Source organism: Citrus sinensis, chromosome 5 (assembly GCF_022201045.2).
Source record: "Citrus sinensis cultivar Valencia sweet orange chromosome 5, DVS_A1.0, whole genome shotgun sequence".
Taxonomy (NCBI): Eukaryota; Viridiplantae; Streptophyta; class Magnoliopsida; order Sapindales; family Rutaceae; genus Citrus; species Citrus sinensis.
This window is the reverse complement of record NC_068560.1, coordinates 29663663-29732648: the sequence shown is the minus strand read 5'-3', so window position 1 is coordinate 29732648 and position 68986 is coordinate 29663663. Positions and strand designations below refer to the sequence as shown.

The 68986-nt window shown below is 35.0% G+C and overlaps 7 protein-coding genes and 1 pseudogene across 24 annotated transcripts; 6 read left to right on the top strand and 2 right to left on the bottom strand.

The window, feature by feature from the left end:
• Window positions 1-2362: 2362 nt before the first annotated feature.
• Window positions 2363-18962, bottom strand: LOC102626862 (uncharacterized). Of its 3 annotated transcripts, XM_006472155.4 has the most exons (15): window positions 18680-18950; window positions 15474-18416; window positions 14957-15337; window positions 14312-14803; window positions 13454-14038; window positions 11376-11882; window positions 10658-11176; window positions 9732-10292; window positions 7386-7892; window positions 6654-7169; window positions 5735-6319; window positions 4677-5183; window positions 3998-4516; window positions 2818-3399; window positions 2363-2689 (listed from the first exon to the last, which is right to left on the bottom strand). In XM_006472155.4, exons 2-15 carry the CDS (start codon window positions 18354-18356, stop codon window positions 2660-2662), a joined length of 9174 nt encoding a protein of 3057 aa, XP_006472218.2. In that variant the 5' UTR covers window positions 18357-18416; window positions 18680-18950; the 3' UTR covers window positions 2363-2659. The 3 variants fall into 3 exon arrangements, with proteins under 3 accessions (XP_006472218.2, XP_006472220.2, XP_006472219.2); XM_006472157.4 differs by lacking the exons at window positions 3998-4516; window positions 4677-5183; window positions 5735-6319 and having other exon boundaries at window positions 18680-18962; XM_006472156.4 differs by lacking the exons at window positions 4677-5183; window positions 5735-6319; window positions 6654-7169 and having other exon boundaries at window positions 18680-18959.
• A 6202-nt stretch (window positions 18963-25164) lies between these two features.
• Window positions 25165-30589, bottom strand: LOC102625248 (probable disease resistance protein At4g27220). 4 transcript variants are annotated; one of them, XR_008054947.1, is made up of 4 exons: window positions 27400-30585; window positions 26778-27251; window positions 25797-26620; window positions 25165-25682 (listed from the first exon to the last, which is right to left on the bottom strand). XR_008054947.1 is itself a non-coding variant. In XM_052441998.1 (3 exons), the coding sequence occupies exons 1-3, from the start codon at window positions 30277-30279 to the stop codon at window positions 26213-26215; spliced, it is 3762 nt and encodes a 1253-aa protein (XP_052297958.1). In that variant the 5' UTR covers window positions 30280-30585; the 3' UTR covers window positions 25165-26212. The 4 variants fall into 4 exon arrangements, 2 of the variants coding, with proteins under 2 accessions (XP_052297958.1, XP_024952525.2); XR_008054948.1 differs by lacking the exon at window positions 25165-25682 and having other exon boundaries at window positions 26472-26620; window positions 26778-26847; window positions 27161-27251; window positions 27400-30588; XM_052441998.1 differs by having other exon boundaries at window positions 25165-26620.
• A 5335-nt stretch (window positions 30590-35924) lies between these two features.
• Window positions 35925-40259, top strand: LOC102624196 (uncharacterized). 5 transcript variants are annotated; one of them, XM_006472147.4, is made up of 8 exons: window positions 35925-36237; window positions 37064-37248; window positions 37381-37713; window positions 38204-38885; window positions 38989-39089; window positions 39203-39292; window positions 39376-39503; window positions 39826-40259. In XM_006472147.4, the coding sequence occupies exons 2-8, from the start codon at window positions 37099-37101 to the stop codon at window positions 39968-39970; spliced, it is 1629 nt and encodes a 542-aa protein (XP_006472210.2). In that variant the 5' UTR covers window positions 35925-36237; window positions 37064-37098; the 3' UTR covers window positions 39971-40259. The 5 variants fall into 5 exon arrangements, with proteins under 5 accessions (XP_006472210.2, XP_006472206.2, XP_015384202.2 ...); XM_006472143.4 differs by having other exon boundaries at window positions 35931-36237; window positions 37067-37248; window positions 37369-37713; XM_015528716.3 differs by having other exon boundaries at window positions 35931-36237; window positions 37369-37713.
• A 295-nt stretch (window positions 40260-40554) lies between these two features.
• LOC102623910 (uncharacterized) lies at window positions 40555-44918 on the top strand. Of its 2 annotated transcripts, none has more exons than XM_006472142.4 (12): window positions 40555-40663; window positions 40811-40909; window positions 41138-41278; window positions 41353-41477; window positions 41647-41768; window positions 41868-41950; window positions 42467-42607; window positions 42999-43094; window positions 43604-43786; window positions 44014-44108; window positions 44200-44297; window positions 44430-44918. In XM_006472142.4, the coding sequence occupies exons 1-12, from the start codon at window positions 40634-40636 to the stop codon at window positions 44531-44533; spliced, it is 1317 nt and encodes a 438-aa protein (XP_006472205.2). In that variant the 5' UTR covers window positions 40555-40633; the 3' UTR covers window positions 44534-44918. The 2 variants fall into 2 exon arrangements, with proteins under 2 accessions (XP_006472205.2, XP_015384044.2); XM_015528558.3 differs by having other exon boundaries at window positions 40582-40663; window positions 40841-40909.
• A 1979-nt stretch (window positions 44919-46897) lies between these two features.
• On the top strand, window positions 46898-54192 carry LOC102623618 (protein SEMI-ROLLED LEAF 2). Its single transcript, XM_006472141.4, has 20 exons — window positions 46898-47123; window positions 47781-47918; window positions 48520-48594; window positions 48704-48819; window positions 49108-49222; window positions 49406-49531; window positions 49641-49688; window positions 49967-50166; window positions 50288-50484; window positions 50639-50922; window positions 51008-51157; window positions 51472-51879; window positions 51970-52119; window positions 52234-52312; window positions 52394-52518; window positions 52667-52858; window positions 52947-53087; window positions 53277-53414; window positions 53527-53733; window positions 53840-54192. Exons 2-20 carry the CDS (start codon window positions 47784-47786, stop codon window positions 53951-53953), a joined length of 3000 nt encoding a protein of 999 aa, XP_006472204.2. The 5' UTR covers window positions 46898-47123; window positions 47781-47783; the 3' UTR covers window positions 53954-54192.
• Window positions 54193-56667: 2475 nt separating this feature from the next.
• LOC102622940 (uncharacterized) lies at window positions 56668-60524 on the top strand. 8 transcript variants are annotated; one of them, XM_052440680.1, is made up of 9 exons: window positions 56668-56955; window positions 57364-57431; window positions 57516-57760; window positions 57879-58005; window positions 58315-58428; window positions 58760-58958; window positions 59104-59149; window positions 59262-59337; window positions 59841-60524. In XM_052440680.1, the coding sequence occupies exons 3-9, from the start codon at window positions 57704-57706 to the stop codon at window positions 60083-60085; spliced, it is 864 nt and encodes a 287-aa protein (XP_052296640.1). In that variant the 5' UTR covers window positions 56668-56955; window positions 57364-57431; window positions 57516-57703; the 3' UTR covers window positions 60086-60524. The 8 variants fall into 8 exon arrangements, with proteins under 8 accessions (XP_052296640.1, XP_052296637.1, XP_052296638.1 ...); XM_052440677.1 differs by having other exon boundaries at window positions 56668-57001; XM_052440678.1 differs by having other exon boundaries at window positions 56668-57001; window positions 57339-57431.
• Window positions 60525-61457: 933 nt separating this feature from the next.
• On the top strand, window positions 61458-62831 carry LOC127902434 (UTP--glucose-1-phosphate uridylyltransferase 3, chloroplastic-like; annotated as a pseudogene).
• Window positions 62832-65210: 2379 nt separating this feature from the next.
• Window positions 65211-68746, top strand: LOC102622645 (ATP-dependent Clp protease proteolytic subunit 5, chloroplastic-like). The gene is made up of 9 exons (XM_006472137.4): window positions 65211-65415; window positions 65784-65909; window positions 66309-66432; window positions 66535-66627; window positions 66898-66943; window positions 67038-67110; window positions 67362-67396; window positions 67529-67617; window positions 68203-68746. Exons 1-9 carry the CDS (start codon window positions 65300-65302, stop codon window positions 68404-68406), a joined length of 906 nt encoding a protein of 301 aa, XP_006472200.2. The 5' UTR covers window positions 65211-65299; the 3' UTR covers window positions 68407-68746.
• The last annotated feature ends 240 nt before the right edge of the window (window positions 68747-68986 follow it).

Genomic DNA, 68986 nt, shown 5'->3' with positions numbered 1-68986 from the left:
AATTTTGACACGCTTTAAATGTGCAAGCAAACAATGGTACTCTGTGATATCTAATCCAGCGTTTGTAGCCTTGCATGCCAAGTTAAGTGAATCTACTAACAGTTGCAACCTTGTTCAATATAAAGGAGGAAACTTTTTCGAAAACAATTTTTTGCGATGCAACAAGAACTTGGTTCAGTTTGATGAAGTTAAATTTCCCATCAATTCGACGCAAACTGTTAGTACTTGTAGTGGGTTGATTTGTTTGTTGTTTAATTCCTTTCACAGTTGTCACTTTCCTATGTCTCCACGAGAAAATACAAGAAAATTCCAAGTCACAGGAGTTTTGACTGGGAAAACGAACAATATAGATCCTCTGCTACAACTAGTTTTTGTTTGGAAGAAAGAAATGAAAGGGTCATTTGCTACTTTTGCCATTATAGGATTTGGCTATGGTCATAGAACTGGTGACTTCAAGATCTTACTTACTGTCCACGCTAGAGAAGTTGCTTCTGAACAATTACACCGCGAGCACAATGAGATTCAAGTTCATTCACTGAAAAACATTCAACCTAATATTCCACGTACGCCATGACTGAGTTCGAATTCGACTGTGCACTTAAGTGGAGCTCAACATTGGCTGGCAGTGAGAAAAGAGAGAAATGGTACTGATAAAAAAATTATCAGGTCATTCGATTTCGGTAATGGAACGTTCAGAGATAGAAAGCTGCCTGATCATTTGTTTGGGGGATATGCTTTGACAAGACCAGCCATGCCCTGGACGAGGAGCCAGCCTCCTTACAATGGAGCAGATGAGCAGAAGTTTGGTAGCAGGTTTTCACGGGCAGGAGTATTCTGCTCGTTCACGAAGATACCCTCCTCGGGACCACAGGTGGGTAGACCCGGTCCATGATGGTTGACGAAAAGAGCACTCCTATCTGAGAATCAAGGCATGTAGTCCACTCAGCCACAACTACGATAGTGAAGCACCCACTTCCGAGAGTTGAGGGAGGTGACGGACGTGGATCGTGGGAAAGGCCGGATTCAAAGGAAGGCTATAAAAGGGTAATCAGCGAAGGTAAAGGGGTTAGACTTTTTGATATTAAAACTTAAGAGAAGAGTTTTCTTTGAAAAGAGAGAGAGAAATCATAAGAGAGCCACGAGATTAGTGGCCGTGTTTCCTAAGAAAAAACTTACATTTCTGACTTGAGCGTCGGAGGGTTTACGCTGGGAAAACACCCGGCGTGCTCTAACCAATTTATGTGTGCGCAAGAGTCTGTGGAGAGGAAGTCTTACAGGGCATTGTTTTGCTTGGTTAGAAGAGCTACGAGGAGAACATGCTGTTGGTCGTGAATTTGAGAGTTGAAGAGGGATCCTGGTAGAGAACTAGCAGACACCAGAATCTCGCATCAACATCATTCGCACAATATTGATTATAGACAAATATCAGTTGGGGTACTCGAAAAATCAATTGCACTGTTTGTTTCTAAGTCATAGTGAAGATAGCAGAACAGGACTTGGTATTTGTAATGTGTATGTGATGATGGAGAATATAGGATCAGTAGAGCATTGGATTAATCTGCTCACAGTTGATTTAAGAGCACAATTTGCATGGCGTACTTAGGTTTCAGAGCAAATGGTGAAGTAATGCTGATAAATGATGATGGAGACCTGGTTTTGTGTGATCATAAAACTCGGGAAATTGTACAATTTGGAAGCAGTAATTGGGTTGCTAATGCCGTCACATATACAGAAAGCCTAGTTTCACCGTAGAGTCAACAGACATGATAATTAATTATCTTCCTCAAACTCTAATACCCAGATTTCTTGATGTGAAAGTGAAATCTGTAAATTGTGTGTATATGCGTTTGTTTGTTTTTTTTTTAATCTACTAATTTGTGAAATTGGGACAAATATTTTTTACTTTTTATGACGTACTTATGATCAAACGTTCAAGTAAAGCCAAGGTTGAATAATGACTACTCAGAATTTTGGGGTTAGAAAAGCGATAGTCAATTTATTTGGATTTGCGGTTAAATTTACTACTAGATATTAATTACATTTAATTAATAAATAGTATCTCAAAATTAATTTAATTAATACCTAGTATCTCAAAATTAATTTCTCTTCATCTCCACCATTTGTAACCAAGTGATATAGGGACCGAAAAGTGAAAAATAATGTAAGAACTTGTATAATTTTCACTAAAAGCGCATACGTTCCCTCGCCAGGAGCCAAATCTGTATGGGGATGGGAGTCAGATCAATGTCAGGGCTCCCGATCCATCCCTCATTTTATGTGCTAGATATTAATTATCCCTCATTTTATGGATCCATCCAAATCTGTATACTGTTTGATCATTGATAAGGAATTGAGACAAAAGTGATAAAAAAGAGGTTTTTACCATATCCAGATTTGACAAGATTATCATACAAACAATTCAGCCACAGACCAGAAAATTTAATCCTGACAGTCATTCAATATTTGAAAACTGAACCATCCGATAGCCGAAAAGCAGCAGTACAATTTTCAAGAAAAGCTTTCTAAAGCAGATCGGTGAAGGTAATTTCAACGTAAATTCATAAGGCACTTCTCAATCCGACCAAAAAAGTGCTCATTCTTAAGAAGTAAAGACTAGCCTGACTCCAGATAGTTTCTTCATTGGATGTACCGGATGAGCTCAATCTTCCTCATTAGAATTCTGAAAATTCTGTTGTTATAAAATGTGTATAAGCATGGTGAATAGCAGAACAAATTTGAAACATTATATGTAAGAAACAAACCAAGTAAGTGAAAGGGTGATGCATAAGAGATATTGGTGAATCAATCAATACATACCACTCGCTTGAACAATTGCTGTATTGTGTTATTGAGGTTCCCATCCCAACAACCTTCATCATCTTCTTCTGTTAATTGTAATCTGTGTAGCTTTGGAGTGCACAAGGCTCCCTGAGAAAAAGTCATCATCTTCAGGCAATCCATCACAATTACCTGTTCTAAAGATGGGAATTCAAGAGTGTAATTGCCCAAACAAAAGCTTGTGAGGGTGGGCAAACAATGCAGTCCTAAATATTTCAATTGGCTGAATACAATACAATCCTTCACATCTTCTCTGATTGGATGTATGATTTCTTCTATTAATTTACAATCAGTTATGCTCATTCTCACAAGTTTCACCATACTTTCAGCTGTTGAGCATGTCACCAAATTAATCAACCCATCACACTTTGATACCTCCAGAGTTGTCAGATTTTGGAAAGACATGGATGATGGCACCAATTTTTCTAACTTGGTACATTCTGATAGTTTTAGACTTGCCAGATTTGGAAAAACTTTGCTTGGATGAGAATTTCCCTTCCACAGATGCAACAACTTTGGCAACCTAAACAGCATTAACTCCTCCAGACTAGGGAATGCAACCTGAAATCAACAAAATTAAGTATTAAATGAAAATGTAAATCTGGTTTCCACAGTTTTCCGAGCAAGAACACTCCATTGATAAATACCTCCAAGTAATTTAATAAGCAAAAAAGGAACCCAAACTATAAATCAACTAAATTACTCTTAAAATATAAATCAAATCCATTCAGAGTCAAATATGAATTAGGAAAATCAGGATCCAATAATTCAGGGTTATAATTCAAATAATGTTTTATTTTCTTTTCGAGTAATGATATTTACAATCAGAGGTCTATTGCAACTACCCTAGATTACTTTTGTTGTGACGCAACCTAACTTTCTATTCCCATGTGGACATATCTAAGTCCATCAATGTTTGGGAAGAAATATCTACAACAACAAATAATTTAGTAACAGGGTTCCAGTGAGATTCAAACCCTTCACCCCAAGCATATGTAGGGATGTGCTACCACCTGGCTACTACTCAGGGCTGGATGGGTCACATTATTTTACAAACCGTCTAAAATGATTATTTCATATTTCATACAGATAAATTAAGCACATCATCAAGATGCATGGTGCACCCTACCGAAAACATATACGTGTTTAGAGATCATACCTTGTCAACAAAAAACAAATATTGTGGAATTTGGATATTATGTTGGCTATCCACGTGGGTCTCTTGGAGGCTCAAAACTTCTGAAGCGAATATCTCCACTTCAGCACACCCACCCACGTCCAACTTCTTTAACATTGGCCATTCTGAAATCTGTACTTGGGGATAGAAACTCTTCAGTCTTGGCAGCCACCATAAGCTCAATGAAGTTAATTGAGGAAACACAAAACTGGCATCTGATTCTCTCAATGGAGCAGCTTTTATAGTGTGTGTGTCCCTCCCACTGAGTGCCCGGAGTTCAAATATTTCTCTTACTGAACTACAATAAAGCACCTGCAACTTCTGTAGTTTCTGCAGTCTTTCAAGCATATTGCATGGAAAAATATTCAATAACTTATTGCACTTTTGTACTCCCAAGAATTTTAAATTGTAGAAGGAATGCAAAGAGAGTTCATCTTGCCATAGTTTTCTCAAGCTATCCATACTTAAGATTGCCAATTCCTCCAAACTAGGAAGTCCTACCTAAAGAAAATTAATAATACCATTGAATCAATGCGTAAGTCAAAATAACAAAAATAATTCTAAAGTAAAGTAGAGCTACAAAGAGGGTCAACTAAGAAGAGAAAAGTAAAGGGATATTTTATTTATTTTTAAAATAAATAGAATAAAGAAAACAAATCACCTTTTCATCAAAGAGAGGTTGTATATCTGCCAGGAAGTTTTCCTCTAAGGTCATTTCATGAGGTTCCTTGTTTGCTGTCAGGGGTACTGGTGAAGAATTGGAGATGAATGTTATCATATTAGGGCAACTTTCAATCCACATATAGGAAAGGGAGGGCAGTCTAATTACATTCCCGATAAAGTTGCAGAATCTTATGAGTTTTGGAAGATTTTTGAGCTTCAGCTTGCGAAGAGTAGGAAACAACGGTCCAAAATGTTCATTTGCATTTAGCTCTTCCAAATGAAACACCTCTTCTAGTGAATCACAATTACTTATTTCCAGAATTTTCAAATTGTTCAAGAACCACATCAGATTGACAGGAATAGCGCTTGAGAAAAATGTGCAGTCCTCCACCACCAGCCAACTTAGATTGCTGAAGAAGCTGACCGGAAGTGCTTGTCGATGCCACATTTCTTTAAGATGTGGAAATTGTGAGAGTTCCAAATAGTTTATATCACAGAGTCCAACCTACCAAAACCAAAGTATTGAAGTTAACAGACAAGGATATGTACATTAAAGCTTACAGGTTCTAGGAGAAATTTATTAGGGAGTAAGACTAGTGGAGCAATGACCAGAGAATAGTTGTATGCCACATGAACATCCTTTAAGCTATAGTTATATCATCCATTTACATATTATTTAGATTTGTTAATCTTTCGACTGTGGCAACAAAGTACGAAAAAGTTTCATTGCCTTGCTAGATAAACTTGCTCAGCTTACTTCCCCATACAAAAGATACATATCTGAGAGATGAGGTCCCCTAGAACTATAAATTTTCAAATTCCAAGTTGTACAAGGATTATGGATTATTACAACCATAAAATATATTATCCAAATTAATAAATACAGTGTTTGTTAATTTATGATTGTCAGTGCACAACACTGTGTTAGTTTTATGTGTGGCATCAATATGTGGCATTGAGACAACTGCTCCAACAGAAAGAAAAAATATAACAAAATAAAGTAGTGCATGAGTAACAGAGAAGCAAGGGAAATTTGAGGAATCAATTAATCCATACCATTTCTTCAAACAATTTTTGTATGGTGGAATTAAGGTTGCCTTCCCAACGCCCTTCATCCTCTGATTCTGTCAGTAGAAGTCTTTGTAGCTTTGGTGTGCTTAAGACTCCCTGAGAAAAAATCTCCATCTTTGGGCATTCTCTAACTACTACTTTTTCCAAAGTTGGGAATTCAAGGGCATAATTCCCCAAACAAAAGCACACGAGGCTCGGCAAACAATGAAGTCCCAAATATTTCAGTTGGCTAAACAACAAACAATCCTTTCTCACTTCTTCTCTAGCCTGTTGTATGATTTCTTCAATCATCATGCATTCAGCTATATGCATGGTTGTAAGTTTCACAAGACTCTCAGCTGTTGAGAGGGTCACCAAATTAATCAACCCGTCACACTTTGAAACTTCCAGAGACATCAGATTTTGGAATGACACTGAGGACGGTGCTAAATTTTCTAATTTACCACATTCTGAAATTTTTAGAGTTGCTAGATTTTGGAAAACTTTGCTAGGTCGAGAACTTTCTTCCAACAGATGCAACAAATCAGGAAGTACACACAACGTTAACTCTTCCAGACTAGGGAATGCAACCTGAAAATCAACCACAGTACCAAATAAAAATGTCTAATGCTGTAGCCTTCCAAGCATATTCCATGGACTAATATTAAATGATTTATTAAAGTGCTTAGAAGGAACAGAAAAATTATAAGTCCAATCAATTGCTGTTAAACTATAAATTAAATCCGATGCTAAATCCAATAAAATTAATAGAAAAATCATAAAGAAATGGTAAATGGTATAGTTGACATTATGTTTGCAGTAATTCTAAGATGGCTTTTAATTGATTCATATTGAAAAATTAATAAACACCACCAAGATGCAGGTTAAATTCTACCAAAACAAGGACATGGTTAAGAGATCAAACCTCGTCCACAGAGAACAAAGGTCGTGGAATTTTGATATCACGTGGGCTATCAACATTAGTCTGATGGGGGCTCTGAAATTCAGAAGCAAATATCTCCACCTCAGCACATTCCATCACCTCCAACTTCTTTAACATCGGCCACTTTGAAATATGAACTCCCGGGTAGAAACTTTTGAGACTTGGTAGACTTGATAATGTCAATGAAATTAATTGAGGCAACACAAAACTAGGGATTGTTTCACTCAATTGAGCTGCTGTTACAGCACATGAGTCATCACTGAGTGCTTGGAGTTCAACTATTTCTTCCACTAAATTACAATTACCTACAAACAACCACCTTAATTTCTGCAGTCTTCCAAGCATATTCCGTGGAAAAACATTCAATAACTTATTACAGTATCGTATTCCCAGGTAATTTATTTTGCAGAAGGAATCCAAAGTAAGATGGTCATCCCATATTTTTCTCAAGTTATCCATGCGTGAGAGTCCTAATTCCTCCAAACTAGGAAGTCCTACCTAAAGATGTCAACAAATAATTACAATATTACCATTGAGTCAGAACAACAAATAATTAATTGAGTCAAAAACTTAAATTAGATTATAAAGAAACATATAACTTTAAAGAGGAGAGTCAACTAAGAAGAATAGAAGTGTAAAGGTATCCTTATTTAGTATTATTGTCATCGACACAAAACAAAAAGATAGAAATAATCAATTAAGGAAATGAATCACCTTTTCATCAAAGAGAGGTTGTATATCAGCTAAGATGTTCTCCTCTGCGATCATTTCTAGAGGTGCCTCAGTTGCCGTCAAGTGTGCAAATGTAGAATTGGAAACAAATGTCACCATATTAGGGCAACTTTCAATCCACATAAAGGACAAGAAGGGCAGCTCAATTATACCTTTGGCGAAGTAGCAAAATCTTTTAAGTTTTGGAAGATCTTTAAGCTTCAACTTGCGAAGTTTAGGAAACAATGACCCATAATGTTCATCTGCATTTGGCTCTTCCAAATGAAAAACCTCTTCTAGTGAATCGCAATTGGTTACTTCCAACTTTTCCAAATTGTTCAAGGATCGTAGCAAATTGGCTGGAATAGCACTCGAGAAATTCATGCAGTCATCTATCACCAATGATCTTAAATTGCTGAAGAAGCTAACTGGAAGTGGTTGAACGTGCCATATTTCTTTCAAGTTTGGAAAGAGTGAGAGTTTCAAACATTTCAAGTCACAGAATCCAACCTGATGAACCCAAAACATTGCAATAGTTAAAATACAAACATCATCTCCCTTAAAACTTACATACTTCTGTTTTTGGGAAAATATTAGGGAAAAAAAACAAGTGGAGCAAATTAATCGACCATTAGGCTCTAGCTAGAATGAATAAAGCATTATAGTTCTCAAAATGTACGATGTATAATGAACTTGGGGTGTGTTTATAACTACCACGCTTGAATTTAATTTTGAAAGCACTATTCGGTTGAGACCAGCTTTTACTTATGCAGGTCTGTTTACCAACCACCCACCCACTTATACTTGACAGGTAGTGGTTTCATTCACAATATTTGTGGATTAAAAGCCACAAAACTTCAACCCAAAACACACCATTAATTCCTCAGAAACTTTTAAAGAAACGACCATCTGCAATTTGGTATTGTTTGTTTTAACTGGTTGTTAAACATTTTTCCTAAAATTGCTTAATTGGATTGCGAGAGGACAAGAGTTGTTGATGTATGTGGCTCAAATTAGTAATAGGGTTAATTTTACAATTTATAATTTTATGGGCAAGCTTTTGTTGCAATTTGGCTTTATATATATATTTTACACTTGAAAACAGAAAAAGTAAAACAATTATACTAGATGAAAGAGAGAGCAACAAAGTAGGAAAAAACCTAAAATAATTGTGTTTATGAGGTTGAAAGATTAAAACACATGGTGCGAAAAAGCCAAGAACTAAAGTAACCGGTACTCACCATCCTACATCAACAACTCTTTGCAACATTCCTTTTTTTGTTATTTATAGTGAAGTCGCCGACCTCTATGGATCTAGCAATTTGGTGAACCATGTGATTGCTTGTCTTGAATATATTGTTGTTGATTGCATGTTGATTAATCTTCCAATTGCTTAATCATTACTATATTCTCTATTCAGGTCATTAAAACAGAATATTAGCAGGTGCATGAGTAAGTTTGATCAATTGTCTACTACATGTCCAATCAAAACCCATACTAGGTACAACACAGGATTATTGTTTGCAGCAATAACATTCAACCTAAAGCAGTCAAGCTTACAGGGACTATTCTGAAACTTCATGGAAGGTTAACATCCTAGTTCCTACATTTAAATACATATCATAAATCCCTTTAAAAAAAAAACATAATAAATCCATTTCTCAAATATTGTCAAGCAGAGGATTGCTGGAGCAACAAAGTTTTGTCAAGCGGCAGCAAAGGAAGAATGGGAGATGTTCCAATGTCTTGCTTGTTAAACTTAGTTAACTCCCCTATTTCATCTACGGAATGAAATATGCAATAGCCAGACAAGGACCCCTAGAACTACAAATTTTTCAGATTGCAAGTTGTGGTAGGATTGTGGACTCTTAATGGGGCTATTTATTAGGTTTCATTAGGCAGACAAAACCGTCTTATGCTTTTTTGCCAGAACTAATACTAAACATTAAGCATGTATGCAAGAGCACCAACCATATGCAAGCAATGTTAATTTTTTTTTTTTTACAATAGAGAGCCAGGTAAATTCTATTAATGATCTTGAAGTCTTTTATTCATATGAAAAAACAATGGAGGATAATTTACCAGTTTCTAGAAATGTAGGGGTTTTTTTTGTTTTTTACAGTAATTTAATATTTTATCTAAACCAACAAGAGCAGATTACCCAAAAAAGAAAAAAAATTAAATAAAAAATGTGTAGTTGCTTGTGGTGATTGTCTATAAGGGGAACGTGCTAGTTGCTTGTGCCACTGATCAAGACTACTACTCTAGAAAAATGAAGCAAAGAAAATGAAACAAAACTGTGCAAATGCAAGGGAATTGCATCAGAAATTTTGTTAAATCAGCACATACCATTTCTACAAACAATTTTTGTATGGTGGAATTAAGGTTTCCTTCCCAACGCCCTTCATCATCTTCTTCTGTGAGTTGTAATCTTCGTAACTTGGGAGTGTGTAAGACTCCCTGAGAAAAAATCTTCATCTTTGGGCACTCCTCCACAATTACTTGTTCCAAGCATGGGAATTCAAGAGCCTTATTCCCCATACAAAAGCTCTTAAGGCTTGGTAAGCAATGAAGTCCCAAATACTTCAGTTGGCTGAAAACAATACAATCCTTCTCCACTTCGCCTACCTGTTGTATGATTTGCTGTATCATTTTACAATCAGTTACATTCATTCTTTCAAGGTTTACCAGCCTTTCAGCTGTTGAGATCGTCATCAAATTCATCAGCCTGCCACACTTTGATACTTCTAGAGTTGACAGATTTCCAAAAGACACTGAGGATGGTACTAATATATCTAACTTACTGCACTCGTTTTGAAAAACATTCCTGGGGTGAGAAGTTTCCTTGCACAGCCAAAATAACTTGGGCAATCTAGACAGCCTTAGCTCTTTCAGACTGGGGAATGCGACCTGGGGATAAACCCAATGAAGTATTAAACGAAATGTCTATTCTCTACTGTCTCACAAGCATATCAGAGTGAAACATATTCAACAATTTATTACAAGATTATCTTTCCCACGGGTTCAATTGGCATAAGACACAAAATATAGATGAAAGCAATCACTTTTAAAATATAGATCAAACCTGACGCTAAATGCCTAAATCATTTACAAATAAAGAAAAGTCGGATGGAATATAGTGGATGGGTTATAGTTCACATTATGTTTCCAGACCTCTAAGATGACCTTTTCATAATTCATTTTGAAAATCGGTCAACACCACCAAGATACAGTCTGCATTCTACCACAACATGTACATGGTTAAGAGATAGTACCTTGTCAAAAGAGAAGAAAGGCTGTTGAGTTTGGCTATCGTGTTGACCATCCACATGAGTCTCTCCAAGGCTCAGAAATTTCGAAGCTAATATCTCCAATTCAGCACATCCAGAAATATCCAAATATTTTAACATTGGCCATTCTGAAATATGTACTCCGGGATAAAAACATTTCAGTCTTGGCAGACTTCGTAGTTTCAGTGAAGTCAATAGAGAAAACACACAAATGGGAAGTGTTTCTCTCAACTGAGCCACTGATATAGCACATGCATCCCCATAATTTAGTGCTCGGAGTTCGGATATACGTTGTACAGACTCACAGTAAACTACCTCCAGCTTCTCCAATTTCTGAAGTCTTTGAAGCATATTCCAGGGAAATATACTCAATAATTTTTTACAACGTTGTATTACCAAGCAATTTAATTTGCAAAAGGAATCCAAACTGAGTTGGTCTTGCCATATTTTTCTCAAGTTATCCATCTGAGAGATTCCAAGTACCTCCAAACTAGGAAGTTTTACCTACGACCAATTATTACATGCATTACTACCATACTCAGAGATAAGCCAAAAAGAGAGAGAGAGAGAGAGAGAGAGAGAAGATTTTTACATTAAATTTAGTTTCTAAAGAAATTACATAGAGCTATAAAGAGGAGAGCAAACAAAGAAGAAAAGAAATATGAAGGAAATACTTTTAGGGTCAATCACTGAAAAGTAGCACCTTTTCATCAAAAAGAGGCTGTATATCAGCCAGTAAGTTCTCCTGTGAGGTCATTTGTTGAGGTTCCTTGTTTGGTGCTATGATTACAGGTGTAGAACTGGAGATGAAAGTTTTCATATTACGGCAATTTTCAATCCACAGATTGACCAAGGAGGGCAGTTCAATTATCCTCCCAGTAAAGTTGCAGAATCTTATAAGTTGCGGAAGATTTATGAGCTTCAGATTGCGAAGTTTAGGAAACAGTGACCGAAATTGTCCAATGGGATTTTGCTCTTCCAAATGAAATACCTGTTCTAGAAAATAACAATTCCTTACTTCCAGAGTTTTCAAATTGATTAAGTTCTGGAGTTGATTAGCTGGAATAGCACCCGACATAAACCTGCAGTCATCCACCACCAGCCATCTTAAATTGATAAAGAAGCTGACTGGAAGTGCTTGGCCGTGCCATATTTCTTTCAAATGAGGAAACTTTGAGAGACTCAAACAAGCTTTGTCATGGTATCCAACCTACCGGAACAAAAATATAGCAGTTAAAATATAAGAAGAATTATGTAAATGGTCACAATTTGCTTCTCTAATAGGAATACTGCAGTGATACAAGGATGTGCAATTTTAAAGCTTATATGTTTCTGTTTTAGTATATAAATGGGAATACAACTTTAGGAACAATGACCATAAAATGGTTTTTTTGTCACAGGCCTGTCCTCGTAAGCTACAATATTTGAATCAAGTTCAAGCATAAATTGTTCCAGATGGCATTGAGCTACATCAAAGCATATACTGGAAATTCAGAGTTTTCTCAAGTATAGTTGACAATGATGCTCCAGCTAGGATGGATGAAGGATCTATTTGATCTCATGTTTGAGAAACAACCAGTGGTGATTCAGTATTGTTTGCTTAAATGGTTATTAAATTCTTTCCCTAAAATTGCTTAATTGGATTGCAAGAGGGCAAGAGTGACATTTATTCATGAATGTAGCTCAAATAAGTTACATGGGTTTTATAATTCATTGCTATGTTTTTTGAGCCAGGTTTGGGAAGGGGTTTGGTTTTCATTCATGTAATTTTGAAAAAAAAAAAAAAAGCATATGCAGCAAAAAGGCTTTAAGAAACAAAAAGTGAAATAAGTGTGCTATAGAAGGAAAAGATAGAGGGGAAAAAAAAAAAGGGTAAAACAAGAGTGTCTGAGGTTGAAAGATTCAGACTAAGATAGTAAAAGGCAAAAAGATAAATAAGTAACTCTTGTATTTAATTGCCTTTTTTTTAACTAGGTATTTGATTGAATATTTAACTGAGCGAAGTTTGGAGTTCTATTTGCACCCAAAAAATTCCACCAAAAGCAGTCAAGCCAACTGGGGCCGTTCTGGAACTATTATTGTGTTTTATGCAGAAGCTTCATGCATGAAAAAGTATGATCGTCCATTTAAATATAACTTAAGTCAGTTACAAGATTATAAATATTGTTAAGCATATGACTCCAGAGCAACAAAGTTTTTTAAGATGCAGACTGGGCCAACAGCAGAATGGAAAAAATTCCTTTCTGCCTGTTAAATTTGCTTAGTTAACTCCACTAAGCTCTATGCGACACATGCAGCGATGTATGTATCAAAGAGATAAGGACTCCTGGAACTATAAATTTTCAGATTGCAAATTCCCTAGGATTCTGGATTCTTATCTAAGCATCATGATTGAGGATAACAAACAGTATAGTAAGAGCAATAGTAATAGTTTCAATTGTGCGAACAAGGCATTCCTATTCTTTTTTACAGCATTAGATTCCAAGCAATAAGCAAGTTTGTAAGCACTAATCAAATACAAACCAGGTCTCAAGGTTTTTTTTTTTCAGATAAAATTTTTCAAGTTTCGAGAATGTAATATTTTATCAAATTAACTCAAATATTTGTAACTGATGTTTGTCTGTGGGGTGATTGTGCTAGTTGTTTGCACTGCCAATCAAGACAAATACTCTAGCGCAAAGAAAAAAAGGAACAAAATGCGGAGAAAAAAAAGAACAAAATAAGCTAAAATGTGGAAGTGCAAGGGAGATGCATGAGAAGTTTTAGTAAATCAGTACATACCATTTCTTCAAACAATTTTTGTATGGTGGAATTAAGGCTGCCTTCCCAAAGCCCTTCATCATATTTTTCTCTCAGATGTAATCTTTGTAACTTTGGTGTGTGTAAGACTCCCTGAGAAAAAATCTTCATCTTTGGGCACTCTCTCACAATTACTTGTTCCAAGCATGGGAATTCAAGAGTAAAATTCCCAAGACAAAAGCTCGTAAGGCATGGGAGGCAATGAAGTCCCAAATATTTAAATTGGCCGAAAACAATACAATCCTTCTTCACTTCTTCTCCAACCTGTAGTATGATTTGCTGTAACATTTTACAATCAATTACATTCATTCTGTTAAGTTTCACAAGACTTTCAGCTGTTGAGAGTGTCATCAAATGTATCAACTCGTTACACTTTGATACCTCCAGAGTTACCAGATTTTCGAGAGACACTGAGGACGGTACTAATTTTTCTAACTTATCGCATTCTGATATTTCTAGAGTGGCAAGATTTAGGAGAGCCTTGCTGAGTTGAGAATTTTCCTTCCACAGATGCAACAAGTTAGGCAATTTGTTCAGCTCTAACTCCTTCAAGCCGGGAAATGCAACCTGGAAATGAACTAAAGTATTAAACATTGAAAAAATACAGTTCGAGTTCATGTCAGTATGTACCCGATAATCAAAGTAGGTGTAAATCATAATATTGCTTCATGAACATAGCAAATCATGAACAAGTCAAGTATATATATGCCTCATATAATATCCCACTACATCAGTTTTCATTAGCAGAATTCACACATGAATTTGTATTCCTAGTTCTATTGTTAAGAGATACAGGACAACAAATAAACATAATGTAGTGGGGCTAATATCATTTCATACCTTAGGATCTAGCACAAACAAGGGCCGTTGGCTACCACAGCTAAAATATTCTGGAGAAGCAAATAATATCTCCACACTGTCACATCCAAATACCCCTAAACTTTTTAACAATGGCCATTCTGATATATCCACTCCTGGGCAGAAACTTTTGAGTCTTGGTAGCAAACTCAGATTCAACCAAGTTAATCTGGGAAATACAAACCTTCTACGGGCCTCCTCCTCCTCCTCCACCATGCAAACATTGCCATTAGAGCTTGTCTCTCCAATTATCTCTTCTACTGAAGCACACCCATCTACCTTCAAATACTCCAATCTATCGAGTCTTCTCCGCATAATAATATTAGCTGGAAAAATATTCGCTAGCTTACCACAATTTGTTACCTCCAAGGCCTTTAATTTGCTGAAAGAATTCAAAGCAAGCTGGTGGTGCCATATTTTTCTCATGTTATCCATCATGTCAATACTTAATACCTCCAAACGAGGGAGTACTAACTGAAGTGAAGAAATCAATTAATTAATAACTCAAAACTTTTGCTTGGTTATGCATAAAAAGATAAAAAGACATGAGGAAAGATAATCACTGAGAGAAAAATTAAGAGAGCCAGGTTAAATTAAGGGAAGAAATATTGTGAATAAAAAAAGTACCTTTTCATCAAAGAGAGGTTGCGTGTCAGTGTGGAGGATTTTCTCTTCCGATGAATTTACGGAGATGAAACTTCTCAAATTAGGGCAATCAACAATCCGAAGATGATGCAAAGAGGGGAATTCAACTGAATTAATTTCAATATCAGTGGTGTCAATTACCGCCTCCATTGACTCACATTTCCGTATCTCAAGTTGTTGGAGTCGCACAAGACTATCAACCATAGAATATGGAAACAGAAATTTCAGATGGCTACATGTCTCCACCGTCAAATTTGTTAAATTTTGACTACAAGAATTCAACATTAGTGGATATTGATCGTGCCATATTTTCTCAATATTAATTGAGGAAAGTTTCAACTTCTCCAAGTTGGGGAAAATGACCTGCAAAACAATTATTGTTCTTTCAAAAAACATCTGATAATTTTTATTGACGTAAAAAACCAAATACAAAATTATGAACATATATGTATTCCTTCTTATATTACCACAAAATTAAACATGAAGAATATTATCACACCTTATTATTGAATAGTGACTCATCAGAATCATCCTCTGCAATTACTTCCTCAAATGCCAAAGTAGTTGCTGATATCGTCGGAGATAACAGAGGTCTCTCCAGGTCGAATCCTGAACTTGTAAGTTGTGGTAGGCATTGTAGTGTTAAGGAGTGCAATTGAGTGAAGTTAATAATCTCGTGGACATTATGTGTTTCACTACTTTCTTTACCAACAATCAATTTCAAGCTCTCACAAAAGGACACTTTTAGTTTTTGAAGCTGCAAAAGGTTTCTTGCCATGGGGAATGAGAAGAGATGCTTAAGATTATCACATTGACATACTTTTATTATTCTTAATTTGCTGAAGGAGTGTTCTGTGAGTTGGCCACGATATACCATCTCCAACCTCATCAAATTATGAAGAAACAATGACTCCAGCAATGGAAAAGCATTACAATGTCCCCATCCCACTAAATTGACAATATACAAAATCTCACAGACATTTTGTACGTGAAGATGCTTCAATAGTGGAAAAACTTCTCCATCCTCTAATTCAAGAAGAGCATTCTGAAAACCATTCAGTTCATCTAGATAGAGATCTTCAATTCCCTTCAGCAACATTTGCATCCCATATCCCAAGTAAATGCATTTATTTAGTGCACTGAGTTTCAACCTTCTTGAGGTTTCATGTTCTCCAGACCAGCTCCACACATCTCCTATACATATTCTATATCTTTCCAACTCCACAGAGAGCAAATCTTGTGGCATAACTTGGGCATCTGGAATATGTACTTCTAAAGTGGTTAGTCTCGATAGTTGCTTCAGCTCAACAAGACTAGCATTACTCTGTCCTTCAATCTCCCACTCAGTGAAACTATTACCCATGTATAGTTCTTCTAATCGAGACAAGCTTGATATAACATTTGGTCTGATCACTTTAAGTTTCATACAGTTACTCAGATCTAGCAACTTCAACCGAGTTAACTGGCCAATTTCTCCCGGCAATTCTTCAACATCAGAATGCCTTAAGCTGAGAATCTCTAATTTCTTCAGATCTCCAATTGTTGCGACATCTCCTAGTAGGCAGCTCTCCAAAGTCAATGTTCGAAGACTAATTAGGCAACCAATTGATGAAGGTAATGAAGGGAAACGAAATCCAGTAAAACTTAAAACCCGCAGTTCTGTCATCCCTTCAAAAAAGAGGTCTGGGATTCGAAGAGAGAGATTTTCTGAAAACAAAACAAACAACTTGAGTTTCGGGCATTCCAGCCTTTCAGGAAACTCATATATACCTCTGAAAGGAATAGAAATAGCAGTTGGATCTTTGTGTGTTTTCTTGTCTAGTTCTTCCTTCAAGTCAGCAACATTTTGCATATTAAACATAAGCTCCTCGGTGGCAACTGATGCAGCAATAGAATGAATGATGTCATGCATTTTAAGACATTCTTCAGCGTCACCATCCAACAATAACCGTGAAGCTTTGAGAAAATTTACCAACATATGTACCCTTTTCCTTGCTTCTTGCAATGTGTAAACACCTTTAAGCAACCCCAAACCCATACCACACCTCATCAAAGCATCTATAGGTATTTGACTACCACCATTTAGAAGACCACAGAGTCGAAACAATGACTTAGCTTCCTCACTTTCCAAAAAGTTGTAACTCAATTCTATGATAGAGTTCACATTTGCATCCTCTCCTCCCATTCGTCTTTGATTGGAATTCCTTAGCTGATCAAATGCATCCTTCCAGAAAAAAAGAATCTTATTTTTCAGTGCATTAGCAATTGTTATAATTGCAATCGGAAAACCTCTGCATTCTCTTACAATCTCAACTCCTATAGGCAGAAAATCAGATCTTCCAGCTGCATCACCCACATTGCTCCAAAAGAAACTCAACGCTTCTTCATCAGATAAAACTCCAATTGAGAAAGTCTTCTGAATATTCATTTCATTGCATAATACATGTTGATTTCTAGATGTCAACAATATTTTGCATCGACTCTGATCAACATATCTTTCTTTCCAATCTTCTTGTTGTCGGACACTTTGTTTCTCATTGCCCCAAAAAGGAATTCCAATACCATCCAAGTCTAATCTCATCCAGATATCATCTAATATTATGAGGACCCTTTTCTCTTTTTTCAACCTCTCACTTAGTAGACCAGCTCTCTGAAGTACGTCATCATGCTGCCCAAATTGCAGGCCTAAATCAGAAGCAATTTTGTCTTGAATTGGTTTCTGGTCTGGGGTCCGTGTTACCTCAACCATAACCACCTCATCAAACAACTTCTCTTCTATAACTTGCCTTGCAACTGCTTTAACTAGTGTAGTTTTTCCCACACCACCTGACCCGTAAACCCCAATCATATTGACCTCGTCATCCTTCATCGCCACCATAATATCTCGGAAAATTGACCTTCTTGAATTAAATTGCTGGTAGAGTCTGGAAGACATGAGCTCTATCCTCTGTGGAGCAGGACGGAAACAAAAATTACTGAAGTTGCCTTTTCCCAAGAGATTGGCACCATCTTTTGCTGCCTTCGCTGCTTCCTTGCTGAGATTGTACCTCTTTAACAAATTTGGGCATAACCCTTTGAAACAATGCTTCTTTGCTTCATCTTGATAATCAATGATAGGTTTTACCACTCTTTGAGTGAATTCATCAATGCTAATTAGCCATTGTTCAACGCCCTTATAGATCTCATCCCCTTGTCTTCTAGCAGCGTTAACCAGATTTTCAACCCTTTGTCTTTTACACCCCAGCTGCTTCACTTGATTCTCCAGGTCATCAATGTGGCTCTGGTACTTTGGCACATAAGATATCTCCCGTTTAATGGAGCCAAAAAATGATTCTGACGCAGTACCGCATACAGCATGATCACCTACTTCTTCTGAAGCCATTGCCTGTTTCTTGTGAATTTTTTCTTATTTTCTCCCTGTTTTACTTAATTTTTTTCATTTCTTTTGGAAATTAAAAGCAATAAAAAATTCTTTTCAGCAACAGAGAATAACTAAATATACATTAATATCAGAAACAATGCTAATAAAATAACTTATAAAAAGAAAAAATTGAGAATAACACTATATTTACTACGATTGGAAAATAAAAAACCGGATAATACGATTTTAAGCAAATAAAATTATGGGAAACCAAAAAAAGAATCACCGGAAGCGATAACAAATTAGTACAAAAAAGATTTTCAAAGAGCTTAGAGCAAGTGCACCTTAGATATGAAAAATTCAGTTTGATTGCAGGGCTGTCTGAGGATCAAGAGATGAAGAGCGTTTTGATACTCTTCTTTTCAGACTTTTTCAGCTTTAGCTAGAAGAAATTTTACAACCAAGCCATTGTTACTGTTGCATGGCTCACGGCTTGGTTTAGACTCAACTACGGGGCAAGATCTAAAATCTTTCTATTTTGTAATTTTACTCCCTATCTGTCTGCATTCTGCACCACACAAAAAAAAAATGTAAAAGAAAGGGACAATTACATCTGTGAAGTGTACATACATAATTTTCCCAAGGAAGAAAATTGGCAAATGAAAGCGAAAGGTCTGAAAATAATTAAAAATGACCAATATATTTAAAGCTTGATGATGAAAATATATTGATCATTTTCATACATTCAAAATGTTTTTAATTGTTAGAAAAGCTATTAGCCAACAACACAAAATAAAGAAATAATATAAGATAAAGAATAAAATGAGAGAACAATATAATATATAGTAATTTTATTCATTTTAAGTGTGTACAAAATAAAGAGATGAGCTCTCATTTTATAGTTATATAATCACTCCATGAAATAAATGTAAAAATTATGGATCATAATTTATTGTGAGATAGTGGGAGTTAGAGGAAAGTTAAAAGTTGCTAATGAAATATAGTGGAGAAACTAAGAGATATATACTATGAACATCCACATTTATTTTAATAAATTCATAACACTCCCCCTTATATGTTCATTACAAAGAATATGTTTCATTAAAACCTTACTAAGAAAACCCTATTAGATAAAAACCTAGTGAGGAAAAAAGAGTACAACATATAAAATTTCTTCCAAAATAAATTATTTTCCCCAATAAGTATACTCCCCCTCATCTTGGCATAGATTCTTCAAGATTTGGAGAAAAATCTTTGAGTTGACGCATCCCAATTTTGCATACCAACTTTTTGAATGTCGTTGGTGGTAGGGATTTAGTAAATAAATCTGCAAGATTATCACTTGAGCGCATTTATTGAATATCTATTTCACAATTCTTTTGAAGCTCATGTGTATAAAAGAATTTGGGTGAAATATGTTTAGTCCTATCACATTTTATATAACCACCTTTAATTTGGACAATGCATGCTGCATTATCCTCATATAATATATTGTAGGGTTATTTTTAATTTATGACAATCACATGTTTCTCGAATATGTTGTATCATTGATCTTAACCAAATGCACTCACGACTTGCTTTATGAATAGTAAGAATTTCTGAATGATTTGAAGATGTTGCAACCATTGTTTGTTTCATTGATCACCATGATACAATACTATTACAAAAGGTAAACAAATAACCCATTTGAGATAGAGCTTTATATGGATTAGAGAGATATCCAGCATCTGCATATCCAATTAGTGGTGACTTTGATCCATTTGGATAAAATAATCCCATGTCAATTGTTCCACGGAGATAGCAAAATACATGCTTTACATCATTTCAATGCCTACGAGTTGGTGCAGAATTATATCTTACTAATAAATTAATTGAAAATGTAATATCAGGTTGAGTATAATTTGCAAAATAAATGAGTGCACCAATTGCACGAAAATATGGTACTTCAGGACCAATAATTACTTCACCATCTTCTTTAAGATGAAATAGATATTTTTCTACATCAAGTGATCGCACCACTATTGGAGTGCTTAATGGATGGGCTTCATCCATATAAAAATGCTTCAAAACTTTTCTAGTATATTTTGACTGATGTAAGAGTATTCCAATTGGCAAATACTCAATCTGTAAGCCAAGACAAAATTTTATTTTTTCAAGATCTTTCATTTCAAACTCATTTTTCAAACAAAAAGTTGTTTTTGAAAGCTCTTCAGGAGTTCCAATAAGATTTAAATCATCAACATATACTGCAATTATTGCAAATCCAATTTCAGATTTTTTTAATAAAAACACAAGGGTAAATTGTATTATTTACATATCCTTCTTTCAATAAATAGTTGCTTAAGTGATTGTACCACATACGCCCAGATTGTTTTAATCCATACAAGGATCGTTGTAGTTTCAAATAATATAAACTATGAGGTTTTAATTTGTTTGCTTCTGGCATTTTAAATCCTTCAGGAATTTTCATATAAATATCTGCATCAATACAGCCGTATAGATATGTAGTCACAACATCCATAAGACACATATCAAGTCCTTCAGAGGCTACAAGACTAACTAGAAATCGAAATGTAATTGCATCCATAACAGGAGAATATATCTCCTCATAATCAATGCTAGGCCTTTGAGAAAAATCTTGTACAACTAACCTTGTTTTATATCTCACAATTTCATTTTTCTCATTTTTTTTTCTAACGAATACCCACTTATAACCAACAGGTTTGACATCTTCAGATGTCAGGACTATTGGTCCAAATACTTTACGTTTTGCAAGTGAATTTAGTTATGTTTGAATAGCATCTTTCCACTTTGGCCAATCATTTCTATGTCGATATTCTCCCACAGTTTTGGGGTCAGGATCATCATTATCATTTATGATATTAAGAGCCATAGTAAATGAAAAATATCATCAATAATTATTTTATTTCGATCCCAATATTTTTCCATACCAACAAAACCAATCATAATTTCATAATTTTGTTTCTCTTCCGGAGAAATTGATACTTTCTCAGTTGTTGCAAATCTTCTTCTGAGTCAATGGGACGAATACTATTTGATTGATCAATATCTGTTATTTGATTAGCAGACAATGACTCTTTAGGAGTGCTAATTCCATTTTGTAACTTTTATTGTGTTTTCCTCTTTCGGGGAATTTTGTCTTTTGAGCCAATTAGTCTTCCACATTTCAAACGTACTTTACTTTCATTAGTTTTGTCGTGTTGTCCTTCAAGGATCTCAACACGCGCTGGGGCATTTTCAATTGGAATATGTGATTCTATTATTTTTCTTGAATTAGTAAATGCACCAGGAATTTGATTTGCAATATTTTGCAAATGAATAATCCTTTGAACTTCAAGTTCACTTTTATTTGTATGAGGATCAAGATGAGATAATGATGATGCATGTCATGTCATTTCACGTCGTTCATTTACTTTTGTCTTTTCTACCCCTAACGACAGGAAAATTTGTTCATCAAAATGGCAATATGCAAATCATGCAATAAAAATATCTTCAGTTAAAGGTTCAAGATACCTAATTATTGAAGGAGAATCGAAACCAAAATAAATTCCAAATCTTCATTGCAAACCCATTTTATTTCTTTGTGGGGAAGCAACTAGGACATAAACAGCACATCCAAAAATTTTCAAATGAGAAATATTTGGTTGTTAGCCAAAAACAAGTTGTGAAGGTGAATATGCATGATAAGAACTTGGTCGAATGCGAATTAATGATGCAGCATGTAGTATTGCATGTCTCCAACATGAAAAAGACAAATTTGATCTAAGAATTAATGGCCTTGCAATTAATTGTAAACGCTCAATCAAAGATTCAGCTAAACCATTTTGTGTATGAGTGTGTGCAACAGAATGCTCAACATCAATTCCAATGGACATACAATAATCATTAAAAGATTTCGATGTGAATTCACCAGCATTATTAAGTCTAACTTTTTTAATAAGAAAATCAGGAAATTGTGCTCTTAATATAATGATTTGAGTAAGAAATCTAGCAAACGCAACACCACGACTAAAAAGTAAAGAGACGTGTGACCATCTAGTTGATGCATCTATTAAGACCAAGAAATAACGAAAACGATCCACAACTTGGATGTATAGGGCCACATATATCCCCTTAGATTCTTTATAAAAACTTAGGAGATTCAAGACTTACTTTCATTGGAGATGGCCGAATTATTAGTTTGCCTTGAGAACAAGCACCACATGGACTTTCAGTTGGCAAAAGAATCTTATGGTTCTTTAATTGATGTCCATGTGAATTTTTTATAATATGATGCATCGTGATTGATCCAAGATGCCCAAGTCGATCATGCCAAAGTTTAAAAATCTTTGGATCAAAGAATTTCTAGTTCATTATAAAATTTATCTTTATTGTTCTTATATTTGTATGATACAACCCAAAAGAAAGAGAAGATAGTTTTTCCAATACATGATTTTGGCATGAAATAATTGAAGTAATGCAAATAAATTCAAAATTACTTTCACTAGATGTTTCAATGTGGTATCCATTTTGACGAAAATCCTTGAAACTAAGCAGATTTCTGCTAGATCTGCTGGAGTATAAAGCATTATTTATTTGTAATTTTGTACCATTTGGTAACATGATATTAGCTATTCCGAAGCCTTCAATTAAATTAGCAGAACCAGATATTATAGTAACATTAGCCTTAGCTAATATTAAATTGTGGAAATTTTTTTTATTTCGTAGAATTGTGTGCATTGTTACACGATCCACTAAACATCCATCTTCATTATTCACCAACTGTAAATCACTTTACTCCCCCTAATCATAGGAGAACTTTCACAAAATTATTAAGCTTACATAGCAAATTTATTGAGCTAAATTTGTGAAGATTTCAGATTTGAACTTCTGGCCCATCATCGATATTAATTCAATTTCAAACCACTTCTGGTGGTATAATATTCACATGTTGATTTCTTATAATAAGATCTATAGTCATGATTTTCTTTTTAGTCAAAAATTCATATTTTTTCTTTTAATAAAAGAAAACATACATTAATTTATATTGGCACTCTTGATTTGCTACTACATGAGCATATGTGCAGTACAAAAGCATGTCTTCTTTCTTTCAGATTTTTTATCCACATAATTTTAAATGAGAGAATTAATTGAGATTTTGAAATTGTCATCAAGCTTATATATGAATTTTTAGCTCCTTCAGGGAGATGATCATAAAAGGAATCATAATCTTTTACAATCCTTCAGGGATTGATTTCTTCCACAAAAATATTTTAGGACTATTCATGGTCTTAAACATGTGAATATTAATCAGACTTTAGTAATTCAAGGCAATAATAAAAAAATGATCATCAATAATTCAATAAAAACATAGGGATCAAACTATTGTTGAAAATTATCTAATATAAAATAAGCATGCAAAAATCTATCACTAAAAGTCTAAAAAGTTGAAAACAGAACAATGAGCTAACAAAGTCAAGAAGTTGTTAAAATTGAAAACAAACAATTTTTTTTTAATGACCTTATTTATTACTCAAACACTTTTGATTGTCATATTTTTTCCTTAAAATTTTTTCAAAGAAACAATTATGCGTTATTTATATATATTCACTTTGTAATTCCTTTTGGGAGATATGTAGAAGAAAATTTGTATATAGTCTTACATGATATATACACGAACTTATAATATTTGTATAGTCCTTCGAGGACATGTAAAATATACACTTATATAGTGAATCCTTTATGAAAATAATATTGGAGAATAATATCATAATTTCGGAATAGTTCTTTAGGAACATATTTTCAAAGAAAATCTTCATTATGTGTAGTACAATCCTTTAAGGATGCATTCTTGGTTTTCTTTCATTATATATTATAGTATTCACACTTCAGGATGAATTCTTTGAATTTCAAGAATGGAAAATATATAATAGCAATTGAATATTATAATAAAAATAATCAAATAATAACAATACCAATGGATAGAACATTAGATAAATGTTGCAATGCAATTCTAATAAGCTATATGTAATCATTAATAAACGAAGTAAGGAACGACTTCATAGATCCATTATTCTTAAATTATAGAAATACGTAAGTAACATATGTAAATGTTTTAGACAAATGAAGATAGTTTAATTCATTCATACCGTCTCCAGTAAGATCAAAGTAGAGATATTATCATATTACCTCTTAGTGGCATGAGACTCGTGTTGATAATGTTTTAGAAAAGCTATTAGCCAGCAACACAAAATAAAGAAGCAACACAAGATAAAGAATAAAATGAGAGAGCAATATAATATAGAGTGATTTTATTTATTCCAAGTGTGTACAAAATAAAGAGATGGGCTCTCCTTTTATAGTTACATAATCACTCTATGAAATAAATGTAAAAATTATGGATTATAATTCCTTATAAGATAGTGGGAGTTAGAGAGAAGCTAAAAGTTACTAATGAGAGATAGTGAGAAAACTAAGAGATATATGTTATGAACATCCACATTTATTTTAATAAATTCATAACATTAATGTATATTTGAACACATTTTGAGATTTGAATGTGCTTTTCTGTACTAGACTAGAAACCGTATTGGCTATATCTAGAATTTGTTCGTAAAAGAAGTATATCTAGTTAAATTTGCCTATTAACACAGGCTCGTATCAGCTATCTTTATATATTTTTTTTCTAAGAAAATATCTTACTTTATTTTTTCTTTAATTGTTTCACTGAATCTAGGTTAAGTGGCCAGAAACTTGGTTTTTTCCTTATTGGATAACATGTCGCTTTTAAATTCAGAATATTGATCGTATACAATCTGTCATAAATCCATTTCAGAATGACACCAGGCGTCGACTGCTCAAAACTTCGTTCGAGTTCTCTCGTGATGACTGTATTGCTGCAGTAATTTACAAGTTCAAAAAATATCATTTGCAGAACTAATACCAAATGCACCCTAATACACAGACTTTATAGAATTAAAACAAACTAAATCTCAGCATAGAACTCACAAGCAAAAAAAACTGATGCATGTGGTTCAGCAATAATGCCTACATCCAACAGGATGATTGTATTACAATGGGAAATGGTATAGAGGTGTTTAAAATATCATCAGATTACAAAAGAATCAAGAACTCTTAATTTGGTGCCCTACGTCAGTCACAATCTCTTTCAAAACCTGCCTCTGTAACCAGCTTTTTATACTTGGAATCCAACTTATAATAACAACCTTCAACCAACTTCTGCTTTGCCGGCAGTCACGCTGCCAACACCTTGCTGAGCATACTTGTGTACATTTAGAGGACACCACTAAATGGAGCGGATTGTTAATTCCTCCAAAACTGGGTAGTCTTACTCCGACATGAAAAATATTTCGATTAGTTGTTAGGCATGATTATTGCTGATAATAATTAAAGATAAAAAACCGGCAGGAAGAATTTAAAAAAAAAAAAAAAAAAATCCACCCTTCTATCAAAGAGAGGTTGCTTGTCAATGCAGACGTTGGCTTTGCTTCCAAGCTCTTTTCTTCAGGCTGTCGGCTCATTTTCATGTCAGCAAATGGACAACTGGAGAGGAATCATTTTCAGCTCAGGACATCATAAAAATCCCAAGCCCGGGAAAGAGGAGAATTCAGCCGAATCGAATGCCAAATCTTGTTAGATCTCAGAGCTGCAGCTAGCTAGATTAGGTAAGGGAAAAGCCGTGTCAATCATCTTTTCCTCTCCCCAAAATCTAGTGTCCATTACCCCTTCCATTGACTGGCAGTAGCTTCTCTTAAATTCTTGGAGTCGCGCAAATAGAGATTGCAGACTTCAATTCTGTTAGGTTTCAGCTACAAGAAGACACTGCTGGAAATTGATCAATTCCAATCTTTTCAATGTTAACTGCTGGAAGTTTCAAATTTATCACATTCAAATATGTCTAAATTTTTCAACACCAGCCAGCCTGAAATATGTATTCCTGGGCAGAAACTTTTGAGTCTTGGTAGCCAATGCAGTTTGAGTGAGGTTAATTGACGAAACGCAACCCCAGGAGCAGTTTCCACCGTGCAATTAGAGCTTATCTCAACTATCTCTTCTATTGAACCACACTCAGACACCGCCAAATGCTCCAGTCTCTCGAGTCTTCTCAGCATATTAGACGGAAAAATACTCAATAGTTGATCACAGTATTCTACATCCAAATCCTTCAATTTTGTGAAAGAATCCAAAGCAAGCTGGTGGTGCCATATTTTTCTCAAGTTATCCATCCCGTCAATTCTCAACACCTCCAACTTAGGCAGTCCTACCTGAAGTGAAGAATTCAATATTCATCATATTAGTTAAAAAGTTAAACTCGAAGGAACAAAAAGCTGGAGGCAAGAAAGTAGAGAAGAAACCCAATGAAAGAATATGCAAGTCAAAAATAAAAATATATGAACCGGTGGCAGCAAAGGAAACTTCAACCTTTTCATCAAATAGTGGTTGCGTTTGAGTTGTGTGGATGTTCTTTTCTGAGCTCATTTCTTCTGTGCAACTGCAAATGAATCTTTTCAAATTAGGGCAGCAAGCAATCTGAAGTTGACACAAAGAAGGGAATTCGACTGAATCTCCAATGCCAAATCTTGTTAGTTTTGGAAGATGTGAAAGCTGCAGGGAGACTAGTTTTGGGAAAACCATTTCAATCATATTGTCATCTCTTCCCACTCTGGTGTTGATTACTTCGTTCATTGATTTACAGTGACTTATATCAAGTTGTTGGAGTTGCTCAAGACCATTAACCATAGAGGAGGAAAACAGAAATTTTAGACGGCCACATTTCTCCACAGTCAATTTTGTTAAATTTTTACCCCAAGATTCTATTGCTGAAAACGAATTGAGCCATATCTTTTCAACATTAATTGAAGACAGTTTCAACTTCTTCAGGCTTGGAAAAACAACCTGCATGACAAAACGGTTCCTTTTTTCCTTCAACAACTATTTGATATGGAATATATTCATAATTGAATAGCAAGATGGATAAGAAGTATTTGATATATCTTTTTGTTTGGCATGATTGGACAGCAAGAAACATAAATGAAGAACATACCCTTTCATTGAAAAGTGACGTGAAATCCTTGGGATCACCCTCAGCAATGATTCCAGGGTTGGATCCCTGAGTGTTTGTTGGTGTCTCCAGGTCGAATCCTGAACTCGTAAGCTGCGGGAGGTGTTGAAGTTTTAGGAAGTGCAATTTTCTGAAGTAAACCCCACTTATACTTCCATTTTTGTGGGCACTGTTTTCACTTTCCTTACCGACTATCAATTTTAGGTTTGTGCAATCAGTCACTTTCACTTTTTGCAGCTGCAATAGATTTTTAACTAAGGAAAATGGGAAGAGATGCTTCACTCTGTGACATCCTTCTACTTTAATGATCCTTAAGTTGCTGAAAGACTTATCATCTTCGTTGAGTCGTACTTTGCCATCACATACCTTCTCCAAGTTAATCAAATTATGAAGAAACAATGACTCCAGCAGGGGAAAAGTACCCACCCGTCCATCTGAGTTCAAAATATGTAAGATCTCAGGACCATTATGTACGTGGAGATGCCTCAATCGTGCGAAACCTTCCTCGTCGTCTAATTCATGAACAACATTCTTAAAACCAGCCAATTCATCAAGATGGAGATCTTCAGTTCTCTTAAGCAGCATTTTCATCCCATACCCCAAGTAAGTGCTGTTATTGAGTTGAAGTTTCAATGTTTTTGAGGTTTCATAACCATCAGACCAGCTCCACACATCTCCAATACATATCCTAAATCTTTCCAACTCCACGAAGACCAAATCTTGTGGCATAACTTGGGCATCTGGAATATGTACTTCTAAAGTGGTTAGTCTCGACAATTGCTTTAGCTCACCAAGGCTAGCGTTACTTTGTCCTTCGACCTTCCACTGAGTGAAGCTATTACCCATATACAGTTCTTCTAATCGAGTCAAGTTTGATATAACATTTGGCCTGATTTCTTTAAGTTTTGAACAGTTACTCAAATCTAACAACTTCAAACAAGTTAGTTGTCCAATTTCTCTAGGTAACTGTTCAATACTAGAATGCTTTAAACTAAGAATCTCTAATTTCTTTAGATCTCCGATGATTGCTACGTCAACTACAAGGCAGTTCTCCAAACTCAATGTTCGAAGATTGATTAGGCAACCAAGTGATGAAGGTAATGAATGGAAACGAAATCCAGTTAAATCTAAAACTCGGAGTTCTGTCATCCCTTCAAAAAAGGGATCTGGAATCTGTAGAGAGAGATTTTCTGTAAAAAACAAGAACAACTTCAGTTTTAGGAATCCCAGCCTTTCAGGAAGCTCATATATACCTCTAAAAGGTATAGAAATAGCAGTTGGTGCTTCATCTATTTTATCCAGCTCTTCCTTCAAATCGGCAACATTTTGAATATTAAACAGAAGCTTCTCTGCGGCAATTGATACAGCAATAGCATGAATGATTCTGTGCATCTTAGCATGATCTTCACTGTCACCGTCAAACAATAAAGATGCAGATTTGAGATTATCAATCAATGTGTGCACCCTATTCCTTGCTGCTTCCAATGTGTCAGCATTCGTGAGCAAACGCAAACCCATAACATACCTTAACAAATCATCAACAGCTATTCGACTACCATCTTTTAGTAGACCACAGAGTTGAAACAGTGACTTCACTTCCTTACATTTCAAAAACTCGTAACTCAATTCTATTGAAGACAAATCTGCATCCATTCCTTGAATTTTTCTTGGATTAGAATTGCTTAGCTGATTCACGGCATCCTTCCATATGCGAGGACTCTTATTCTTCAGTGCATTTGCAATCGTTTTAATTGCAATCGGCAAACCTCCACATTTGGCAACAATCTCAACACCTATGGTTTCAAAATCAGATTTTTTGGCTGAATGACCCACAATCTTTTCAAATAAATGGCTTGCTTCTTCATTAGAAAGAAGGCCAATCGAGAAAATCTTCCGAGTATTCATATGATTGCATAATACATGCTGATTTCTCGATGTCAACAACAATGTTAAAGGTCTTTGATTATCAACACCTTCTTTTGCATGACCATCTCCAAAAGGAATTCCAATGGCATGCAAGTCAGGTGTTGTCCAAATATCATCTAATATTACAAGAACCCGCTTGTCTCTATTCAATCTTTGCCATAATCGATGAGCTCTCACAAATGCACTCTCATGCTGGCCAAATTCCATGTCTAAACAATAAGCAATTTCTTCCTGAATTGTTCTCAAGTCTGGGTTCTGTTTTACCTCAGCCACAACCACCGTATCAAATAACTTTTCAACTATGGCTCGCCTCGCAACCTCCTTGACAAGAGTGGTTTTGCCAACTCCACCCATTCCATAGAGCCCAATTAAGTTGTTACTGCCATCCTTCAGCGCCACCATAATCTCCTGGAAAATTGACATCCTTGATTCAAACTCCTCGTAGTCTCTGTTGAGCACGAGTTTTGTGCTCTCCGTAGCTGGACGGTAGGAAACTATATCACTGGAGATCCACTTTCTCAAGAGAATTCCACCCTCTTCTGTTGCCTTCACTGCCACTTTGCTGAGCTTGTAACGAGCCATCAAATTGTTGGGACACAACTCTCTGAAAGTTCGGCGCTTCTCATAATTGTTATTAGTTTTGTCTTCTTCAACCTCGTCAATAGCCTTCTCCACTCGTTCAATGAACTCGTTCACCTTAATCAGCCACTGCTCAACATCTTTGTGAATCACGTCCCCTTGTCTGTCTGCATACCCAACGCGCTGTTGCTCCCTTTCTCTTTTATTTTTCAGCTCCGCCACCTGACTCCTCAGCTCCTGCAAGTTGCTCTGGCACTTGAACACGTATGATATTTCTCGTCGAATGGGATCGAACAATATCTCTGCAACTTTTGATGCAACCCCGGAAACAACAGCATAACCCAGTTCTGCTGCCATTGCCTTTTCTTTTCTTTTCTTTTTTTTAACAAATAATAGTAATAATAATTTTTTTCAGCATACAAGCAAAGTAGTAAGAGCTATCACGACAGATGCATTTTCAAGCAAATAAAATGATGAGAAACGAATATTACAGTAAATGATAACAATGATAGAAAGTAAAATTATAAAGAGCTTGGAGCGATTGCACCTAATGGAAACAAAAGGGATTGATTGCAGAGCTGCTTGACCATGAGAAGAAGCTGAAGAGTGCTTTTACTTATCTTCAATTTTTAGATCAGCCAAAGAGTATTAGTAAACTAGTAATAACAAATGAGACACCGACAGTCAATTATTCACTGTCGCATGGCTGCTAAAGGCCCAGCTCCAGCTCCAAGACATAGACTTTAAATAGTCAACATCCAAGTCTTCGGATTTGCCTCTATCTGCACGTGTCTGCACCACAATTATATTTTCTTAATAATTTTTTATTAAAAAATATATTCTCACAAACCATTTACCATAACGGCACGGATTTAATGTCCGGATTAAAGTCGGAACTAATTTACACGTTCGTTAAATTGATTTTCATAATTTTAATTTTGAATCTGATAACAACAGGTAAGAGACACAATATATATATATATATATATATATATTATATTTAATTGGATTTTTTACTTTAATATAATAAGAGGTAAGAGACAAGATAAAAACAGAAAAAACAAAATCTAATATATAAAATATATTGTATTGGGATTTTTTTATAACTTATCTCTAAAATAAGAGATTTCTTGTTGAAATATACATACACACACAAAAATTTATTATTCTCAGATGTGGGCTCCTTAATTTTTTTATATGAATATCATATGATTTAATAGTTAATTAAAATAATTCTATTAAACACACATATTTTAATAGTGAACTGCCTAATGAGAATATTCGAAGATTTCACTAAAATATAAATTTTAATATATTAAAAATTATATATTTTTGATCATTAAGGTATTAAAATTTGTATTTTTTAATATTTTATTAGCATTTTCAATTTAATACAGTGAGGATGCCTACGCTAAGAAATGATTAATTACACACATACACGCACGTATATATTCCCATATGGGCACCTTTATTTTTAAAAAAAAATGAACACACTATTAAACCATCAATTTCAATTCAATGTGGTTTAATGGAGTTATTGTTCGATTAACTATAAAACCATCCAGCTTGGAAATGTGTCTAATTGTCTGCATGGAAAAAAAAAATAAAAAATAAAAACTTCAGCATCTAAACACAAACAGTGGTGGAGCTGGGCTAACGTAGCAGATAGAGAGTGGACTCCCTGATACCTGCAACACTCAGAAAATCTATAAGAGATAGGTGCTGTGCTGCGTATGAGAATGCTTCCTTGGGTGATCAGCGTCGCTATCCCTGTACAGTTTAGTATCTGCTTGATTGACTCAGTATCAGCTTTAAGGGATCTTTTAAGGCCTTTGTGAATTTTTTTTTAAGGCCTTTGTGCATACAACAATAACAATAGCACAATAGCACCTAAGGCTCTGTTTACTTGCTGGAGTGGGAGTGAGTAGTGTGGATTTCTTCCACTCTAGCATTTACTTAAAATGGTCACGGATTGGAAATCTCACTCCGTAGGCCCCACTCATTTTTGGAGTGAGAAGTGAGAGTGGGACTCCTATTGGGGGAGGTGGGAGTGGGAATCTTTTTTACCCTTTAATTTAATTTAATTTAATTTAATTTAATATTTTATAATTAATAAAATAAAATAAATAATATTTATTTGAATAATAATATTATATTTAACTAAATAATAATTTACATTGATTCTAAGTTAAAATTATTTTAAAATAATATTATTACATTAATAGAGAATTAATAAATATAATATTATTATATTTATTTTAAAAATAATAGTACTATATTTATTTAATATTAATAATAATAAATAGTTTATTCTAAGAAAATATTAATTTTGTACTAAATAATATTATATTATTATTTTATATAATAATAAATTTAATATAATTATATTAAATAAAATAAAATAAGGTTTCATTTTATATTAAAATTAATAATTTATTGTTCATAATTAAGAATATTAATAATTATAATAAATTTACAAATATAATAAAATAAATATTATTCATTAAATATATTTTTTATTAGTTTTGTAATTAAAAACTATAATTCTTTAAATAAGGATAAAATTGTAATTTGAAACTATTTACTCTCAATCCAAGACAAAGTAAACACATAAATTAGATTCTGATCTCTATTCCATGCTTCCATTCTAGTGTAAGTAAATAACCTACTCTCACTCCCACTCCACACTCCTAATCCAAGGATTCCCACTCCAATCCAAAAAGTAAACGCAGCATAAAAGTTAACAAATAAAAATAAATTAAATTTATAAAAAAATAGAATAATAACACCTAAAAGTTGACTAGTTTAGTTTTAGATGGACATGTTGGTTTGATGATGACATTAAATTTTGTGGAAAAATTTTTCTATGTAGAGAACGGAACAAGAATTTTTTTTTGTTAAATTATTGTTGATTCAATGTCGATGGTTTTGACGTTTTTAATAGAGTTCAAAGGAACACTAAAAGTCAATTATAATGTTAATAATTTTTAATATTCTTTTTTTGGAAAATGAAAGTATTTAATTCTTTTCCTCAGAAAGATTAACAATATAAAGAATTAACTACTAAAACTATTAGTTATTGTCAAATATGAACTTTTTGTATAAAAAAAAAAAATCTTATTTTAAGGTGAAGATTATCAAATATAAAATTTTTATTAAGAAAACAAATCTTAATTTTTGGATAATTATGAATGGAGTAATAATAGGTAGATATCTAAAAGTTAGGATTTCTTATATACGTATCTTAAATAAAATCTTTGAAATTTTAGAAAAATAATTATTAATTAGTGTGTTAATTAAATACATGCTAAACATTAGGACCTTTCTAAAGTTTAGGGCCAGTCTTTTAAAATTATTAAAAAATAATTATTTATTAATAGATTAATTAATAAATATTAAATATTAAAATCTTTCTAAAATTTAAGATTTTAATTGACCGCCTAATTCATCTAGTGTTAAAGCCGCCCTTTAATTGAATAAGGGGGGGTCAGGCAAGGGCTCATTCATTATAGTGCAAAAAGAGGTCATGGGGCGATAGATCACGAGTCATGGAAATGGTATATGTGTGTGCGCGCGCGCCTTGTTTTGACTTCTGATAAAAAAAAAAAAAAGTTGCTGATTGGTGTTTTCAATCAACCAAAATCTGCATTACTGATTTTTAAAAGTTGAATTACAATATGAGGATTGAGGATACTTCTGATGAATTGTCGATTTTAATAATTTACAATTTACAATATGAGCATTTATGTAACAAATACTTTTTATTAAATCATGGGTATCGAGCATTATTAATGCGTCAAACAATCCTCTCGAACTATGTAGTGTGCTGGTTCTTTTGAACTTTCCATCAAGTGCAGTATAGATTATTACTTTTTTTTTTTTGGTTGTAAACTATCCGGTGTGCCGCAACCGCATTAGGTTTCAATTAATCCGGATTTACAGTACAGTTACAATTAAAGTTCTTTATCCCTCCGAAATGGTAGTAGGAATCGAACTCGAGAGTTCTTTCCACAAACTCAGCCTGTACTGTCAACTGAGCCACAACTATTTAGTAGATTATTACTTTATAACCACGAAAATTCTATTCAGATTTTTTATATTTTAATAATGAACTAAAAACGACTCAACCAAGTATGCTTGATATTTTAATAATTAATAAATTTGAATTCCTTATAAGGAAAGATAAGATCATGTTTTTTAGCAAGGAAAGCAAAAACAATCCCGGCGCGACATGACACCTTCCAAGGACACCGACCTGTCATTTGTCCACAGGTTCTACTTAATAATTTCCCTCTATATATACTAGAGCATCGCCTTAAGTTTCACACGAAGCATAATTCGCCATTCCCCCTCTAAAAAATGCAACAAAAACAAGCATAAGCAACAATGTCAAAATCTTTACCATCCAAGTTCATGCTTGAAAGCCTTTTAAAATTACCAGTCAAAACTTTGACACGCTTTAAACGTGTAAACAAACAGTGGTACTCTGTAATATGTAACCTTACGTGTGTCGCCTTGCATGCCAACTTAAATGAATCAACTAACAATTGCTACGTACCTTGTTCAATATAAAGGAGGAACTTATTGTGAAAACAATTTTTGGCGATACAACAAGAACTTGGTTCAGTTTGATGAAGTTGTCGCTTTTCCATATTTGTTTGGAGCCCATGTATGAGAAAAGACAAGAAAATTCCAAGTCACAAGAGTTCTGATTGGGGAAAAGAACAATATAGAACCTCTGCTACCACTAGTTTTATCTCTAGAATACATCTGAGGTACCATATCATTCATACAACAAGTAATAATATCATGACATGTGTGTATTTATTTTGAACCACTATCATGTAAGTGGCGGTTGTATTAAATTCAATTACACTTGTCATGCATGCATTAATTAGTTATATTGTATAATTTCTCGGAAAAAAGAAATGAAAGGGTCATTTACTACTTTTGCCATTCCAGGATTTGGCTATGATCATAGAACTAGTGCCCTCAAGATTTTACTTATTGTCCACGCGAGTACAATGAGATTCAAGTTTATTCACTGACAAACAATTGTTGGAGACGGGTTCAACATAATATTCCGAGTATTCCATTTCTGAGTTCGAATTCGATTGTGCACTTAAATGGAGCTGTACATTGGCTGGCAGTAAGAAGAGAGAGTGATGGTACTGATAAACACATTGTCATGTCATTTGATTTTGGTGATGAAACGTTCAGAGACAGAGAGGCGACCGACAATTTGCAAAGTACTGATTGTGTACATAGAGAAACATCAGTTTGGGATACTTGAAAAATCTGTTGCTCTGTTTGTTTCTTGTCATAGTGAAGATAATAGAGCTGGACTTGGTAGTTGTAATGTGTGTGTGATGGAGGAGAATATGGGAGTAGAGCATTGGATTAATCTGTTCACAGTTGATTTAAGAGCACAATTTGGAGCAAATGATGAAGTAATGCAGACAAATGATGATGGGGAGCTTGTCTTGTATGATAAACAGTAATTGGGTTGCTAATGCTGTCACCGACACAGAAAGCCTAGTTTCTCCACAGTACCAAAATTAGTAGATATGATAGAGACGCCTGCAATTTTCTTTCTTTTCTTTTCCTTCTTTTTTTTTTGGGTGTGGCGTGGGTACATATGTACATTATTTTTGTGCCACTTTAACTGAAGCAAGTAAAAAATTTTCTTCTCCCATTGTTCAGTAATGCAAATTTCAGCTTGTTGCTTACATCTCATGTTACTTACTTTCATAGCATTAGCATTTGTTATGCAAATAATTTTAAACGTTAAAGGAGGAGTCAACAAATCTGACAATAATTGGGAATTACACGAGCACCCATGCAGCTGCTAAATAACTTGAATGCAAATCGACTAAGAACTTAAAACATCAGACCGTTAGTTGTAACGATTTATTTGGTAATAAATCAGTAATAGCTGTGGTATTTACAAATTGTCTCAGTCACCAAATAGACAGAGAGAACATGAAAGATGGGTAATTTGGGCAAACAACTGCTACAAGCAGCAGCTCAAAAAGACTACAGCAGTAGAGTACAAGGAATCATTCATTCACGAGATGGCACCTTTGCTGTACTGTTCTTCTCATCCTTTGTCCTTAATTTCACCTTCTATTTTGTCCAGTCAAAGCACACCACCTGGCTAATTATTTTCAACCCGTTTACCCATTTAGTTGGAGCCGGAGCCGGACTCGGACCCAATTCAATTGCCAAAACTGAATACTGATCTCTATGGTTGATTTTTCTTGATTGTGATTTGAGGTCTAGGACTTTGGGGATTTTTTGCCACAACCCAGAAAGGTAAAAAATTCATTTTTTTGTGTCTTTGGTAATTTGGTAAGATTTTATGATGTGGGTATTTCGATTTTTGATGGTTATTTGGTGCTTGTATAAAACTTTGCTTAAAAGAAAAATTCTCAATTAGGGATTTTTGTGTTGAAACAATCGAAGGTAAAGTTCCTTCTTTTGGACTCCGTGTATTTCTTGGGTGATTTGGTGGGATATTAATTCGATTATTGCTGGTTTATTTGATGCTACTATATGTGTTTGCTTCAATTTTAACCATTAACCTTAGTAGCTATGGCTGATGATCTTTCGTTTTGACTTTTGAGATTTTTCTGTTGTTTCTAATTTACATGGATATTCTGTTCTGTGTTTCCTTATAGCTTGTATTCAAGGTATTTTGCATCTGCTATGTTTTGATTCTCTATTATATTGGTGAATGATTCAATGAAGAATTATATTCAATCTTTATAACTTTAATAAAAATAATCCCATGTTCTTCTATGGTTATTGTTATTGTTCAATTTTGTTTACTTAATTTGATTTTGTTCATATCACAGGGCTCATACATTGATTTAGCTATCTTAAGTTTCTATATCTCTTATTTTTATGAAAAGGCTAATCTTAACTGTACCAATTTGCTGCTAAAATACTGCCAGAAGCAAGTATGGAGATAATGTTTTTGCCAATGCACAAGTTTTTCTTTGTATATCCAAACATTGTATATACTTGTGCACCTTTATTTGAGAAATATTTGGATTAGGGAAGAGGTATATTGGCAATAAGCATGCTGTTTTTGTGCATCTATTGACTCACATGGCCTTCTTGTTTGGATAATGAACAGCAGCACTTGGCTTGTGCTTTGACAAGTTTGATAATATGGAAGATTTCAGAGGATTAAGGTTCAGTAATGCAACTGGTGCAAGGAAGAAGAGGAGTAATATATCTCGTCGTCCTTGGAATGACTTGCAGCCACTCTCAGATTTCCGTGACCTTTCATCCTTCTCATCCACACCACCTTCAGAAAATGTAAGTATGCAGAAATGGTAACAATGATTGTGATTCTATTTCTCAGTAGAAAGAATTCAATTTGATCCTTTATAGTTCAAGGGCTTCATTTAGCAACATAATTGACCTGAATCTTTACAGAACATGATCAAGATTGATGATGGAGGGTTTGCAGAATCTGATGAAGCTTCAAACAGTGGATCTTTTCGAGACAATAATGATCATAATGGTGATTATTCCAAAAGGCACAGTGAAGGAGTTCTTGCCCCAATTAATTGGAGATGCACAAGTAATATGGGGAATTTTGGAGCTGTTTCAGATGGATTAGGAAACGAAAATAAAGTAAAAAAGGTCAAGCTTAAAGTTGGTGGTATTACACGTACCATTAATGCCAAATCTGCACAAGATGGCAGTGCTGGAGCTGGTTCTACAAGGTTGTATCATTATTCAGACACCCAACAGCCACGGCAGAAGCTGATTATCCAGGTATATACCAATCCAAATTTGTTACTTGTATTTCTGCCTAATTTTGGCAGCCATAGCTATAGTATTGCATCAGAGATTCTATCTCATACGACATCTAGCCATTTATGGACAGTGAGTCGCAAGGCTTTTAGGCTATTTGCTTTTTTTTTTTTTTTAAGTTTTATATTTGAACATTTACCTTATCTATATATGGCTACATGCAGGTTTATCACTGTTCTAAAATATACTAGTTCAAATGTAAGGATAAAATTGTTGCATTTTGTCTAGGAGTTATAAATGTGTTTTCCCCTTCTTTTGGCCCACTAAATTCCAATTCCCTGGCTAACTAGTGTCATTTTTCTATTTCCATTTTTAAGCAATGTTATTAAGTGGCCCTTTTTGGTGAGATTTAGAGACTGCTGGCCACTTATTAAGTGGCCTTTTCGGTGAGATTCAGAGACTGCTGGCCACACTAATGGGCTTTCTAATCTAATTTTGTCTCTGGGTGTAGGAAGTTTCTGATGACAATCGTTCCATTAGTTCAGATAACAGAGATAGCTTGCAAGGTTCAACATGGAAAGATTCCTCTGAAAGTGATTTGAGGGCAGAGGGTTCTAGGAGTAGGATTCCTTATGAAAACATACCCACAAGGCAAACAGAAAAATATGAATCGGTTAGAAAGAGCAAGCGGGTCCCTAAGAAACGCTCTTTAGATGGAGTTTTTGATGATACAAATGATGTTGATGATGATGAGATCCGATACCTTGAAAAGGTTAAAAAATCTAAAGTCAACACCAATTATGGTGCACAATATGAAGATGACAAGGAAGGAGGAAGCAGGAAGCAAAGGAAGATATCAAGAGTATTAAAGAAGAATGTTGATGTGCTCTATGAAGTAAACGCGGGTGAGTTTGGCTCATCAAAATTGGGTAAGGATGGTAAGAAGTTGAGATCAGGGAGAGTATCTGAAGATACCGATTATCTAGAAGAGGAAGAGCCACTGTCAGACGGTGAACCTGAAATTAAGAAGAAGAAAACAAGAAAAGAGTTTATTGATTTATTGGGTGATTCTAAGAAAGAAATGACAGTTACCACTCGGCAACGTGCTCTCCAGACTGGCAAAGATGTCACATCTGGTGCTGGTGCAAGTCTACTTGAGTTCCCAAATGGTCTGCCCCCTGTTCCTCCTAAAAGTGAGTAGTTTTTGCTGTTCCTTTTTCTAGTTCTTTCTGTGTAGCTTCCTTGTGGAACATTTGTGGATCTTTTTTCATATTTCCATTGCTGTTTTCATATCAGAGCAAAAGGAGAAATTGTCTGAAGTGGAACAGCAACTGAAAAGAGCAGAAGCTCTTCAGAGACGAAGGATGCAAGTGGAGAAGGCAGCAAGGGAATCTGAGGTTTACCTTCTTTTCCTTTGCTGCATTATCCCCCCCACCCCCCTTTTCCCCTTCTTTTCCTTGTGAATTGCATGTATTACATAGAAAGCACTAATTTGCACATAAAATTGTAGGCCGAGGCAATCAGGAAAATACTAGGCCAAGATTCAAACAGAAAAAAGAGGGAGGATAAAATGAAGAAACGACAAGAGGAATTGGCACAGGTAACAGCGATGCAAATCAGTACCTCTTTCTCTAGATTTTTTAGCAGAATTATTCCTCTAATTTGATATCCCCTTAACTGCAGGAGAAAGCTGCAAATGCAATGGTACTTGCATCAGACACCATTAGATGGACCATGGGTCCCTCAGGAACCACTGTAACATTCCCCAGCGAGGTTGGCTTGCCAAGTCTTTTTGATCATAAACCTAGCAGGTATCAATCTATGTTTGTTCCGCGAATTCAAATTTGTTAGATCTGTGATTCCAGTTTACTTAAAGTCTTCTATGATTTCTAAGGTCTTCTTTAGGGTTTAGAATTTCCAGCTATATATTTTAAGTTAATTTGTAAAGCAGTGGGTTTCAGTTCTTAGGAGCTAGGAAATTGGCTGGCTTGAGAGTATATGCATAATGTTGTCAGTTTCATATAGTCTTGTGTTGATTTGGATAGCTCGTTTACATTAAGTTTTTTTTGCAACTCTTTCCTCAACATTACATTCTTCCTAATTAATGATTTTGCTTTCAACGTGGGATTTCAGCTACCCTCCTCCCCGAGAAAAATGCGCTGCTCCATCATGTACAAATCCTTACAAGTATCGTGATTCCAAGTCCAAACTTCCTCTCTGCAGCCTCCAATGCTACAAGGCTATAAATGAAAAGATGCCTCCAGTATCTGCCTGTTAATTATCTCGTAACTTCGTTTCCTTTTGGCCACGCAAATAAACTGTTGATCGAGCCTACTTACTCATGTGATACATACAACCATACAAGCATCGTAAGCAGCTGCTTGGCACCATTACATGTATGGTAAAGTTCAGAGCGTCTACATTGATCTCAATATCCCGGCACCTGCAGCTGTGCCGCCTGGAAAAACCTGAAACAACTGTTGTTTGTCTGAGAAATAAAATCCCAAATGCTTTGTACGTGTAAAATGTTGTATAATAGTAGTTGATAAAATATGTGGTTTCTAATATGTGAAATGTCGTTCATCTTGCTTTCGTCTTTCTTCTCGGTCGTACTACTTGTTGGCCGTTTCGAATTTATCATAGCAGGCACGACAAATCGTCCGTATATTAATTAATTAGAGAAACGCTTCCTCAATTTAAAGAAAATTGCCAGTCGCTATAATAGTACCACAAATGACAAATGCTTCTAATAATTAGTACGGAAACGACATGTCGTAGGTAACGTAATCCCTAAATTTGATTACGTTTAAACGGATCGTGTTGGGCTTTAATGGGCCCGACAATGAGGCCCAAATATTATTATCATTAACATTTTAATAAGCTCAACAAGCTACGCCGCGAAACCTCGAGAGCAATAATCAGTTGAGTGCTCGCTTTGGCTATGGCGAAGCACAATCGCGATCAAGCTCTGGTAATTAACTTATTAATTTTTAATGAATTGTGAATTAAAGTAATGAATGTAAAAGCTTAAAACTATCATTTTTTTCTTATTTACTGTTGTGAAATGTTGCAAGTAAATGCTGTTTTAGTTATAGGTTAATTTGTTATCATGTTCCAGGATTTCCAGGGGTTTTTGAATGATTTGCAGGACTGGGACCTTTCGCTCCACGAAAAAGACAAAAAGATGAAGCATAAAGCTTCTTCCAAGGATAATTTGGTATATTTTTTTTGTTTCAGTTTTTGTACCAATAAGTGTTATTTGCTTGCAATTTTTTGTAACTAGAAGAGAGTTTTTTAATTTTAGTAATTTGCTTGTCTTTTTTTTTTTATTATTAAGGAATTTCAATGTGCAGAAAGATTACTTAGGTTTTGGGTGAGACTATATGAGTTAATTTATGTGTGTCTGTGCATATTAAATATACACATAATGGCATTTATCTTGAAGGTGTCATCTTCTCTGAAATCTGGGGAGAAACCGAGTCCAAGTGGAAATTCTTATTCAAGGAACTATGATCCAGTCAGCCGCATATCAAGTAGTCTCATGAATGAAGAGAGTACTCCAGATGCCACTTCAGAGAAAGAACTGGTAGGAATTTGTCTCTCTAATCGAATGTCAAATATTCTCAGGCAATCTTGATAACTTAAGTATTTAATTTACAGGGTAATGAGTGTTTCAAGCAGAAGAAGTTTAAGGAAGCTATTGATTGCTATTCAAGAAGCATTGCCCTATCACCAACTGCTGTAGCTTATGCAAATAGGGCTATGGCTTATCTTAAACTCAGAAGGCAAGTTTAGTTAGAGCACATTCTGTGACCTTCCCCTGCCAGAAGATCATAGTTGTGTTTCTAAGTTATTGAATAGCGTTTAGGTTTCTCTTCTGACTGACCTTGAGGACACAATCCTTCTAAATGAATTAGTCTTTATTCTTTTTGCTTACATTTTCTTATTCTTCAGATTCCAGGAAGCTGAGGATGACTGTACAGAGGCTTTAAATCTAGATGATCGCTATATAAAAGCGTACTCACGTCGAGCTACAGCCAGAAAAGAACTTGGGAAACTGAAAGAGTCCATTGAGGGTATGTTATATTCTGCTGCATCATGGTTTGTTCCTACTCAAAGGCACATGTGTTCTTTGTAGTTTTGATGTCTGACATGGTGAATATAGCCAATTGCAGATTCTGAGTTTGCCCTGAGATTGGAACCTCAGAACCAGGAAATCAAGAAACAACTTGCTGAAGTAAAATCTCTCTATGAGAAAGTAAGGATTTCACTGTATATGTACAAGTCGTGGCCTCTACTTTTGAATTATAGCCTACTTCTAGGTCAGGCATGTCAAGTTTTTAGTGATGCTTATATCCAATTAGTTGTAAGCCACTGTTAATTTTTAAAATACTGGTAACCAAGTGAAATTTCAGAAAATCTATTAAATTATGCAAGGTTCATACACATTGGCACATGCTACTATTTCTTATTTGTAAAATGTAGGGCTAGATGTTTTTTTTTTTTATTTGTTTAGTGTTTGTAGCGTTTATAGTAGTGGGATACTGGGCTACAATTACGGATGTTATTTGAGCTTTCTATTTTGCCATTTTTCCTTATGGTTCTGACCCAACGGTATGTGGCTTTATTGAGATCAATAGGATTTTTATTTTTGTCGTTGCCCCTATTGGTAAATGGATTGTGCTTAATGAAATATTAAGTGTATTCTGTTAATTGAAATGCTGTTCTATCAGATTCTTCTTTCTATCTAAATCATTTGTGTTGATTCTCTCAGGAGGTTTTTCAGAAGGCATCTAAAACACTGGAGAAATATGGAAAGTCAGGAATGAAAGTGAATGGGCATGAGGTCCGTGCCGTCCGAAATACTATACAGAAGACAGGAGTGGCCGAAATTCAAGATCTTACTATTTCTAAGGTACTAATACTTGTTTTGTCTTCGTGAATGCTATTGAGTTTCATGAGAAGCTAACCTGTCAGCCAGTGGGTGCGTTTGTGTTTGCGAAAGTATAAATAGGCTTATCTATGTTAACATATTTATTTTTGAACACACCACTTTTTCATATGGATAAAGGACCTGTAATTGTTGTGAATATGTAGAGAAAAGTTATATTATCAGTTCTTGGGCGTAACCTGAACCAAATAACTGGAAGTTGACCCTTATTATAAAATATAAAGAAAGATTAATGGCTTATATAGCTTGTTTTTTATCTAAAACAAATTATTATATGATGTTTTCCTAAATAATTTTGACTCTATTAGCGGGAGATTGATAGAGAGGATCTAGAGGAACTTCTTTATTTGTGCAGAAAACAGAAAACAAAAATTTGAGAGATGAAAGCAAAACTGAGGGCCAGCGAGATGGTTCTGGTGCAAATGCGACTCATATTTCTGGCTTGGATAAGGTAATATCAGATTCAGATCCCTGCTTGTGAAATTTTCCTCTGTTCTTGCTTCCGGCTTTGGGAGATACGTTTCCTAATTAATAACCATCTATCAGTTTATACTCAAATAGTATGTGAATTTGACTTAAAAAAGCATATCGCCCCTTCTTCCCATTTGACTATAGCCATGATTATCCATGCAATGTGGTATTTTCTTTCGTTCTATGATTGTCAACTAATCAATATTGTTTTCTGAATACCTCTGAGAAATAAAGTTCAATTTATAATGATGGTTAATATATTAGGAGTTTCTTGTAATGATATCCTTTAAATTCAATCATATGCAGATTTCATAATATTTCTTAAGCGTTTGTGTTGATAAAACATTTCTTTTGCTCTCATTATCCTCCCCCTTCCTTGGTCAACTTTGTGCTTGCTTTGCTTTAGGCAATTTTTTGCCCCTTCTGCTAATATTTTGCTAAATTTTTATCCTTTATGTTCTTGAATATAGCTCTTTTAATTTCCCACAGAGAAATCACAGAACAAAAAAAGCGGTGTTAGATGCATCTGTGCAAGAACTAGCCACTCGAGCAACTTCAAGAGCTGTGGCTGAAGCTGCCAAAAATATCACACCTCCAAAATCAGCTTACGAGTTTGAAGTCTCTTGGAGAGGCTTCGCTGGTGATCATGCCCTACAAGCTCGTTTGCTGAAGGTATGTCAAAACCAACAATGCTGTACTGCTATCGCGGTGTGCGTGGGGGGCAAATTAGTAGCTATGTGGTTTTCAATCAGTTCTATAGTCTTATTTACTTAACAGCAGATGTTGGGTTGGTTACCGTAAATATTTATGTCTTCCTTTTAAGTACTTTTTTCCTTTTTATTTCAGTTGGTTCAGCATATGATGTGACTGATATTTCTTCCCATTCTTTATTTTAATAGGCTATCTCTCCAAATGCACTGCCCCAAATATTTAAAAACGCATTGTCTGCTTCTATCTTAATTGATATCGTCAAGGTGGTTGCCATGTTTTTCCCGTAAGTTAAGAATTTCTTATTTTGTTGTTTATGTCCTCGATTTCTGGTGTTTTTGGATGCTTTACATCCTTTCATTTCATTTTGTTGGCAGTGGAGAAGTGGATTTGGCTATCAAATATCTTGAATATTTAACCATGGTCCCAAGATTTGACTTCGTCATCATGTGTCTTTCATTAGCGGACAAGGCTGGTATGTTTTAACAATTGAACTTTATTGGAGTTATGCTAATCAGTGACTGTTAGGCAAATAGAGTTCACTTCAGAGTTGCAATTGAAGATCAGTAGATGTATCACTTTGCTGACTTGATTACCTTCTTTACAGATCTTCGAAAGGTATGGGATGAAACATTTTGTAATGAATTGACTCCGATTGAGTATGCAGAGATCCTTGATAATTTGCGTTCCAAATACTGCCTTAGCCAGTGAGGAAAAATGTCTTAAGATATGTCTCAAGCCAGCAGTTTTGTCTCCTAAACTATTGCACTGTAAATCACACATGTAAACACTGGGAGTTACTGCCTCAATTTCTTCCAATTGGTGGGATTTATAAGCCTATTCAATGGTGAGAATGATGCCATGGAATTTCAGATACCATTAAAGTTCCATTCTGTTCACGTTTAGTTAGTGAGGATTTGTAGCATCATCAGTGAAAATTCAAAGCATTACCATTAATTGGTACATGGAGTAGGACTTTAGATTAGGATTTTAATGTTGCTCTAGATGCAAGTCAATGTCGGGGTGTTGTATGTGGTGCTAATTAATACTCACAGTGTATTTCTCTTTGAATGAGACTTCCAACAGAAATTCAACATCGCGCTGTGCCTGTGTCGTTGACAAAATGGTAATAATTGATCTTACTACCACTTCTCTTGAGGATCCCTGATATTTTTTTCCCTAAAATCTTTTATCTTAGCAAATACGCATACTTAATTTGTGGTTAATATACGAAAAAAAAAATAACGAAGAGCTAAAAGTCTTGGCCATCCATCAAACTGTCTGCACTTCAAACGATTTTTCACAAGTTCGATAAATTCAGTTCAAAGTGAGTGATTTTGTGCTTCTTTGCTTTAACTTTGGTTCGACCCAAGTGTTGTTGGCCTGGCCATATCATTAATCTATTCATAATTGAAGCTATGACCATCCGTTGTCTTATGTCTCAATCTTCATTGATGATATTACAGGGCTGGCAGCGACCAATTTAAATTTCTCCACGTGGCTGTCACACACCAACCAGCCTGTCAAAAAGAAAAATTATCCAAGTTGTGCAGGAAAATGATTTGGGAGTTAACGTAATCCCTTGATTGACCTCAACCCAACAGCCCAACTCTTAATTTCTCGCAAAAGACGAGGCCCCAGAAAAAAAAAAAAAAAAAAAACCTTAACTAATTATGTAAGATGCTTGGACTTGCTTAACATGCAAGTTGACGTTGTAGTGTCTGAAGTCAAAATAAATAACTTCAAAATAGCATTCTAATGTTTTAATTATTGACTCATAATTTCCACATCCAGCTAACTCTTTTGTCGACAATATCAAAGTTCAAAGATAAGGCTTCGCATTTGCTTGGGTTCTTGTTATATAAGTTATTTTATTTTTCTCTAATTACAAGATTTAGGAGACGCATATCTGAAATTTTAGCTAGAGATTCCTTAATTTATTGTTCACTCCATTCGTGGGTCCAATGGTACATCCTCATAAAATTTTCTTCCATCTCCCTTTTTTTTTTAATCAAATTTGTGGATTTTTAACAATTAAATTCAGCATCTTTTCGCACTAATAGGCTATGGGCCACTTTTGCCTATGCTTGGAACATGGTGGTGCTCTCAAATCACCCAACAAGCCACGTAACCTTTTTATCTTGGCTCCAATTTCTAATTGTGGTAAATGATGATCCAATTGAAGTTATCATTAAACAACACTTGTCATCCTAGTATTGACTATTGAGCTCACCTAGGTGGGAGACGATTTATGTTTGTGGGTCAAGCAATTTTCTTTTTATCAAAATACCATCAAAGTTCCGCTTTAATGCTCATTCAAAAGCATTTGTGGGGACTAACGTGCTTATTTATTTAATATTTTAAAAATTTCCTCTCCCTCGTGCAATACGAGTGGAGTATGGACATTCCTCTTCTGTAAGGGATTATTTGTCTGGGCATATACTTCACAGAATTTAATGTAATAATATAAATCCCAATCATGTATTTCTGATTGTAAATATCAGTGTAATATATCTGCTATAATAGCAGTTGTAACTATCTGTGTAATGCAGTAATATGATGATTAATCAGTATTCAAAAAAAAAAAGTAAGTGAACTGATGCCATTAATAAACAAGGGTGTCGTAAATGAGACATTAGTGCTAAATATTGAAATTTTCAATCCCATTTCTCATTCTTGAATAATGACCATTTATATCCAAAATATTCAATCAGTTTATGACCCATTAGTAGTTGCGTAAAATTTGAAATAAGTGCGGCCATGAGCCATCATCGATTCATCATCATGCACTTTCGGGTTCGAAATAAAGCAAAACTTGAAACTTAATTGTACAAAAAGGTGAAAGCAAGAGCCTTTTGTTTGAAACAGACCAATCAAATTGGGTTTTGTTTTCCATTGAAATTTGAAAATTTGGAGGTCCATTCTATTAGCCGGCCGCAAATGTGTATTCAAATTTTCAAAGACGACACTAGACATCACACAGACTGGCGAAAGCAAAAATACTGTTTGTGGTTTCACTTCTGAAGTCTTCTAAGTTCCGACACGCAGGCATAAACGCAGCGCAAATGACTTTCACTTTTTCCAGTAAATAGTAAAAAACAACTGACACCCATCACGTGATATCTCTCTCTTTCAATTGTTCGTATCAATCCACGCGCCAATTCTCTCTCTGTGCTGGTCACTTTGGCACAGTGGCGTTGCTTCCTGTTTGTTTTATTTTACGCTTTCTGAAGTTCCACTTGATCCTTTGCTCTCGCAGATCTACCACTGCAAGCCAACTGCAAGCCATCAGCAACTCAAGGTATGTTCCATTCTTATTCTCTTTTTATGCTTTGTAAAGAATTGCTTTTCTCTTGGGTTTTAATATTTTGTCTCTACACTTTGTTTTGGCTTCTGGGTGTCTGAGTTTTTGGTAAAAAAACATTCCCTTTTCTGCAACTGTTGCTCTAACGCTTGTGTTTCTTGCTGTGTTACCGCAGCCTCAAAATCTTTACGTTTCCTTTTTCTTTTACCTCTGTTGCTTGTAGCTGGTGTTTCCCTCGCTATGTGCTCCTTTTGACCTCTCTTATTTTTTTGTGTAATTTCTGTGCTTGTGTAATACTTGCATGTTTCTGCAAAGCTTGCGGGGAAATGCATTTTATCGAAGTTTTCTTTCTTCTTTGTTACTGTTTGTTGTGCTATTTTCTTTGTAAGAAACTTTCTAGATTAAGGGTTTTTATTCTTATTTTATACGACGGTTTGATCCCCGTTCTCAGTCAAAGCTGTCTTTTTTCTCCCTAGATTCTTCTTTTTTTTTTCTGTTCTATGGTTTTTATTTTGTTTTCTGGGAAACAGTCATGTGCATTTTGCTGGTCTCAACTCTTAAAGAATCATGCTTTATTAAGACTTCTATTTTTTTTTTATCCCTTTAAAAACTAATTTCTATAGCTCTTTCTAACCGTATTTTGAAAATGTGCAGTAAATGGGATTCATTTCCAGAAAGATTTTCCCAGCATGTGGCAGCATGTGTGTATGCTGTCCTGCTCTGAGGTCGAGATCTCGACAACCTGTTAAGCGTTACAAGAAGTTGCTTGCAGAGATCTTCCCCAAATCCATTGTGAGTGTTCGCTGTTTATCTTCTGAATCACTCTCTTGTTTATCAGTCTGTGTGTAGTATTTGGGCCTTTGGCCTTGCTTTTTCAAATGCTTTCTTTTCCTATAATAGTTAGTAATTTCTGCTAATTGTAGCGAAGCTGGCAAATTTTATATTCAGTTTTAGTGAACATAGTGAGAAACAAAACAATACGAGCCTTGGAATACAATGTGGCAAATTGCGGCATTATATATGTTCTTATTGTGGTAATTCATTATATTGCTAATGCATTCTCATTCTAGTAGAATCAGTTCCATTTGTTTGACTATACATGTTCCTGGAATGCCCTACTGAAAAAAAAAAAAAAATTGCAGGATGATTAAGGATAGTGGTAAATTTGAAGGGTGTATTTTTCTTTTCCTCAATGTTCTTGGAGATCAAAAAGAGCCTGAATCACAAGTATAGACGGATATTTGTATAATTAGACCAACAAGTTGCGTTAAAATTGTCGGTTTTGTGTCTTTTAACATGTTTCCTTAGTATTCTATGAGATTGTAGCTAAAATTCAAATACTATTTTAAAAGTATAGAGAAAGCTGAAGTTTGAAGCTCCAAACTTAATGCAGGATGGTCCTCCAAATGAAAGGAAAATTGTCAAATTATGTGAATATGCTGCCAAAAACCCATTTCGAATTCCAAAGGTAGTTACTTTATTATCCTTTTGTTTCATCTTTTGATAATTATAAGACAAGACACTTAGCCTCAAAACTAACCATTTATGTGCTGCTGCCCCTTTGCACTTATGAACAGATAGCAAAATATCTTGAAGAAAGGTGCTATAAAGAACTGCGATGTGAGCATATCAAATTAATCAATATTGTTACAGAGGCTTACAACAAGATGCTTTGCATGTGTAAAGTACAGATGTAAGTCAACCTTGTTCTTCTGTTTTGCTTAGACTGTTAGTGTGTCGACGAATCATTTATGGAAATTTGATTATTTATAGTTCTTAGTCATAGTTGATTTTTTAAGATTAGGCTATTCTTGTCGTAGTAGCACCTTTATGTGTTTTTAACCAATGATATTCTTAAATGATAGGGTATAGATGTTGTACATATACCTTTTTAAATTTATTTTTGTGTATATTGCTTTACCTTTTTGAATCTATTTTTTGTGTTTGCCCCTCGAAATTGTTTAATTGTTGAACTGTGCAGGGCGTATTTTGCTGTTAGTTTATTGAATGTTGCCACTGAACTGCTGGACAACTCTAAGCAAGAGACTGTTCAGATACTTGGGTGCCAAACCTTGTCAAGGTTCATCTATAGTCAGGTGAATTACAAAATTAGCTTTCCTTTTGAAAAATACATCAATATGCCAAGTAGAGTAACAGTTAACCACTTTTATTTACCAATGGCCCTAATCTTTTGTATTCTATTTAAGTTATATCTTAATATGTTCCGTTTTGGATACTTCCTGCTATATTAATCTGTTTATGATCTGATTTGTGAACAGGCAGACGGCACTTACACACATAACATTGAAAAGTTTGTTAAAAAAGTATGTAAGCTGGCATGTGAAAATGGTGTGGAACATCAGAGGAGTTTGAGGGCCTCAAGCTTGCAGTGCCTTTCAGCAATGGTACTTTGATAACTTGGTTTTGATTTACATTTTATTCCGTTTCTTTTATTGACCCATACTGTTCTTTGTGTAGTTGTGGATTTTTATTTGATACTGTGTCCCTTGCTAGGTGTGGTTCATGGCGGAGTTTTCATGCATTTTTGCTGATTTTGATGAGGTTAGAGCATCTAAGTTTCTTTCTTTGAATACGTAATGTTTCTGTGGATTCTGTTAGTTTCTACAATTTCTTTGGGGTACTAATGGTTGACTATTACAAGATGTTGGTGAAGAGCTTGGAACTTCATATTCAATTTGTATAAAGTGTAATGCTTTTCTGATGTAATGTTAACACACTGAATTCGGGAATAAGTTTTCGCCTTCTTGACTTTTGATCTTTAAGGTTATGTCGCTTCAAGTACAGATAAGTTTTGGTTTCCTGTTGTATCCAAACTGCAGATTGTAAGTGCCACTTTAGATAATTATGAGCCAGATACATGTAGCGAAGATGATGATGAGAGAGGGGAGCCGCATCATAATTGGGTAGATGAAGTGGTTAGATGCGAGGGCAGAGGTGCAGCTGCTGGTAGTGATACTGGCCCTAGCAGCATGATGATCCGACCTCGTCCGGAGAAAAAAGATCCTTCAGCTTTGACAAGGTCATTACTTGTTTAGGAGACTAAAGGAAACTTTTATGCCGGATCTACATTTCTTGCTTTGTCTTTGGATACTTCATAAATTTATACTCTCTTTTCCAATTTTTTGTGATTTTTGTTACAGAGAAGAGGTGGAGACACCTAAAGTATGGGCACGAATTTGTATTCAGAGAATGGTTGACCTAGCCAAGGAGACTACAACTATGCGTCGAGTATTGGATCCAATGTTTACATACTTTGATTCCAGACGGCAGTGGATTCCTCGGCAGGGGTTAGCCATGATTGTTTTGTCAGATATGGCCTACTTGATGGAGACTTCAGGTACAACGGCCTTCTTCTAACTCTTGCCAAGTCTCTGTCCTACTTTTTTCTCATTGACAAAGTTGTAAATATAGCCTTTTATGAACTTGATTATTCAATAGTGTTAACACTGCAATAAGCTGGGTGTGCTTGCTGCTGCTACTTTTGATCTCAGGGAATCAGCAGTTGATTTTGGCTTCTGTTATACACCATCTGGACCACAAAAATGTTTCGCATGATCCCCAGCTCAAGTCTTATGTGATACAAGTTGCTACAGCTTTAGCTAGGCAAATTAGGTCAGGAATGGTGCTTGTGGAAATTGGCTCTGTGAGTGACCTGTGCAGGCATCTAAGAAAAAGTTTTCAAGCCACAGTTGAATCAGTTGGAGAGCAAGAGTCAAACTTGAATATATTACTCCGGAATTCTATTGAAGATTGCTTACTTGAGATAGCTAAAGGGGTAACTTTGAGACTTTTGTTTTACATATGCTTGATTCTTATTGCTGTCTTTGTCATTTACTTGAACTTGCATTGGCTTTTACTAGATTGGTGATACACGACCGCTTTTTGACATGATGGCAATGACACTGGAAAAGCTGCCATCTTCTGGGGTTATTGCTCGTGCAACCCTTGGATCATTGATAATTCTTGCTCATATGATTTCAGTGGCATCAATATCATCTCGTTCACAGCAGGTGAAATGAGTTCAATGTACTTTTGATGCCATTTATATATAGGAATTTATTGTGTGTGATCTATCTCCTAGGACCTCATTTTTTCCTTTTATGTGCTAGTTCTTGTGAAATTACTACCATACACAACTTGTTGGTTGATCCTTTTCTGCTTTGAAAATGGCCCCTTTTAACTTCTCCAAAGAATTCATTCTTCTTGTTAGTTTTTGATCGATCCTTTTTCTGGAAGCTTTTATCAGAGATAATCGTCTTCTTATCTCGAAGTCATTCTTCTTTGAATGTCTTGGTTACAGCTTACTGGTTATAAATTCATGTAGGTGTTTCCTGAAGCACTTCTTGTCCAAATTTTGAAAGCAATGTTGCATCCGAATGTTGAGACACGCGTTGGAGCACACCAGATATTTTCAGTTCTTCTCATTCCAAGTCCTATTAATCAGCACCATGAAGTAGCTTCAGTGCGATCTGGTTATCTCCATGAACCGCAACAGTGGCATTCAAATGCAGCATCTACCACTTCAATTACAGCTCTGCTTGAAAAGCTCCGGAGAGACAAGAATGGTGTCAAAATGGACAAGAGTAGATATAATGTTCACGATGAAATTAGAGGAAGGGACTCCGTAGAAGATGACTGGAAACAGGGCCATACCCCCAAAACTTCTTCTAATTTTTATAAATTAAGTTCTATTATTGAGAGGACAGCAGGACCCACCAACTTGGTTGATGTGGTATGCAGTTTTCTTGTTTTACATGTTGAATGTGTGTGTTAGCATATATGTAGTTATCTATACAATAAATCTGGTTTACTGATTATGCAGGAACCTTTTGTTATGAAGTTCACCGAGGATCAAATTGTGCAGTTGCTTTCTTCTTTCTGGATACAAGCCACTCTTCCTGATAATTTGCCTTCAAATTTTGAAGCTATAGCTCATTCTTTCAACTTAACACTTATTTCGTTGCGCTTAAAGGTGAAATTTTCAACACATGCTTTTTCCCTTTTTTTTTTCTTTTCTGGTTTTTTCAACACACGCCTTTTTCATGAAAAAGACTGTTAATAGATTCTTGGACTTGTCATGGTACAGAACCCAAATGACAAACTCATGGCCCGCTTCTTCCAGCTTCCCTTGTTTCTCAGGAATCTGTCCTTGGATCCTAACAATGGTATAATGCCTTCTTCTTAACAGTCTTGTGAAAATTGACAAATCCAAAACGTGTAACTAATAAATTATAACCTCTTGTCAGGGATGTTGCCTTCAGTGTGCCAGAGATCAATCCTTGTTATGTCAACGGGCATGTTGATGTTTGCAGCTAAAGTATATAATATTCCTGGTTTGAATGATTTGCTGAAGACCTTAATCCCTAATGATGTGAGTGCTGTTTGCCCACTGTTATGTTTTTTTGCTTGTATATTTAGAGGATGTAACTTTTCAAGTTGTTAAAAGAGATGTTAAATTTCTTTCCAGAGTTAATTTATTTCAGATGTCTCATCAACAAAATTGATTTTCTGCAAATCAGGTTGATCCTTATATGGGCATTGGTGATGACCTTCAAATATACGTAAGGCCTCAGGCAGATGTGAAAGAATATGGATCTTTTACGGACAATCAACAAGCTACATCATTAATCTACGAGTTACGAAACAAAGTATATGAATCTGACAAGATCATATTGGATATCATAGTTCAGAATTTGTCTACCATCATTGAGGTACGGCCTTAGTTGATGAGATTTTCTTCCCTGTCTAAATTTTTCTCTTTCATTTTCTCTTTGCTAACATGTTTATCTGTGTGTTAAGGTGGAGGCGGATGACTTAGCGAAGCAACTTCAAGAACCATTCACACCAGATGATGCAATCATGTTTGGCCCACAATCAATACTTGCCTTGGACCATAGTCAGATGATTTCCAATTCCAAAGAATCACTATCATTCGATGAGGTACTCTTTAAATAATATTTACATGTTCCTCTGGAGGATGTATTCTATAACCTTAAGTCAAAGCAGCCACAGCAAATGGCAACAAGCATTGTGTATTATGTAAGAAAGGGAGAAAAAAGAGAAAAGATTGCACATAAAGATATCAAGACAGCAGTGATGATTGTTAATAAACGTTTTCTCGTGTTGCAGGACATTGCAACGAATTCATTGGTCGAGGATGATGCCACAAGTGAAGCATCTGTTGCTAACCTCTCTCGCTTCATTCCCAGAATGCCTACTCCATCTCCTACCTCCCACATTGTCAGCATTGGGCAGCTTATGGAATCGGTGATCTCTTTAACTCCTGGCCTTCGCCCCTAAAATTATCTCTCTCCATCCATTATGATTTGAAAATTAGCACATTTGTTCATTATTCAAAAACTCAAGTAAGCGTTTTCAGGCACTCAAGGTAGCTGGTCAGGTAGCAGGATCAACTATCTCAACATCACCCCTCCCATACAATACCCTGGCCAGCCATTGTGAAGCTCTTGGCTCCGGCACCAGGCAGAAGCTATCCAATTGGTTGATCCATGAAAATCATTATGCTAGAGCTACCAACAAATTTTCACCGGCATCTCCTGCGGACAGTTACTCGGCACTTGAGAAAGTAAGCATTTTCACATACATAAGCTCTGGTAAATTCCCAGTACTCCAGATAACTGGTAGTCATTGAAAGCAAACTAATGGACTCAACATATATCTACTTAATGCAGATAATCAGCGATGAGCCTGGTGAAGGATCTGTGATGCCACAGAATGCATGCACCGCAATGAAGCTACCTCCTGTAAGCCCTTTTGACAACTTCCTCAAAGCAGCTGGATGTTAAAAGAAGAGAAGCCGCTACGCATATTCAGTGTCTACTTAATGTTGTAAAATCTTAGGCAGTGCTTTAGAAGTTGTAGGCTGTAATCGTTTTGATTTTGAACTTGAAACGTGTCAAGGCTTGCATGCCGTGACATGCTCCCATTATCCCCTGTAGTGTATTCTATGCACCAGCATATGAACTTTTAGGCCTAATGCCAGAATTAGCATAGCCACTGGCACAAATGATATTCCTCCTCTCTCCCTCTCTCTTTTTAAATCTTTTTTTATTAAAACATTAAAAAAAAGTGAAAAAAAGTCTCAATTCAAGTGGATGGGTTGGAATTGAACCTTAATAACAACAATTACGTGTGTTTATTTCGCAGATTGGAGAATTGGAATTTGAAGTTCGAATTATTTGCAGCGCGAATTTCACAAAATAAGAGCGGAAATTAGAATTAATTAAGTGGGATCTGCATCGAAATTGGACTGGGGAAAGGAAGACTAATTCTGAAGGAGCTGGGGATTTTTGAGGAGTACTGATATTGCTTTTATCAAAATTTTAATATGTCGAAACTGTCCTTTCTTGAAATTAAAAATATAAATAACAAAAAAAAAAAATCAGTAAACTCGTCATTGCCACCGAACGTCTTCGTTGTCACCACTAACAGCTCCCTCGTCACCGGTTGATTAGCGTGTTGTCTCTGCCCGGGCAGCAATCACCGGCAGATGATGTGTCATGGACAGCAGCTGTGTGACATTGTAGAAGTCGAAACACCAGCAATAGTAGCCTTGCGTCACCAATTGCCACCAGTTACAATCTGATGATGATGTCCGTTATGATGATGATTTGTTGTTACTGTTGTTGATGATGATTGTGACTGTGATTATGATTATGATGATGATGATGATGATGATGATGATGATGATGATGATGATTATTATTATTATTATTATTATTATAAAAAGTATTATAACTACTTAATATTAATGTTAATAATAATATTAACGATAACATTATTATTATTATTAATCATAATTAATAATAATAATAATAATAATTTTTTGGATAATAATAATTATAATAATTAAAATATAAAATAATAAGGGTAATTTTTACTTTCCTCTTTTGAGTTTTGAGTTTTTTGCACTTAAATGACAAAAATCCGTTTATTAGTGAAAACTCCCCTACCATCAGTTAATTTTTGTGGTTGACTGTTAGTGATAGTTAAAAATTCTAAAATGCCCGTGGTTGGATTTGTACACATCTGAAACATTTGGCGCCAAGTTTATAACAACCATAATATTATTATTATATCCTTAAATATGGGTTATTTACAATTGAATTCAACAAATAAAAAGACAATTGTAACCCTAACAATAAATCATATAAACCAAAATACTACTTCAACATCATAATACACCACACTGCAATACCATAAAACAACATAAATAAATGATACATATATTAAAGAAAAAACTAAAATGTAATAAATATCAAATGCAAACAATATGTAATTATAATACCAATGTGCAAATCAGCCTAAAACAAGTGAGAAAATAATCCATTAATTACATTACAACATTAAATAATATTCAAGGGTGTTTAGTATTGTTTCTCAAAGTTAGTTTTCTATTTTCAACAAACAATCGTGAAAAAAATGATTTCCGAAACAAACATTTTGTAAATGACTAAGTGCATCTGGATAAATTTTTTTTTTCTCGTCTTTTTAAATAAAAGTTGAAAATGTCTTTAACAATTTATGGACTTATAATGTTGTTTGATAACATATGCTATGATAAGAGTATTATTACTTCAAAGTAAACAAATTTACTCCACAATTCTACAAATCTCATCAAAACCATGTCAATTAACAAGAAATCAAGCACCCACTCGACATTTTTCATTTAGAGTATTATCAAAACGCTCCAAATTAGGCCCAAAAAAAAAAAATTGTAAGAGACTAACCTTTTGTTGGCTTCAACAAAGTGATTTGGATTCTTGGAGCATCGGCGAAATTCAAAGTGATATATAATGCAGGTCTTGTGTTTCTTAATCACTTTACACAAGTAATGGATACAGCTCTACAATAAAGAAGATTTTTTTTTACCTTTTAAACAGAGCTGTTAATTGTGCTTGTCAAAAGAGAAAAGGCCACAACCGTGCTTCATGAAAGAGAAAATGACACTTTGAATTGTTTTATAAATTTTGCTTTATAAATTAAGACACAATTTTTCAAATTGATTTGACAACTCACTGGCTGATGTCAACCAAAAAGTGTAAAACTTTTGCTTGAAATTACCAAAGTGCCCACAACTAATTACCAGAGAATTAACGTTTGCAATTTGTAGGAGGGTTTTCACTAATAAACGAATCTTCGTCATTTAAATGCAAAAAAGCCAAAACTCAAGGGAGGAAATTAAAAATTACCCAAAATAATAATTATAACAATAGCTAATTGAGTAATTTTTAGCAATTTGTAATAATTGATCTTATTTCGATTATGATTTTAAAATAAGATAAATATGTTAATACAGTCTATTTTAATTTCGATCCCTCCAACTAAAGTAAATAATTTATTTTAATTTTTATTTCTCATTCTAATTACTGATTAATAAGCAATTAATATTTCTAATGTCTTTGTAGGCAAATTCTTAAATCTTGAAAATTAAATTAAAAAATAATTTCTTTTTAATTTTTACTAATAAGGTAATATTTTTTTAAGCATTCTAGACAGTGCCATTGGACCACGCTTTCTTGACGGAGGACCACCCATATTACTTGAGCAAAATGCGGGCTTCTGATCTGCGTGTTTCTCCGACGTCGTATTATCGCTAACTCCTCATCCTTATTAAACCCAATAAACCCGTCACCCCCCAGCCCCAGCCCCCGGGTGTGTTACAGAGTTCGTTCAAATTTATCAGGTTCAATTGAACAGAGGAAGCTGGTGTTTAATTTCCCTAAACAGTGGATAATTAGCCAATCACTTATCGGCTTAAGTGCTGTTGTTATTGTGTTAATGAATGGTCAGTAAGCTCACCAACATCAACGCCATGCTTGTGGCCTTTCATGGTGATTCGCAACTCTGCTTTCACTTTTAGGCCATTCCAAAATTTTGCAATACTATATATATATATCGTTACTCTAGCTTCTGCTTGGATATGCTATTGCAACCATTCGATTCTGAATAGTTTGGTATTATTTTCAATTTATAAATAAGATTTTGATTAATAAATTGATATGAATATAAAATAGATATTGATCATTACATTTGATGAAGCTCAGATCAGGAGATGATTTCAGTTTCCAGTAAATAACCTTTTAACATCTGGAATTGATTTTGTTGTTTTTTCGCTAATCATTTTGGTTCCCTTTAATCATTTGTTACAAACTTTTCGGTTCGACTTAGAATTTGTTCATGGCTTGGGTAACAGCATAACTAAACTTGTTACCAGCATCATATGACAGAAAGGAGAAAAGGTGTTTTGCAAAGGGCATGCAGGTATATGATTATTCAACATAAATACGCATGGACTTAAATATTATTGGGTTAGTGTTCCAATCTTATGATTTTTTTTATGATTAGGTATAAGTTCAAATCAGAAGACAAAAATGCATGTGTATTGCATGGCCAAATGATGCTGAAGCTGTTCCAGTTGCTGGCCTGTCACCACTCACAGTAAATAACAAGCCCTCTCCCTTTTGTTCACAAAATCTAGAACCCTAATAAAAACTCAACGTAACAATCACACTCCCAAAATCACATTAAAAGCAATGGATTTTTCCCCGTTTAAGCAGGACATTGATGAGCTCATTGATGAATTTGCTCAGGTGCCTTTTATTCTTTTTTTTTGTTTTTAATTATTTTTCTTCTTTGTGATACAGTCAGTGTGTGTGTGTGTATGTCTGTGTAATTGTTCTAATATTTGGGAGTTTTTGTGACTCACAGGACGAATTGACAACTTTGGCTGATATGAAGAGAGTGTGGCTGTCCAGAAAGTTCGCATACATTTATGAAGCATGCCCTTCTACCAATTTATCCTTCTTCATGCAATCTTTGTACGCCCATACAATTTGTAAGCTTTGTTATGTTTTGATTCTCTAAATCTGTGTGATGTGTTTTATATGCAATTAAATTTTTGTTGAATGTATTATATATTCCTCTTGCTTTCTTACAGTTCCAGATCCTACAGGTTTAGATGCTTTGTGATCTTACTATATGTACCTATTAATTGAGTAATCTGAAAATTGTGCAGTAATTATAATGTTATTATAAGCATTATTACGAAGTTTTAAAAATCTTTTGAGGGTTGAAATTCCTGTACTCGATTTTTTTTTTCTTTTTTCTGTCTCTGCGAAGCCTAATCTATTCTACTCATATGCAGGTCACATGGTCAGTAATGATTCTTTATCACGTAGACTAGGTGGACTATATTGCCTTTATTGCCTATATGAAACTCAACCATTTAAACCGCCATTCCATATCTACATCTCTTTAGGTATGTTTTCAATCCAAGCTTTATTTTTTTACATAACTCTATTTTAATGATTCTGGGGTACCATATCACAGTATTAATCTGACTTGTGTGGGAAATAGATTGTGGCGTGCCGCGTTCTTATGGTTTTTGTTTGACAAGTTAATGTAAATTATATATATCAATTTTGTTTAGATGAAGCACAAATTAGTCCTATACTATCTATTTGTTATTTACATGTAATAGGTGTTCAATGATTATGAGGGATGGTAGGATAGCTTGATGTAATTTGCCATGATGATTGATGCGTACTTATCTTGGTTTTATTTTTCTCTTATTTCTATTTAACTGACAGGAGAGTTGAAGAAGCTTAAAAAGCTTGTTGTTGAAGCAAAAAATAAGGATATAAGAGTTGTACCTGCTCTAGTGAAAAGGATGCTAGAAAATAAAATTTTTCTATTTGGATCTGTAGACTTAAACGAAAGCTCCATTCCTGAGACAGTGAAGCAGCTCACCGACTTGCAAAATGCTCGTGTGCAAGTTGCATATAAGAAGTATATGTCAAAATATTAATTTTAAATTTATACAATCTTCTCTCTCTCTCTCTCTCTCTCTTTCTCTCTCTCTCTCTCTCTCTGTGTAATCATTTTGTAAATCCACATTACTAACTCCTTGCAATTTGCTTCGTTTGACTTACAGGTTATTTGCCAGCACTCGAATTGAGCATTTTATCCACATGGACTTGGTAAGTTAAATAACTCATAATGAATGGGAGTCTGTGGCACTCTTGGAAAAATTTTTATGTACTCTCACGGTGAAACTATATCTGATATCCATTCTTGTGACCCTCAAACTAGGGTGCTGAAGTTGATCTCAACGTGCTCAAGAAAATGTCAACAGAATATGCAGAGGCTAAGGGACAAGCCATTCAAGGTAAATCTCTTTATTGCTTTTTCTTTTGTTTATTTCCTCGGTGCAGTTACAAAATGACTAGACAGATGATATGCAAATGCGTGTTATATGTTAATACCATGAAATCAGACATTCTATTGTCTTCCTGTTTTGGAATCTTGTGACAGTTATCTCTGACCTCCTCTTTAGAGGAAGAAATAAAATGCTTGGAAATCAAGATATTTTAACATTTGTTTACGAAATTTGTTCATGGATGAATATGACGATTGAGGAATAATCTGATTATTGTCAAAGTAGTTCAGGAAATCACCAACTCCTAGTTGAGCCTTCAAAATAAATATTTACTGTGAAGGCATGACTTCTTACTTTCTCTTGCCCTTGCACTTGCTCCCGAATCACATCACAGTGGTTTCATTTTCACTGCCTGAGTATTGGCATTGCAAATTCTGTTCGTTTCTTTCTAATTTTGTCAATCATCTAACAATATCCTTATATTTGCGTTTCAAATTAATTTCTTGTTAAAGAGGCTAGTGAGGTGGTGGATGTCCAAAATGTTAAGCATATACAAGATGATCAGGAATTGATGGGTGACGTAGTGGGGAAGATCGCTGAGAACTGGAATGTCCAAAAAGAATTGTTTTATCAACAAACTCGAATGGACCAGCAGCCTGCAGCGGCAGAACAGACACAGCTACAAGTGAATGATGACGAGCAAGGTGGTGATGAGGATTTTGGACAAGAACTGGAACAGCTACTATTTCAAGCTTAATCTGGAAGACCATTAGCAGGAATCTTGAAACTTTAAAATGCAGAGCCCTGTACAGTCCAGTAGTAAGTCCTCAACTGAGAAAGTGTAGATGGTTGGCTCTTTTTTTATTTGCGATCAGAGCATTTCTGATTTTATTGAACTTAAAAAATCCCCTGATTTTGTTGATTCTGTCAAGAAAGATACATATGTGCTGCGCTAGGTTAGGTTCTATGCTGGCTATTTTTTGCACCAACTTATAGTTTGCAAACAAGCAGTAGTGCTGTTTTTGCTTAAGTTTCATAGTTGATGTGATAGTGTAGGGCGGAGCTAAAAGCACTATACCATTTTTGTAGTGGAACGAAAGATGGTGCTTTATTTTCTGTATAATTTCAACTGAGGATAAAAGTTTGGTGATATAGCACCGCTCCAGTAAAATTTCTTGAGAGTGGGGCTTTTAACATCCCTCTAAAGTGCTTGTAACACTCTTCTTGAATTTTATTTTCTAAAATACCTTTAGTTTTAATTTATAAAATACCACATACAAAAAAAAAAATTAACCATTCTTACACAAATTTTCACGCTTGGAAAAAGTATATTTTTTAATTTTTTATTATAAAATGCATATAAGTCCTAAAATCTTTAATTATTTTCTTTTAATTATATTACTTATATATGCATAACCCAAAACTCTTACAGTTTTCTTTAAAAGAACATTTTTCATATAAAATTTAAAATATAAATATAAATTATGAAATGATGTGGGTGTAAAAGTTATGTTAAGTGTTTAATTGAATTCTCATTCAAAACAAAAAATAATAATAATAATAATTTATCTTTGGTGATTTAAGTAATTTCAATAAGAAAGTGGCCTTTTGAGGTATTTGTGAGGGGTGTAAAGAGCCATACCTTTCTTCCAAACCCAATCTGAAACCTGCCCAATTGATCCTGTAAGCCCAAATATTCACAGCTTTGACAGCAATGAACGATCCCCCAACCCAACAGCACACCAAGTCAGCATTCACGATACGCAACCGAGCAATCCTATTCCTAGCCCGAAAACAAAGCACCATAGACATCAGGGCTCCAAATTCTGTTCTAACACAGCACGCGTGCCAAGTCATTAACGACAAACAGCACTAACAGTTGCGGACTCTTGACGGTTAAAAGAGAAAATGATTTCTCCGTCCTTTTCTGGTTCTCTCTCTGTCTCTCTGACTCCATTTGTTCAGCCTTGGGTGCATCTCTTCTTTTCCCTCCTTTTTTATTTTTATTTTTATTTTACTTTCCTTCTTAGACAGTTAAACCACCTCTGGTCTTCTCTCGCTTTCTTCTTCTTCTTCTTTTTCTGTCACTAAATTTTGAAAATGTCTTCCACAACTCCAATTAACACCATCATCAACGCTTGCTCTTCTCCTTCACTTCCAAAACTACACCGTTTCACTCCCTACATTCTCTCCGCTTCAAAAGAAAACCTCTCCCTTTCCTTTCCTTTTCTTCTTCTTCTTACTCTGCCTTCTCCTCCACGTCGCCGTCGTCGTCATCATCACAACACCAAAGTATCACGCGCATCTCTACCGCACCTGTAGAGTACGCGCCTCCCGCTCTTGACTTCAATTTCCACCAAGAAATCTCCCGCCTTAAAAAAAAAAAAAAAAACAACTCCGTCGGAAACTCACCATTTCTACAGGCTCTCAGTTCTCGAAGCCGATTCCCGCACTAAAACTTCTTCTTTAACGATAACAACACAAGAACTACCTCGCTAGGCTTTTGACTTCCTTAAATTTTAGAAGCTTACCAGTTGTTTTCAATTAAGTGCGTAATTGCGGCGGGTCAAGAGCACCTGCTGAATTTGGAGACTGAATATGTTGAGAGCGAAGCGAGGAGTGATATTAAAAGCGCACTTTATGCATTGCCGGAAATTCATTGAGAGATTGGACGTTAATAGCAAATTGGCAAGTAATTAGTGAAAGCAAAACGATGCTGTTTTGGAAAATTGATCGAGTAAATTTTGGTCAAATTGAACAGTTTTTTTCTGATTTGGTGGCATTATCGGGTTAGCTAAATTTCCCTCTCTCTTTTTTAAAATTGCAGTTGTTTCTATTTATTCAAACATACATTTTAATTTCCTTGTGAATGTAATGTAAATGACATGCTACAGATATCAGGTGGAGGTGCTCAATCAAAATTTGAAAGGCAGACTACAAAATCACAGCATGTACATGAACCAATGGAATGCCGATTTTTGGAAGATCGTGTTTCTAGCGGGCTCGATCTATCTCAAAACATGGAGTGTGCGGCTCAAGCAGCTCTGTGGGGAAGTGAGGTCTGTGCCTAAATTTTATTTTTTTTCCCTGTTAATGTTGCCAGATAGTATATCGTTTTTTTGTTTCTTGAATAATGAGAAGTTATTTCTTCCTGGGGGTCAGCCAGAGCTGGGGGAAATTTACCCTCTCGGAGGCTCTGCCAATAGACTTGGTCTCATTGATCCTGAAATGGGTGAATGTCTTCCTGCTGCAATGCTTCCTCCTTATTGTGGAAGAACAATTGGACAAGGTATTATTAGGGATCTATCAGATAGATAGTCCTGTTGGAAAGTTAAAACACAACGATCAGGAATCCTGTACTGTTGGTTTCATGTCCAGCTTGGTGATCGAACGCTTTTCTGAAGCTGTAGGAAAGCCAAAATTATCAACCGTTCTGGAAAAAATCAGTTTTTTGATTCGTGCATTGCGTGGAATTACATTTTCTCAACATAATCCATTTTGATGTTGTAAAACCATATGAAGAAATGGATATATATTGAAATGCTTCAATTGCTCAATTAATTTCTGCTTTAGTAAATTACTAAAACCTTCTTTACAATTTTCTCATTTTTAAACACGTAATTGAATGGAGTGCAACCTTCCTAGCTTCACTTAAGAGTATGCTTCAAGTTTTGGATTTTGTACACAAATTAAAAGCGAATCCATAGCATATATCATTTTATGGAAATTTTATCCCTGACATTTATCCTTATATTCACTCTGATTGCAGTGAAGTGTACTTGAATTAATTTATTGCTTGAATGTTAGTTTTGTTAGCTTCTTTTCTTTTCTTGTTATCAATAAATGAAATATGAGAGACGGTCAAAAGGAATATTATTGCTTGCCTTTGACCACTTTCGGATGATTTCCCATTCCAAAGAATCACTATCGTTTGATGAGGTACTCTTTTAAGTTATATTTACGTGTTCCTCTGGATGATGTAAATAGCCTGACTCAAAGCAGCGACAGCAAACGGCAGCCAGCATTGTGTATTATATGCATGAAAGGGAGAAAAAGGAAAAAAAGATTGCGCATAAAGATATCAAGACAGCAGTGAAGATTGTTAATAATGTTTCTGGTGTTGCAGGACATTGCAACAAATTCATTGGTCTGAGTATGATTCCAAAAGTGAAGCATCTGTTGCTAGCCTCTCTCGCTTTATTCCCAGCATACCCACTCCAGCTTCTATCTCCCACATTGTCAGCATTGGGCAGCTTATGGAATTGGTGATCTCTTTAATTCCTGACCTGCACCCCTAAAATTATCTCTTCATTTTCATTATTCGAAAACTCAAGTAATGGGTTTTCAGGCACTCGATGTATCCAGTCAGGTAGCAACATCACCCCTCCCATACAACACCGTGGCTGGTCATTGTGAGGCTCTTGGCTCCGCACCAGGCGAAAGCTATCCAATTGGTTAATCCATGAAAATCATTACACTAGAGCTATCGACAAATTTTCACCAGCATTTCCTGCACAGTTACTTGGCGCTCGAGAAAGTAAGCATTTTCACATACATAAGTTCCGTTGATTCCAGTACTCCAGATGATTGCTGGTCAACAAAAGCCAACTTATGGACTCAAAACATGTATCAATCTAAAAATGAACTATGCTTTGTTCTAACTGGCTTAACCTACTTAACGCAGATAATCAGCAGCGATGAGCCTGGTCAAGAAGCTTTGATGCCACCGAATGCATGCACCGCAATGAAGCTACCTCCTGCAAGCCCTTTTCACAACTTCCTCTAAGCAGCCGGATGTTAAAAGAAAGAGAAGCCACTGTGCATTTATTCTGAAAAATCAACCATGCAATTAATAATTATATTTAATTAAATTAAACATGACATATATATATTAATTAAATATAATACCTCTAATGTTCTCGAAAATTTCTCATGCTTTAGAAGTTGTTGACTGAAATGCTTCTGATTTTGAAATGATGTCATGGCTTGCATGTCAATGCCTTGCGCCCTTTATTCCTCTGTAAGACTGTAACGTATTCTATGCATCAGTGTACTTACTTTTAGTATAGCCATTGGCAGTTTGATATTCCTTCTCTCTCTTTTAATCTTTTTTTGTTAGTACATGAAACAAAGAGAGAGTCTCAATTCAAGTAACTGGGTCGGAATTAACCTTAATAACAACAAATAATGTTTCTAATGACTTTGTTAAGCAAATTTGTAAATCTTAAAATTAAAAAATATTTTTTTTTTTGTTACTAATAAGGTAGTATTTCAACAACCATTCAGCACATTGCCAATAACCCAAAAAAAAAAAACCAAATGATTAAAATAAAATAACTTTCGAATATGATGTTAGGGGTCCGCGTAAGTTACATTCAATGTAACTTACGGCCTGTAAAAATTTGTACAGCCCCCTATTCTATGTTATTTATAATTTATTTATAATTATTATAAAATTTTATAAATTATAAAATTTTGTTTAATCCCTTACATTCAATTTTATTTTATTATAATTCGTCCCTTATAATTTTAAATTTCTAAAATAACCTCCATTTATTAATAACTATTATTTTATTATAATTATAAATATAATTATATTTTTAAATAGATTATTATTATTAACAAGAATAAAAAGTATTATAATTAATTAATCTATTAACAATAATTAATAATATTTTTATTAAATTAATAATAATAATAATAATTAACGATAATTATTATTATTAATTAAATTTTCAATAATAACAATAACAATAATTAAAATATAAAATAATAATTATGTAAAAATTAATTAAGGATTTTATAACAATGTTACAATTTTTGACGGCCCGCGTAAGTTAGAAAGCTGAACGCTAAAAGACGCCCCGCGCGACTGGCGCATATCAAACTCGAATAATCGTCTTCTTCAGTTCACTAGTCAGTCGCTAACAAAACCTCAGCTAAAACTCAGAGCTCAAACAAAATATCGACGATGGCCCAATCATGTGCAGCCGCGTTATCTTCAACGGCCATATTTGCCGCTTTCTGTAATCACTTTCCAGCTGAATCTCACTCATCCTCTCTTCGCTTCAGTCCTCTTCGATTAAGGTTCTACTTCTTTTATTTCTTGTAATTGTTCTTTTGGTTTTGGTTATACTGTGTTTGGTTTCCGAGAAAGAAGAAGAAATGGAAAGAAAAATCTCCCTCCGTTTATTTTATCCATTTTATGATTGCCAACCGATATAGAGAAAATAAGACTGTAATTTTGAAGGATTAAGATTAACTTTGGTTCACTTTAATATTCTCTATTTGGCTGCCGAAGACTGAAAAGGGAAAAATTACGGAAAAGGGTGTACCTTTGGGCGTTATTTTAGTGTATGTGAAAATCTATTGAGGTTAAAAGATGAAATATTTATTGTTGTTTGTTAATTGATGAGCATATGTTAATTTGAAGGGTTTGTATTATATTTTTGCAGGAAAATGATAGTATCCAGTAATAGGGAAAGGAAATGTGAAAAATTTGGAGTGAAAGCTGCATATACAAGTGATTATTCATCTCTTGATGATTGTGAGAGTACTTGGAAAGGGATATGGTCTATACGGTAAGTATTGTTTTGTTATGTGAAAATTCAAATGTGTCTAATGTACTAAATAGCAGTGTTATATTATTGAATATATAATATGTTTTACTTGAGAGGAAGAATTTGAAACCGTAACTGTGATGCTGCTTACGTTCTTACACAATCAAGTTTCTAAATGCTAGAGTGTAGGAATATGCTTTATGAGGATCACATTTAGTGGTGTTTTAAATTTTTTTTTTTATAGTTTATATTAATATGCTGCTTCGTCGATAGGAGTACGTAGTTTGAATTATTCAGGATCAGTTATTCTATATATATGGTTGCAATTATGAAATTTTGGAATGGGATGCATTACTATTTTTCTTTTTGTGCATTTTCTTAGCAATGCTGCATATTTTTGTTTACGTATGGTCTTTACAGAAATGATCTGGAAGTTCCATCTTCACCATATATTCCTACCTATGCACAAGGAGAGCAGGGGGGTGGTCCTCCACCAATGTTGTTGGGGCGGTTCCAAAATGTGCTCAGCCAGCTCTTTCAACATGTAAGGACTGAGCATTGGTCTCACCATAATCGATTTTTTGGAATGTAATTGGGTCATATTGCTACTGGAACTTTAGCTGATTATTATATTATTGAATTTCAGAGGATTATCCGTTGCGGAGGACCAGTTGAGGATGATATGGCAAACATTATTGTGGCACAGCTCCTCTATCTTGATGCTGTGGATCCAAACAAGGTAAGTGTTTTGGTTTGCATGGATATATGATGTACTAAAACAAATTTGATTTTGTACCATCTGATGGCATCATAGCAACTGAAATTAAAAACAGAGGATTATGTTCTATTATGTTCGTTTTCTGTAGGCAATCTGACATAATTTCATTCGCACACCACATATACATTTTTCTCTATAAATTTTCAATATCTTCTCACCCAAGCCTTACCGCATATTTTATTAAGCATCTCTATGTTTCTCCAACTAATGTACATCTTACCTCCTGAACAGGATATTATCATGTATCTGAACTCTCCTGGAGGATCAGTGACGGCTGGTAAAATAATTATTCTGTTTTCTTTGCTTTGTTTGCTATTTGTTCTGTGGTTGGTGTTAGTCTAATCTGTTTGTCATGTGACAATCCCCAATAGGTATGGCCATTTTTGATACAATCAGGCACATACGACCGGATGTTTCCACTGTATGTGTTGGACTGGCAGCCAGGTAGTTGAAAATAGCCATAATATTTATGGATTTCTCTCGTTTTTGGATCACTTACAAAACCAAGGGCTGCAAGCAAAGTTTGCTTCTAAATTTTTCATTCCAATAGTCTGAAGCATTGTGTGTAATGCGCACGCGCACACTGCTACTATGGCCTTTTGGTGCAGCTTGCTCAAACAAATCCTTAAAATTTTCAGAATAAAATTTACCTGTATCGAATATTGCTAATCTGCATATTTTTCTTCCCATGACAGTATGGGGGCTTTTCTGCTTAGTGCTGGCACCAAAGGCAAGTACTTGTGTTTTTTGGCTTGGTTTTTGTTAGTCATTTTTGTTTCATGAAAATCCTACTTTTGAAACTTGTAGTAACTTTGTGATGTGACTGATTGTCTTTTGGTAATTGTTATACCAAATTATGAAGGGAAAAGATACAGTCTTCCAAACTCAAGGATAATGATCCATCAGCCTCTTGGTGGGGCACAAGGAGGGCAAAGTGATATTGATCTCCAGGTACATATCATGGCTTATTTTCTTACCTTAGCTTTTTAGTTTCATGCATTTGTTTCTCCATGTGAGTGGTCTAAATCAAGATTTTAACTAATTCCAAATTAAGTTGCACTTGTTACTATTTGGGTTTTGCCATTTAAGTTATAGACTTCAAATTGGCTCATCGAATTGGTGAATTTACATAAACAAGGTCATCTATGTGCTTGGCATGTAGAATCTACAATCTGCTGCTTGGTTCTTTAGTTTTCGTTAGTCGAGCAAGAGAAAATACAAGGAAATGTGTTAGTTTTTTTGGCTTCCTCGTATTTATTGTTCCAACGCTATGGGTTCAGAGCTTCAGCAAAGGTGCTCAGAGATGAGAATTCATGTTGGTGGCTTGAACTGATCATGGCAGTTAGATCTGTCGTGTTCCCTATCAGTGGTATGGAACTCATATATTGCCAATTTGATGGGAGAGGAAGATAGTTGAAAATTCATGATACCCCAATGTATATTTATATGATGGCTGCATTTACCACCCCCCCCCCTCTTTTTCTTTTGCATGCCTCATACTGAGCAACGATTTTCCAATTATAATTTTACGTCCAGGCAAATGAGATGCTCCATCACAAGGCAAATTTGAATGGGTATCTGTCTTACCATACTGGTCAAACCCTTGAGAAGATCAACGAGGACACCGATCGCGATTTCTTCATGAGTGCAGAAGAAGCTAAAGACTATGGTCTTATAGATGGTGTCGTCATGAATCCGCACAAGATTCTCCAGCCAGTAGCAGCTGCTGCTGGTCAGTGAAAATCAAGCCAAGTGCGTCAACTTAACTTTGTAACCGTAGCTTTCCCATCCAAAGGTTTTAGTTTTAGCATTTCTATCAGATACATAGTCCAGTTGGAAAGTTAAAACACAATGATCAGGAAACCTCTACTGCCTGTTTCATGTACAGATTGGTGATTGAATGCTTTTTTAAAACCGTAGGAAAGCCAAAATTATCAACCATTGTGGGAAATTTCAGTTTTAGGATTCATGTATTGCATGGAATTACATTTTCCCAATATAATCCATTTTGATGTTGTAAAACCATATGAAGAAATGGCGACACAAGCTTCATATTGAAATGCTTGAATTGCTCAATTAATTTCTGCTTTAGTAAATTACTAAAAGCTTCCTTCCTTCTTTACAGTTTTGTTATCATTGAACACGTCACGGAATGTAGTGTAACCTTCCTAGCTTCACTTAATTGAAACTAAGGCCACGTTCGGATGCTGGAAAATAAGGTTGGAGAGTAAAAGTGAGGTGGGAATTAAATTCCGTTGAATTTTCAAAAGATCATGTTTTTTTTTTTTTTCTATTTTACCCTCATTTAATTTGAATTTTC

Bases quoted from the DNA above. Each gene is read 5' to 3' on its own strand.
- LOC102626862 (XM_006472155.4), bottom strand. From the start codon at position 18,356: ATGGCTTCAGAAGAAGTAGGTGATCATGCTGTATGCGGTACTGCGTCA. The intron at 15,338-15,473 runs GTGTGATAATAT...ATTGTTTTGCAG, and splicing joins AGTCACTATTCAATAATAAG to GTCATTTTCCCCAACTTGGA. The intron at 11,883-13,453 runs GTATGTACTGAT...TTGTTCCGGTAG, and splicing joins AAAAATTGTTTGAAGAAATG to GTTGGATACCATGACAAAGC.
- LOC102625248 (XM_052441998.1), bottom strand. From the start codon at position 30,279: ATGGCAGCAGAACTGGGTTATGCTGTTGTTTCCGGGGTTGCATCAAAA. The intron at 27,252-27,399 runs GTATGTTCTTCA...TTTGTCATGCAG, and splicing joins CGTCACTTTTCAATGAAAGG to GTTGTTTTTCCAAGCCTGAA. The intron at 26,621-26,777 runs GTTGAAGTTTCC...TCTTCACTTCAG, and splicing joins AACCACTATTTGATGAAAAG to GTAGGACTGCCTAAGTTGGA.
- LOC102624196 (XM_006472143.4), top strand. From the start codon at position 37,099: ATGGAAGATTTCAGAGGATTAAGGTTCAGTAATGCAACTGGTGCAAGG. The intron at 37,714-38,203 runs GTATATACCAAT...CTCTGGGTGTAG, and splicing joins GGCAGAAGCTGATTATCCAG to GAAGTTTCTGATGACAATCG. The intron at 39,090-39,202 runs GTTTACCTTCTT...ATAAAATTGTAG, and splicing joins AGGCAGCAAGGGAATCTGAG to GCCGAGGCAATCAGGAAAAT.
- LOC102623910 (XM_006472142.4), top strand. From the start codon at position 40,634: ATGGCGAAGCACAATCGCGATCAAGCTCTG. The intron at 41,769-41,867 runs GTATGTTATATT...AGCCAATTGCAG, and splicing joins ACTGAAAGAGTCCATTGAGG to ATTCTGAGTTTGCCCTGAGA. The intron at 43,095-43,603 runs GTAATATCAGAT...AATTTCCCACAG, and splicing joins ATATTTCTGGCTTGGATAAG to AGAAATCACAGAACAAAAAA.
- LOC102623618 (XM_006472141.4), top strand. From the start codon at position 47,784: ATGGGATTCATTTCCAGAAAGATTTTCCCAGCATGTGGCAGCATGTGT. The intron at 51,880-51,969 runs GTATGCAGTTTT...CTGATTATGCAG, and splicing joins CCACCAACTTGGTTGATGTG to GAACCTTTTGTTATGAAGTT. The intron at 53,415-53,526 runs GTGATCTCTTTA...AAGCGTTTTCAG, and splicing joins TTGGGCAGCTTATGGAATCG to GCACTCAAGGTAGCTGGTCA.
- LOC102622940 (XM_052440681.1), top strand. From the start codon at position 57,704: ATGGATTTTTCCCCGTTTAAGCAGGACATTGATGAGCTCATTGATGAA. The intron at 58,429-58,759 runs GTATGTTTTCAA...TTTAACTGACAG, and splicing joins CCATATCTACATCTCTTTAG to GAGAGTTGAAGAAGCTTAAA. The intron at 59,338-59,840 runs GTAAATCTCTTT...TTCTTGTTAAAG, and splicing joins TAAGGGACAAGCCATTCAAG to AGGCTAGTGAGGTGGTGGAT.
- LOC102622645 (XM_006472137.4), top strand. From the start codon at position 65,300: ATGGCCCAATCATGTGCAGCCGCGTTATCTTCAACGGCCATATTTGCC. The intron at 67,111-67,361 runs GTAGTTGAAAAT...TTCCCATGACAG, and splicing joins TGTGTTGGACTGGCAGCCAG to TATGGGGGCTTTTCTGCTTA. The intron at 67,397-67,528 runs GCAAGTACTTGT...CAAATTATGAAG, and splicing joins GCTTAGTGCTGGCACCAAAG to GGAAAAGATACAGTCTTCCA.